This window comes from Calliopsis andreniformis, unplaced genomic scaffold (genome assembly GCF_051401765.1).
Source record: "Calliopsis andreniformis isolate RMS-2024a unplaced genomic scaffold, iyCalAndr_principal scaffold0015, whole genome shotgun sequence".
NCBI classification, from domain to species: Eukaryota; Metazoa; Arthropoda; class Insecta; order Hymenoptera; family Andrenidae; genus Calliopsis; species Calliopsis andreniformis.
Genome location: NW_027480428.1, coordinates 6416459 through 6488547, shown reverse-complemented (window position 1 = coordinate 6488547; position 72089 = coordinate 6416459).

Here is a 72089-nt window from a genome sequence, read left to right as displayed (position 1 = left end):
CTTCTTAGGCCCTAACTATTTAATCTGGTAGAGCACCGCCCTAGAGTGAAGCATAGGTTGCCTGGAACGTAGAAATGACCATTACTTTCACACTGTTTACAGTTATGCCTGTTATACGATGGAAAAACATTTGCATCTTTATTGTATTTTATGCTTCTGGCGTTGACTTCTAAGGCCCTAACTACTCGATCTGGTGGAGCAACGCCCTAGAGTGAAGCCTAGGTTGCCCGGAACGTAGAAATGACAATTACATTCACACTGGTTGCAATTATCCGTCTTATACGATGGAAAAGCTGTTGTATTTATATCGTATTTTATGCTTCTGGCGTTGACTTCTTAGGCCCTAAATATTCCATCTGGTGGAACAACGCCCTTGTGTGAAGCCTAGGTTGCGCGGAACGTAGCATTGACCACAACTTTCACACTCGTAGCAATTATTCGTTTTATACGATGGAAAAACTGTTCTATTTATTTTGTGTTTTTTGCTTCGGGCGTTGACTTCTAGGGCCCTAACTGTTTGATCTGGTGGTACAACGCCCTAGAGTGAAGCCTAGGTTGCCCGGAACGTAGAAATGAACATAACTTTCACACTGGTTGCTATTATTCGTTTTATACGATGGAAAAACTGTTATATTTATATTGTATTTTATGCTTCTGGCGCTGACTTCTGAGGCCGTTGCTATTCGATGTAGTGGAAGAACGCCATAGAGCGAAGCCTAGGTAGCCCGGAACGTAGAAATGTCCATCTGTTTCGCACTGTTTGCAATTATTCATTTTATACGGTGGCAAAGCTGTTGTATTTATATTGTATTTTATGCTTCTGGCGTTGACTTCTTAGGCCCTAACTATTCGATCTGGTGGAGCAATGCCTCAGAGATATTTCTAGGATGCCCGAAACGCCGAAATGATCATTACTGTCACGCTTGTTGCAATTATTCCTGTTATACGATGAAAAGACTGTTGTATTTTTATTGTATTTTATGCTTCAGTCGTGGACTTCTAAGGCCGTAGCTATTCGATATGTTGGAGCACCGCCCTAGAGTGAAGCCTAGGTTGCCGGGGTACGTAGAAATGACCACTACTACCACACTGGTTGCAAATTATTCCTGGTATACGATGGAAAAACTGTTGCATCTTTATTGTATTTTATGCTTCTGGCGTTGACTTCTAAGGCCGTAGCTATTAGATGCGGTGGAGCAACGCCCTAGAGTGACGCCTAGGTTGCCCGGAACGTAGAAATGACCATTACTTTCACAATGTTTGCAATTATTCATTTTATACGATGGAAAAACTGTTGTATTCATATTGTATTTTATGCATCTGGCGTTGACTTCTAAGGTACTAACTATTCGATCTGGTGGAGCAACGCGCTAGAGTGAAGCCTAGGTTGGCCGGAATGTAGAAATGTCCATAACTTTCACACTGGTTGCAATTATTCCTGTTATACGATGGAAAAACTGTTGTATTTTAATTGTATTTTATGCTTTTAGCGATGAATTATAAGTCCCTAGCTATTCGATCTGGTGGAGCAACGCCCTAGAGTGACGCCTAGGTTGCTCGGAAAGTAGAAATGACCATCACCTTCAAACTGGTTGCAATTATTCCTGTTATACGATGGAAAAACTGTTGTATTTTAATTGTATTTTGTGCTTTTAGCGATGAATTATAAGTCCCTAGCTATTCGATCTGGTGGAGCAACGCCCTAGAGTGACGCCTAGGTTGCTCGGAACGCAGAAATGACCATTACTTTCACACTGGTTGCAATTATTCCTGTTATACGGTGGAAAAACCGTTGTATTTTTATTGCATTTTATGCTTCGGGCATTGACTTTTAAGGCCCTAACTATTCAATCTGTTGGAGCAACGCCCTAGGGTGATGCCTAGGTTGCCCGGTACGTAGAAATGAGCGTAACTATCACGCTGGTTGCAATTATTCGTTTTATACGATGGAAAAGCTGCTGTATTTATATCGTATTTTATGCTTCTGGCGTTGACTTCGTAGGCCCTAACTATTCCATCTGGTGGAACAATGCCCTAGAGTGAAGCCTAGGTTGCCCGGAACGTAGAAATGACCGTTACTTTCACACTGGTAGCAATTATTCGTTTTATACGATGGAAAAACTGTTCTATTTATTTTGCAATTTATGCTTCCGGAATTGACTTCTAAGGCCCTAACTATTCAATCTGTTGGAGCAACGCCCTAGGGTGAAGTCAAGGTTGCCCGGAAAGTAGAAATGACCATACCTTTCATACTGGTTGCAATTATTCGTTTTATACGATAAAAAAACTGTTGTATTTATATTTTATTTTATGCTTCTGGCGTTCACTTCTTAGGCCCTAACCATTCGATCTGGTGGTGCAACGCCCTAGAGTGAAGCCTAGGTTGCCTGGAACGCAGAAATGACCATTACTTTCACAATGTTTGCAACTACTCATTTTATACGATGGAATAACTGTTGTACTTATGTTGTGTTTTATCGTTCTGGCGTTGAATTCTAAGTCCCTAGCTACTCGATCTGGTAGAGCAACGCCCTAGAGTGAAAGCTAGGTTATCCGGAACGTAGAAATGACAAGTACATTCACACTGGTTGCTATTATTCATTTTATACAATGGAAAAACTGTTATATTTATATTGTATTTTATGCTTCTGGCGTTGACTTCTTTGGCCCTAACTGATCGATATAGTGGAACAACGCCCTAGAGTGAAGCCTAGGTTGCCCGGAACGAAGAAATGACCATCACTTTCAAACTGGTTGCAATTACTCCTGTTGTATGATGGAAAAACTGTTGTATTTTTATTGCATTTTATGCTTCGGGCATTGACTTCTAAGGTCCTAACTATTCAATCTGTTGGAGCAACGACCTAGGGTGAAGCCTAGGTTGCCCGGAAAGTAGAAATGACCACAACTTTCACACTGGTTGCAATTATTCGTCTTATACGATTGAAAAGCTGTTGCAACTTTATTGTATTTTATTCTTCTGGCGTTGACTTCTAAGGCCGTAGCTGTTAGATGTGGTGGAGCAACGCCCTAGAGTGATGCCTAGGTTGCCCGGAACGTAGAAATGACCATTACTTTCACAATGTTTGCAATTATTCATTTTATACGATGGAAAAACTGTTGTATTCATATTATATTTTATGCTTCTGGCGTTGACTTCTAAGGTACTAACTATTCGATCTGGTGGAGCAACACCCTAGAGTGACGCCTAGGTTGCTCGGAACGTAGAAATGACCATTACTTTCACACTGGTTGCAATTATTCCTGTTATACGATGGAAGAACTGTTGTATTTTAATTGTATATTATGCTTTTAGCGATGAATTATAAGTCGCTAGCTATTCGGTCTGGTGGAGCAACGCCCTAGAGTGACGCCTAGGTTGCTCGGAACGCAGAAATGACCATTACTTTCACACTGGTTGCAATTATTCGTCTTACACGATGGAAAAGCTGTTGTATTTATATCGTATTTTATGCTGCTGGCGTTCACTCCTTAGGCCCTAACTATTCCATCTGGTGGAACAACGCCCTAGGGTGAAGCCTAGGTTGCCCGGAACGTAGAAATGACCATAACTTTTACACTGGTTGCAATTATTCGTTTTATACGATGGAAAAGCTGTGGCATCTTTATTGTATTTTATTCATCTGGGGTTTACTTCTAGGGCCGTAGCTATTAGGTGTGGTGGAGCAACGCCCTAGAGTGACGCCTAGGTTGCCCGGAACGTAGAAATGACCATTACTTTCACACTGGTTGCTATTATTCGTTTTAGACGATGGAAATACTGTTATATTTATATTGTATTTTATGCTGCTGGCGTTGCCTTCTTAGGCCCTAACCATTCGATCTTGTGAAACAACGCCCTAGGGTGAAGCCTAGGTTGCCTGGAACGTAGAAATGACCATCACTTTCACACGGGTTGCAATTATTCCTGTTATAGGATGGAAAGACTGTTGTATTTTTATTGTATTTTATACTTCAGGCGTTGACTTCTAAGGCCGTAGCTATTAGGTGCGGTGGAGCAACGCCCTATAGTGAAGACTAGGTTGCCCGGAACATGGAAATGACCATTACTTTCACACTGTTTGCAAATATACATTATATACGATGGAAAAGCTGTTGTATTTATATTGTGTTTTATGGTTCTGGCGTTGACTTCCTAGGCCCTAACTATTTAATCTGGAAGACCACCGCCCTAGAGTGAAGCATAGGTTGCCCGGAACGTAGAAATGACCAGTACATTCACACTGGTTGCAATTATTCGTCTTATACGATGGATAAGCTGTTGTATTTATATCGTATTTTATGCTGCTGGCGTTGACTTCTTAGGCCCTAACTGTTCGATCGGGTGGAACAACGCCCTAGGGTGAAGCCTAGGTTGGCCGGAATGTAGAAATGTCCATAACTTTCACACTGGTTGCAATTATTCCTGTAATACGATGGAAAAACTGTTGTATTTTAATTGTATTTTATGCTTTTAGCGATGAATTATAAGTCCCTAGCTATTCGATCTGGTGGAGCAACGCCCTAGAGTGACGCCTAGGTTGCTCGGAACGGAGAAATGACCATCACTTTCAAACTGGTTGCAATTATTCCTGTTATACGATGGAAAAACTGTTGTAGTTTAATTGTATTTTATGCTTTTAGCGATGAATTATAAGTCCCTAGCTATTCGATCTGGTGGAGCAACGCCCTAGAGTGACGCCTAGGTTGCTCGGAACGTAGAAATGACCATTACTTTCACACTGGTTGCAATTATTCCTGTTATACGGTGGAAAAACTGTTGTATTTTTATTGCATTTTATGCTTCGGGCATTGACTTCTAAGGTCGTAACTATTAAACCTGTTGGAGCAACGACCTAGGGTGAAGCCTAGGTTGCCCGGAACGTAGAAATGACCATTAATTTCACACTGTTTACAGTTATTCCTGTTATACGATGGAAAAGCTTTTGCATCTTTATTGTATTTTATGCTTCTGGCGTTGACTTCTAAGGCCCTAACTACTCGATCTGGTGGAGCAACGCCCTAGAGTGAAGACTAGGTTCCCCGGAACGTAGAAATGAACAGTACATTCACACTGGTTGCAATTATTCGTTTTATACGATGGAAAAGCTGTTGTATTTATATCGTATTTTATGCTTCTGGCGTTGACATCTTAGGCCCTAACTGTTCCATCTGGTGGAACAACGCCATAGGGTGAAGCCTAGGTTGCCCGGAACGTATAAATGACCATAACTTTTACACTGGTTGCTATCATTCGTTTTATACGATAGAAAAACTGTTATATTTATATTGTTTTTTATGCTTCTGGCGTTGACTTCTTAGGCCCTAACTGTTCGATCTGGTGGAACAACGCCCTAGGGTGAAGCCTAGGATGCCCGGAAACTAGAAATGACCATAACTTTCACACTGGTTGCAATTATTCGTTTTATACGATGGAAAAGCTGTGGCACCTTTGTTGTATTTTATTCATCTGGGGTTGACTTCTAAGGCCGTAGCTATTAGGTGTGGTGGAGAAACGCCCTAGAGTGACGCCTAGGTTGCCCGGAACGTAGAAATGACCATTACTTTCACAATGTTTGCAATTATTCATTTTATACGATGGAAAAACTTTTGTACTTATATTGTATTTTATTCTTCTGGCGTTGACTTCTTAGGCCCTAACTATTCGATCTTGTGGAACAACACCCTAGAGTGAAGACTAGGTTGCCTGGAACGTAGAAATGACCATTACTTTCACACTGTTTACAGTTATTCCTGTTATACGATGGAAAAACTTTTGCATCTTTATTGTATTTTATGCTTCTGACGTTGACTTCTAAGGCCCTAACTACTCGATCTGATGGAGCAACGCCCTATAGTGAAGCCTAGGTTGCCCGGAACGTAGAAATGACCATTACATTCACACTGGCTGCAATTATTCGTCTTATACGATGGAAAAGCTGTTGTATTTATATCGTATTTTATGCTTCTGGCGTTGACTTCTTAGGCCCTAACTATTCCATCTGGTGGTACAACGCCCTTGGGTGAAGCCTAGGTAGCGCGGAACGTAGCAATGACCATAACTTTCACACTGATAACAGTTATTCGTTTTATACAATGGAACAACTGTTCTATTTATTTTGTGTTTAATGCTTCGGGCGTTGACTTCTAAGGCCCTAACTGTTTGATCTGGTGGGGCAACGCCCTAGAGTGAAGCCTATGTCGCCCGGAACGTAAAAATGACCATAACTTTCACACTGGTTGCTATTATTCGTTTTAGACGATGGAAATACTGTTATATTTATATTGTATTTTATGCTTCTGGCGTTGCCTTCTTAGGCCCTAGCTATTCGATCTGGTGGAGCAACGCCCTAGAGTGACGCCTAGGTTGACCGGAACGTAGAAATGACCATTACTTTCACAATGTTTGCAATTATTCATTTTATACGATGGAAAAACTTTTGTACTTATATTGTATTTTATTCTTCTGGCGTTGACTTCTTAGGCCCTAACTATTCGATCTGGTGGAACAACGCCGTAGAGTGAAGACTACGTTGCCGGGAACATGGAAATGACCATTACTTTCACACTGTTTGCAAATATACATTATATACGATGGAAAAGCTGTTGTACTTATATTGTGTTTTATGCTTCTGGCGTTGACTTCTTAGGCCCTAACTATTTAATCTGGTAAGGCACCGCCCTAGAGTGAAGCATAGGTTGCCCGGAACGTAGAACGTACCATTACCTTCACACTGGTTGCAATTATTCGTCTTATACGATGGAAAAGCTGTTGTATTTATATCGTATTTTATGCTGCTGGCGTTCACTCCTTAGGCCCTAACTATTCCATCTGGTGGAACAACGCCCTAGGGTGAAGGCTAGGTTGCCCGGAACGTAGAACTGACCATAACTTTTACACTGGTTGCAATTATTCGTTTTATACGATGGAAAAGCTGTGGCACCTCTATTGTATTTTATTCATCTGGGGTTGACTTCTAAGGCCGTAGCTATTAGGTGTGGTGGAGCAACGCCCTAGAGTGACGCCTAGGTTGCCCGGAACGTAGAAATGACCATTACTTTCACACTGGTTGCTATTATTCGTTTTAGACGATGGAAATACTGTTATATTTATATTGTATTTTATGCTGCTGGCGTTGCCTTCTTAGGCCCTAACCATTCGATCTTGTGGAACAACGCCCTAGGGTGAAACCTAGGTTGCCTGGAACGTAGAAATGACCATCACTTTCACACGGGTTGCAATTATTCCTGTTATAGGATGGAAAGACTGTTGTATTTTTATTGTATTTTATACTTCAGGCGTTGACTTCTAAGGCCGTAGCTATTAGGTGCGGCGGAGCAACGCCCTATAGTGAAGACTAGGTTGCCCGGAACATGGAAATGACCATTACTTTCACACTGTTTGCAAATATACATTATATACGATGGAAAAGCTGTTGTACTTATATTGTGTTTTATGCTTCTGGCGTTGGCTTCTTAGGCCCTAACTATTCCATCTGGTGGAGCAACGCCCTTGGGTGAAGCCTAGGTAGCGCGGAACGTAGAAATGACCAGTACTTTCACACTGTTTGCAGTTATTCCTGTTATACGATGGAAAAACTTTTGCATCTTTATTGTATTTTATGCTTCTGGCGTTGACTTCTTAGGCCCTAACTGTTCGATCTGGTGGAACAACGCCCTAGAGTGAAGCCTAGGTTGCCCGGAACGTAGAGATGGCCATTACATTCATACTGGCTGCAATTATTCGTCTTATACGATGGAAAAGCTGTTGTATTTATATCGTATTTTATGCTTCTGGCGTTGACTTCTTAGGCCCTAACTATTCCATCTGGTGGAACAACGCCCTTGGGTGAAGTCTAGGTTGCCCGGAACGTAGAAGTGACCATAAATTTCACACTGGTTGCTATCTTTCGTTTTATACGATAGAAAAACTGTTATATTTATACTGTATTTTATGCTTCCGGCGTTGACTTCTTAGGCCCTAACTGTTCGATCTGGTGGAACGACGCCCTAGGGTGAAGCCTAGGTTGCCCGGAAAGTAGAAATGACCATAACTTTCACACTGGTTGCAATTATTCGTTTTATAGGATGGAAAAGCTGTGGCATCTTTATTGCATTTTATTCATCTGGGGTTGACTTCTAAGGCCGTAGCTATTAGGTGTGGTGGAGCAACGCCCTAGAGTGACGCCTAGGTTGCCCGGAACGTAGAAATGACCATTACTTTCACAATGTTTGCAATTATTCATTTTATACGATGGAAAAACATTTGTACTTATATTGTATTTTATTCTTCTGGCGTTGACTTCTTAGGCCCTAACTATTCGATCTGGTGGAGCAACGCCGTAGAGTGAAGACTAGGTTGCCCGGAACATGGAAATGACCATTACTTTCACACTGTTTGCAAATATACATTATGTACGATGGAAAATCTGTTGTATTTATGTTGTATTTTATGCTTCTGGCGTTGGCATCTTAGGCCCTAACTATTTGATCTGGTGGAGCACCGCCCTAGAGTTAAGCCTAGGTTACCCGGAACGTAGAAATGATCATAACTTCCACACTGGTAGTAATTATTCGTTTTATACGATTTAAAAAGTGTTTTATTTATTTTGTATTTTATGCTTCGGGCGTTGTCGTCTAAGGCCCTAACTATTCGTTCTGGTGGAGCAACGCCCTAGAGTCAAGTCTAGGTTGCCCGGAACGTAAAAGTGACCATAACTTTCACTCTGGTTGCTATCATTCGTTTTATACGATAGAAAAACTGTTATATTTATATTGTATTTTATGCTTCTGGCGTTGACTTCTTAGGCCGTAACTGTTCGATCTGGTGGAACAACGCCCTAGGGAGAAGGCTAGGTTGCCCGGAAAGTAGAAATGACCATAACTTTCACACTGGTGCAATTATTCGTTTTATACGATGGAGAAGCTGTGGCATTTTTATTGTATTTTATTCATCTGGGGTTGACTTCTAAGGCCGTAGCTATTAGGTGTGGTGGAGCAACGCCCTAGAGTGACGCCTAGGTTGCCCGGAACGTAGAAATGACCATTACTTTCACAATGTTTGCAATTATTCATTTTATACGATGGAGAAACTTTTGTACTTATATTGCATTTTATTCTTCTGGCGTTGACTTCTTAGGCCCTAACTATTCGATCTGGTGGAACAACGCCCTAGAGTGAAGACTAGGTTGCCCGGAACATGGAAATGACCATTACTTTCACACTGTTTGCAAATATACATTATATACGATGGAAAAGCTGTTGTATTTATATTGTGTTTTATGCTACTGGCGTTGACTTCTTAGGCCCTAGCTCTTTAATCTGGTAGAGCACCGCCCTAGAGTGAAGCATAGGTTGCCCGGAACGTAGAACATACCATTACCATCACACTGGTTGCAATTATTCCTGTTATACTATGGAAAAACTGTTGCATCTTTATTGTAATTTATGCTTCTGGCGTTGACTGCTAAGGCCCTAACTATTCCATCTGGTGGAGCAACGACCTAGAGTGAAGCCTAGGCTGCCCGGAACGTAGAAATGACCATAACATTCACACTGGTTGCAACTATTCGTTTTGTACGATGGAAAAACTGTTATATCTATATTGTATTTTATGCTTCTGGCGTTGACTTCTTAGGCCCTAACTATTCGATCTGGTGGAACAACGACCTAGAGTGAAGCCTAGGTTGCCTGGAACGTAGAAATGACCATTACTTTCACACTGTTTACAGTTATACCTGTTATACGATGGAAAAACTTTTGCATCTTTATTGTATTTTATGCTTCTCAGGTTGACTTCCAAGGCCCTACCTACTCGATCTGGTGGAGCAACGCCCTAGAGTGAAGCCTAGGTTGCCCGGAACGTAGAAATGACCATTACATTCACACTGGCTGCAATTATTCGTTTTAGACGATGGAAATACGGTTATATTTATATTGTATTTTATGCTTCTGGCGTTGCCTTCTGAGGCCCTAACTATTCTATCTTGTGGAACAACGCCCTAGAGTGAAGCCTATGTTGCCTGGAACGTAGAAATGACCATCACTTTCACACTGGTTGCAATTATTCGTTTAATACGATGGAAAAGCTGTGGCATCTTTAATGTATTTTATTCATCTGGGGTTGACTTCTAAGGCCGTAGCTATTAGGTGTGGTGGAGCAACGCCCTAGAGTGACGCCTAGGTTGCCCGGAACGTAGAAATGACCATTACTTTCACAATGTTTGCAATTATTCATTTTATACGATGGAAAAGCTTTTGTACTTATATTGTATTTTATTCTTCTGGCGTTGACTCCTTAGGCCCTAACTATTCGATCTGGTGGAGCAACGCCCTAGGGTGAAGACTAGGTTGCCGGGAAGATGGAAATGACCATTAATTTCACACTGTTTGCAAATATACATTATATACGATGGAAAGATGTTGTACTTATATTGTGTTTTATGCTTCTGGCGTTGACTTCTTAGGCCCTAACTATTTAAACTGGTAGAGCAACGCCCTAGAGTGAAGCGTGGGCTGCTCGGACCGTAGAAATGACCATAGCTTTCAAACTGGTTGCTATTATTCGTTTTATACGATGGAAAAACTGTTATATTTATATTGTATTTTATGCTTCTGGCGGTGACTTCTTAGGCCCTAACTATTCGATCTTGTAGAGCAACGCCCTAGAGTGAAGCCTAGGTTGCCTCGAACGTAGAAATGACCATCACTTTCACACGGGTTGCAATTATTCGTGTTATAGAATGTTAAGACTGTTGTATTTTTATTGTATTTTATACTTCAGGCGTTGACTTCTGAGGCCGTAGCCATTCGATGTGGTGGAAGAACGCCATACAGTGAAGCCTAGGTTGCTCGGAAAGTAGAAATGACCATAACTTTCATACTGGTTGCAATTATTCGTTTTATACGATGGAAAAACTGTTGTATTTATATTGTATTTTATGCTTCTGGCGTTGACTACTTAGGCCCTAACTATTCGATCTTGTGGAACAACGCCCTAGAGTGAAGCCTAGGTTGCCTGGAACGTAGAAATGATCATTACTTTCACGCTTGTTGCAATTATTCCTGTTATGCGCTGAAAAGACTGTTGTATTTTTATTGTATTTTATTCTTCAGGCGTGGACTTCTGAGGCCGTAGCTATTCGATGTGGTGGAAGAACGCCATACAGTGAAGCCTAGGTTGCCCGGAACGTGGAAATGACCACTACTTTCACACTGTTTGCAATTATTCATTTAATACGATGGAAATGCTGTCGTATTTATATCGTATTTTATGCTTCGGGCGTTGACTTCTTAGGCCCTATCATTTTGATCTGGTGGAGCAACGCCCGACAGTGAAGCCTAGGTTGCCCGGAACGTAGATATGACCATAACCTTCACACAGGTTGCAATTATTCGTTTTATACGGTGTAAAGGCTGTTGTATTTATTTTGTATTTTATTCTTCTGGTGTTGACTTCTTAGGCCCTAACTATTCGATCTGGTGGAGCAACGCCGTAGAGTGAAGACTAGGTTGCCCGGAACATGGAAATGACCATTACTTTCACACTGTTTGCAAATATACATTATGTACGATGGAAAATCTGTTGTATTTATGTTGTATTTTATGCTTCTGGCGTTGGCATCTTAGGCCCTAACTATTTGATCTGGTGGAGCACCGCCCTAGAGTTAAGCCTAGGTTACCCGGAACGTAGAAATGACCATAACTTCCACACTGGTAGTAATTATTCGTTTTATACGATTTAAAAAGTGTTTTATTTATTTTGTATTTTATGCTTCGGGCCTAGTCGTCTAAGGCCCTAACTATTCGTTTTGGTGGAGCAACGCCCTCGAGTCAAGTCTAGGTTGCCCGGAACGTAAAAGTGACCATAACTTTCACTCTGGTTGCTATCATTCGTTTTATACGATAGAAAAACTGTTATATTTATATTGTATTTTATGCTTCTGGCGTTGACTTCTTAGGCCGTAACTGTTCGATCTGGTGGAACAACGCCCTAGGGAGAAGGCTAGGTTGCCCGGAAAGTAGAAATGACCATAACTTTCACACTGGTGCAATTATTCGTTTTATACGATGGAGAAGCTGTGGCATTTTTATTGTATTTTATTCATCTGGGGTTGACTTCTAAGGCCGTAGCTATTAGGTGTGGTGGAGCAACGCCCTAGAGTGACGCCTAGGTTGCCCGGAACGTAGAAATGACCATTACTTTCACAATGTTTGCAATTATTCATTTTATACGATGGAGAAACTTTTGTACTTATATTGCATTTTATTCTTCTGGCGTTGACTTCTTAGGCCCTAACTATTCGATCTGGTGGAACAACGCCCTAGAGTGAAGACTAGGTTGCCCGGAACATGGAAATGACCATTACTTTCACACTGTTTGCAAATATACATTATATACGATGGAAAAGCTGTTGTATTTATATTGTGTTTTATGCTACTGGCGTTGACTTCTTAGGCCCTAGCTCTTTAATCTGGTAGAGCACCGCCCTAGAGTGAAGCATAGGTTGCCCGGAACGTAGAACATACCATTACCATCACACTGGTTGCAATTATTCCTGTTATACTATGGAAAAACTGTTGCATCTTTATTGTAATTTATGCTTCTGGCGTTGACTGCTAAGGCCCTAACTATTCCATCTGGTGGAGCAACGACCTAGAGTGAAGCCTAGGCTGCCCGGAACGTAGAAATGACCATAACATTCACACTGGTTGCTACTATTCGTTTTGTACGATGGAAAAACTGTTATATCTATATTGTATTTTATGCTTCTGGCGTTGACTTCTTAGGCCCTAACTATTCGATCTGGTGGAACAACGACCTAGAGTGAAGCCTAGGTTGCCTGGAACGTAGAAATGACCATTACTTTCACACTGTTTACAGTTATACCTGTTATACGATGGAAAAACTTTTGCATCTTTATTGTATTTTATGCTTCTCAGGTTGACTTCCAAGGCCCTACCTACTCGATCTGGTGGAGCAACGCCCTAGAGTGAAGCCTAGGTTGCCCGGAACGTAGAAATGACCATTACATTCACACTGGCTGCAATTATTCGTTTTAGACGATGGAAATACGGTTATATTTATATTGTATTTTATGCTTCTGGCGTTGCCTTCTGAGGCCCTAACTATTCTATCTTGTGGAACAACGCCCTAGAGTGAAGCCTATGTTGCCTGGAACGTAGAAATGACCATCACTTTCACACTGGTTGCAATTATTCGTTTAATACGATGGAAAAGCTGTGGCATCTTTAATGTATTTTATTCATCTGGGGTTGACTTCTAAGGCCGTAGCTATTAGGTGTGGTGGAGCAACGCCCTAGAGTGACGCCTAGGTTGCCCGGAACGTAGAAATGACCATTACTTTCACAATGTTTGCAATTATTCATTTTATACGATGGAAAAGCTTTTGTACTTATATTGTATTTTATTCTTCTGGCGTTGACTCCTTAGGCCCTAACTATTCGATCTGGTGGAACAACGCCCTAGGGTGAAGACTAGGTTGCCGGGAAGATGGAAATGACCATTACTTTCACACTGTTTGCAAATATACATTATATACGATGGAAAGATGTTGTACTTATATTGTGTTTTATGCTTCTGGCGTTGACTTCTTAGGCCCTAACTATTTAAACTGGTGGAGCAACGCCCTAGAGTGAAGCGTGGGCTGCTCGGACCGTAGAAATGACCATAACTTTCAAACTGGTTGCTATTATTCGTTTTATACGATGGAAAAACTGTTATATTTATATTGTATTTTATGCTTCTGGCGGTGACTTCTTAGGCCCTAACTATTCGATCTTGTAGAGCAACGCCCTAGAGTGAAGCCTAGGTTGCCTCGAACGTAGAAATGACCATCACTTTCACACGGGTTGCAATTATTCGTGTTATAGAATGTTAAGACTGTTGTATTTTTATTGTATTTTATACTTCAGGCGTTGACTTCTGAGGCCGTAGCCATTCGATGTGGTGGAAGAACGCCATACAGTGAAGCCTAGGTTGCTCGGAAAGTAGAAATGACCATAACTTTCATACTGGTTGCAATTATTCGTTTTATACGATGGAAAAACTGTTGTATTTATATTGTATTTTATGCTTCTGGCGTTGACTACTTAGGCCCTAACTATTCGATCTTGTGGAACAACGCCCTAGAGTGAAGCCTAGGTTGCCTGGAACGTAGAAATGATCATTACTTTCACGCTTGTTGCAATTATTCCTGTTATGCGCTGAAAAGACTGTTGTATTTTTATTGTATTTTATTCTTCAGGCGTGGACTTCTGAGGCCGTAGCTATTCGATGTGGTGGAAGAACGCCATACAGTGAAGCCTAGGTTGCCCGGAACGTGGAAATGACCACTACTTTCACACTGTTTGCAATTATTCATTTAATACGATGGAAATGCTGTTGTATTTATATCGTATTTTATGCTTCGGGCGTTGACTTCTTAGGCCCTATCATTTTGATCTGGTGGAGCAACGCCCGACAGTGAAGCCTAGGTTGCCCGGAACGTAGATATGACCATAACCTTCACACAGGTTGCAATTATTCGTTTTATACGGTGTAAAGGCTGTTGTATTTATTTTGTATTTTATTCTTCTGGTGTTGACTTCTTAGGCCCTAACTGTTCGATCTGGTGGAACAACGCCGTAGAGTGAAGCCTAGGTTGCCCGAACGTAGAAATGACCATTACTTTCACACTGTTTGCAAATATACATTATGTACGATGGAAAATCTGTTGTATTTATGTTGTATTTTATGCTTCTGGCGTTGGCATCTTAGGCCCTAACTATTTGATCTGGTGGAGCACTGCCCTAGAGTAAAGCCTAGGTTACCCGGAACGTAGAAATGACCATAACTTCCACACTGGTAGCAATTATTCGTTTTATACGATTTAAAAAGTATTTTATTTATTTTGTATTTTATGCTTCGGGCGTTGTCGTCTAAGGCCCTAACTATTCGATCTGGTGGAGCAACGCCCTAAAGTCAAGTCTAGGTTGCCCGGAACGTAAAAGTGACCATAACTTTCACACTGGTTGCTATCATTCGTTTTATACGATAGAAAAACTGTTATATTTATATTGTATTTTATGCTTCTGGCGTTGACTTCTTAGGCCGTAACTGTTCGATCTGGTGGAACAACGCCCTAGGGTGAAGCCTAGGTTGCCCGGAAAGTAGAAATGACCATAACCTTCACACTGGTTGCAATTACTCGTTTTATACGATGGAGAAGCTGTGGCATTTTTATTGTATTTTATTCATCTGGGGTTGACTTCTAAGGCCGTAGCTATTAGGTGTGGTGGAGCAACGCCCTAGAGTGACGCCTAGGTTGCCCGGAACGTAGAAATGACCATTACTTTCACAATGTTTGCAATTATTCATTTTATACGATGGAAAAGCTTTTGTACTTATATTGTATTTTATTCTTCTGGCGTTGACTCCTTAGGCCCTAACTATTCGATCTGGTGGAGCAACGCCCTAGGGTGAAGACTAGGTTGCCGGGAAGATGGAAATGACCATTAATTTCACACTGTTTGCAAATATACATTATATACGATGGAAAGATGTTGTACTTATATTGTGTTTTATGCTTCTGGCGTTGACTTCTTAGGCCCTAACTATTTAAACTGGTAGAGCAACGCCCTAGAGTGAAGCGTGGGCTGCTCGGACCGTAGAAATGACCATAACTTTCAAACTGGTTGCTATTATTCGTTTTATACGATGGAAAAACTGTTATATTTATATTGTATTTTATGCTTCTGGCGGTGACTTCTTAGGCCCTAACTATTCGATCTTGTAGAGCAACGCCCTAGAGTGAAGCCTAGGTTTCCTCGAACGTAGAAATGACCATCACTTTCACACGGGTTGCAATTATTCGTGTTATAGAATGTTAAGACTGTTGTATTTTTATTGTATTTTATACTTCAGGCGTTGACTTCTGAGGCCGTAGCCATTCGATGTGGTGGAAGAACGCCATACAGTGAAGCCTAGGTTGCTCGGAAAGTAGAAATGACCATAACTTTCATACTGGTTGCAATTATTCGTTTTATACGATGGAAAAACTGTTGTATTTATATTGTATTTTATGCTTCTGGCGTTGACTACTTAGGCCCTAACTATTCGATCTTGTGGAACAACGCCCTAGAGTGAAGCCTAGGTTGCCTGGAACGTAGAAATGATCATTACTTTCACGCTTGTTGCAATTATTCCTGTTATGCGCTGAAAAGACTGTTGTATTTTTATTGTATTTTATTCTTCAGGCGTGGACTTCTGAGGCCGTAGCTATTCGATGTGGTGGAAGAACGCCATACAGTGAAGCCTAGGTTGCCCGGAACGTGGAAATGACCACTACTTTCACACTGTTTGCAATTATTCATTTAATACGATGGAAATGCTGTCGTATTTATATCGTATTTTATGCTTCGGGCGTTGACTTCTTAGGCCCTATCATTTTGATCTGGTGGAGCAACGCCCGACAGTGAAGCCTAGGTTGCCCGGAACGTAGATATGACCATAACCTTCACACAGGTTGCAATTATTCGTTTTATACGGTGTAAAGGCTGTTGTATTTATTTTGTATTTTATTCTTCTGGTGTTGACTTCTTAGGCCCTAACTATTCGATCTGGTGGAGCAACGCCGTAGAGTGAAGACTAGGTTGCCCGGAACATGGAAATGACCATTACTTTCACACTGTTTGCAAATATACATTATGTACGATGGAAAATCTGTTGTATTTATGTTGTATTTTATGCTTCTGGCGTTGGCATCTTAGGCCCTAACTATTTGATCTGGTGGAGCACCGCCCTAGAGTTAAGCCTAGGTTACCCGGAACGTAGAAATGACCATAACTTCCACACTGGTAGTAATTATTCGTTTTATACGATTTAAAAAGTGTTTTATTTATTTTGTATTTTATGCTTCGGGCCTAGTCGTCTAAGGCCCTAACTATTCGTTTTGGTGGAGCAACGCCCTCGAGTCAAGTCTAGGTTGCCCGGAACGTAAAAGTGACCATAACTTTCACTCTGGTTGCTATCATTCGTTTTATACGATAGAAAAACTGTTATATTTATATTGTATTTTATGCTTCTGGCGTTGACTTCTTAGGCCGTAACTGTTCGATCTGGTGGAACAACGCCCTAGGGAGAAGGCTAGGTTGCCCGGAAAGTAGAAATGACCATAACTTTCACACTGGTGCAATTATTCGTTTTATACGATGGAGAAGCTGTGGCATTTTTATTGTATTTTATTCATCTGGGGTTGACTTCTAAGGCCGTAGCTATTAGGTGTGGTGGAGCAACGCCCTAGAGTGACGCCTAGGTTGCCCGGAACGTAGAAATGACCATTACTTTCACAATGTTTGCAATTATTCATTTTATACGATGGAGAAACTTTTGTACTTATATTGCATTTTATTCTTCTGGCGTTGACTTCTTAGGCCCTAACTATTCGATCTGGTGGAACAACGCCCTAGAGTGAAGACTAGGTTGCCCGGAACATGGAAATGACCATTACTTTCACACTGTTTGCAAATATACATTATATACGATGGAAAAGCTGTTGTATTTATATTGTGTTTTATGCTACTGGCGTTGACTTCTTAGGCCCTAGCTCTTTAATCTGGTAGAGCACCGCCCTAGAGTGAAGCATAGGTTGCCCGGAACGTAGAACATACCATTACCATCACACTGGTTGCAATTATTCCTGTTATACTATGGAAAAACTGTTGCATCTTTATTGTAATTTATGCTTCTGGCGTTGACTGCTAAGGCCCTAACTATTCCATCTGGTGGAGCAACGACCTAGAGTGAAGCCTAGGCTGCCCGGAACGTAGAAATGACCATAACATTCACACTGGTTGCTACTATTCGTTTTGTACGATGGAAAAACTGTTATATCTATATTGTATTTTATGCTTCTGGCGTTGACTTCTTAGGCCCTAACTATTCGATCTGGTGGAACAACGACCTAGAGTGAAGCCTAGGTTGCCTGGAACGTAGAAATGACCATTACTTTCACACTGTTTACAGTTATACCTGTTATACGATGGAAAAACTTTTGCATCTTTATTGTATTTTATGCTTCTCAGGTTGACTTCCAAGGCCCTACCTACTCGATCTGGTGGAGCAACGCCCTAGAGTGAAGCCTAGGTTGCCCGGAACGTAGAAATGACCATTACATTCACACTGGCTGCAATTATTCGTTTTAGACGATGGAAATACGGTTATATTTATATTGTATTTTATGCTTCTGGCGTTGCCTTCTGAGGCCCTAACTATTCTATCTTGTGGAACAACGCCCTAGAGTGAAGCCTATGTTGCCTGGAACGTAGAAATGACCATCACTTTCACACTGGTTGCAATTATTCGTTTAATACGATGGAAAAGCTGTGGCATCTTTAATGTATTTTATTCATCTGGGGTTGACTTCTAAGGCCGTAGCTATTAGGTGTGGTGGAGCAACGCCCTAGAGTGACGCCTAGGTTGCCCGGAACGTAGAAATGACCATTACTTTCACAATGTTTGCAATTATTCATTTTATACGATGGAAAAGCTTTTGTACTTATATTGTATTTTATTCTTCTGGCGTTGACTCCTTAGGCCCTAACTATTCGATCTGGTGGAACAACGCCCTAGGGTGAAGACTAGGTTGCCGGGAAGATGGAAATGACCATTACTTTCACACTGTTTGCAAATATACATTATATACGATGGAAAGATGTTGTACTTATATTGTGTTTTATGCTTCTGGCGTTGACTTCTTAGGCCCTAACTATTTAAACTGGTAGAGCAACGCCCTAGAGTGAAGCGTGGGCTGCTCGGACCGTAGAAATGACCATAACTTTCAAACTGGTTGCTATTATTCGTTTTATACGATGGAAAAACTGTTATATTTATATTGTATTTTATGCTTCTGGCGGTGACTTCTTAGGCCCTAACTATTCGATCTTGTAGAGCAACGCCCTAGAGTGAAGCCTAGGTTGCCTCGAACGTAGAAATGACCATCACTTTCACACGGGTTGCAATTATTCGTGTTATAGAATGTTAAGACTGTTGTATTTTTATTGTATTTTATACTTCAGGCGTTGACTTCTGAGGCCGTAGCCATTCGATGTGGTGGAAGAACGCCATACAGTGAAGCCTAGGTTGCTCGGAAAGTAGAAATGACCATAACTTTCATACTGGTTGCAATTATTCGTTTTATACGATGGAAAAACTGTTGTATTTATATTGTATTTTATGCTTCTGGCGTTGACTACTTAGGCCCTAACTATTCGATCTTGTGGAACAACGCCCTAGAGTGAAGCCTAGGTTGCCTGGAACGTAGAAATGATCATTACTTTCACGCTTGTTGCAATTATTCCTGTTATGCGCTGAAAAGACTGTTGTATTTTTATTGTATTTTATTCTTCAGGCGTGGACTTCTGAGGCCGTAGCTATTCGATGTGGTGGAAGAACGCCATACAGTGAAGCCTAGGTTGCCCGGAACGTGGAAATGACCACTACTTTCACACTGTTTGCAATTATTCATTTAATACGATGGAAATGCTGTTGTATTTATATCGTATTTTATGCTTCGGGCGTTGACTTCTTAGGCCCTATCATTTTGATCTGGTGGAGCAACGCCCGACAGTGAAGCCTAGGTTGCCCGGAACGTAGATATGACCATAACCTTCACACAGGTTGCAATTATTCGTTTTATACGGTGTAAAGGCTGTTGTATTTATTTTGTATTTTATTCTTCTGGTGTTGACTTCTTAGGCCCTAACTGTTCGATCTGGTGGATCAACGCCGTAGAGTGAAGCCTAGGTTGCCCGAACGTAGAAATGACCATTACTTTCACACTGTTTGCAAATATACATTATGTACGATGGAAAATCTGTTGTATTTATGTTGTATTTTATGCTTCTGGCGTTGGCATCTTAGGCCCTAACTATTTGATCTGGTGGAGCACTGCCCTAGAGTAAAGCCTAGGTTACCCGGAACGTAGAAATGACCATAACTTCCACACTGGTAGCAATTATTCGTTTTATACGATTTAAAAAGTATTTTATTTATTTTGTATTTTATGCTTCGGGCGTTGTCGTCTAAGGCCCTAACTATTCGATCTGGTGGAGCAACGCCCTAAAGTCAAGTCTAGGTTGCCCGGAACGTAAAAGTGACCATAACTTTCACACTGGTTGCTATCATTCGTTTTATACGATAGAAAAACTGTTATATTTATATTGTATTTTATGCTTCTGGCGTTGACTTCTTAGGCCGTAACTGTTCGATCTGGTGGAACAACGCCCTAGGGTGAAGCCTAGGTTGCCCGGAAAGTAGAAATGACCATAACCTTCACACTGGTTGCAATTACTCGTTTTATACGATGGAGAAGCTGTGGCATTTTTATTGTATTTTATTCATCTGGGGTTGACTTCTAAGGCCGTAGCTATTAGGTGTGGTGGAGCAACGCCCTAGAGTGACGCCTAGGTTGCCCGGAACGTAGAAATGACCATTACTTTCACAATGTTTGCAATTATTCATTTTATACGATGGAGAAACTGTTGTACGTATATTGTATTTTATTCTTCTGGCGTTGACTTCTTAGGCCCTAACTATTCGATCTGGTGGAACAACGCCCTAGAGTGAAGACTAGGTTGCCCGGAACATGGAAATGACCATTACTTTCACACTGTTTGCAAATATACATTATATACGATGGAAGAGCTGTTGTATTTATATTGTATTTTATGCTTCTGGCGTTGACTTCTTAGGCCCTAACTATTTAATCTGGTGGAGCAGCGCCCTAGAGTGAAGCATAGGTTGCCCGGAACGTAGAACATACCATTACCCTCACACTGGTTGCAATTATTCCTGTTATACGATGGAAAAACTGTTGCATCTTTATTGTATTTTATGCTTCTGGCGTTGACTGCTAAGGCCCTAACTATTCCATCTGGTGGAGCAACGCCCTAGAGTGAAGCCTAGGCTGCCCGGAACGTTGAAATGACCATAACTTTCACACTGGTTGCTATTATTCGTTTTGTACGATGGAAAAACTGTTGTATCTATATTGTGTTTTATGCTTCTGGCGTTGACTTCTTAGGCCCTAACTATTCGATCTGGTGGTACAACGACCTAGAGTGAAGCCTAGGTTGCCTGGAACGTAGAAATGACCATTACTTTCACACTGTTTACAGTTATTCCTGTTATACGATGGAAAAACTTTTGCATCTTTATTGTATTTTATGCTTCTGACGTTGACTTCTAAGACCCTAACTACTCGATCTGGTGGAGCAACGCCCTAGGGTGAAGCCTAGGTTGCCCGGAACGTAGAAATGACCATTACATTCACACTGGCTGCAATTATTCGTCTTATACGATGGAAAAGCTGTTGTATTTATATCGTATTTTATGCTTCTGGCGTTGACTTCTTAGGCCCTAACTATTCCATCTGGTGGAACAACGCCCTTGGGTGATGTCTAGGTTGCCCGGAACGTAGAAGTGACCATAAATTTCACACTGGTTGCTATCATTCGTTTTATACGATAGAAAAGCTGTTATATTTATACTGTATTTTATGCTTCTGGCGTTGACTTCTTAGGCCCTAACTGTTCGATCTGGTGGAACAACGCCCTAGGGTGAAGCCTAGGTTGCCCGGAAAGTAGAAATGACCATAACCTTCACACTGGTTGCAATTATTCGTTTTATACGATGGAAAAGCTGTGGCATCTTTATTGCATTTTATTCATCTGGGGTTGACTTCTAAGGCCGTAGCTATTAGGTGTGGTAGAGCAACGCCCTAGAGTGACGCCTAGGTTGCCCGGAACGTAGAAATGACCATTACTTTCACAATGTTTGCAATTATTCATTTTATACGATGGAAAAACATTTGTACTTATATTGTATTTTATTCTTCTGGCGTTGACTTCTTAGGCCCTAACTATTCGATCTGGTGGAACAACGCCGTGGAGTGAAGACTAGGTTGCCCGGAACATGGAAATGACCATTACTTTCACACTGTTTGCAAATATACATTATGTACGATGGAAAATCTGTTGTATTTATGTTTTATTTTATGCTTCTGGCGTTGGCATCTTAGGCCCTAACTATTTGATCTGGTGGAGCACCGCCCTAGAGTAAAGCCTAGGTTACCCGGAACGTAGAAATGACCATAACTTCCACACGGGTAGCAATCATTCGTTTTATACGATGGAAAAAGTGTTTTATTTATTTTGTATTTTATGCTTCGGGCGTTGTCCTCTAAGGCCCTAACTATTCGATCTGGTGGAGCAACGCCCTAGAGTCAAGTCTAGGTTGGCCGGAACGTAAAAGTGACCATAACTTTCACACTGGTTGCTATCATACGTTTTATACGATAGAAAAACTGTTATATTTAGATTGTATTTTATGCTTCTGGCGTTGACTTCTTAGGCCGTAACTGTTCGATCTGGTGGAACAACGCCCTAGGGTGAAGCCTAGGTTGCCCGGAAAGTAGAAATGACCATAACTTTCACACTGGTTGCTACTATGCGTTTTGTACGATGGAAAAACTGTTATATCTATATTGTATTTTATGCTTCTGGCGTTGACTTCTTAGGCCCTAACTATTCGATCTGGTGGAACAACGACCTAGAGTGAAGCCTAGGTTGCCTGGAACGTAGAAATGACCATTACTTTCACACTGTTTACAGTTATACCTGTTATACGATGGAAAAACTTTTGCATCTTTATTGTATTTTATGCTTCTGACGTTAACTTCTAAGGCCCTACCTACTCGATCTGGTGGAGCAACGCCCTAGAGTGAAGCCTAGGTTGCCCGGAACGTAGAAATGACCATTACATTCACACTGGCTGCAATTATTCGTCTTATACGATGGAAAAGCTGTTGTATTTATATCGTATTTTATGCTTCTGGCGTTGACTTCTTAGGCCCTAACTATTCCATCTGGTGGAACAACGCCCTTGGGTGATGTCTAGGTTGCCCGGAACGTAGAAGTGACCATAAATTTCACACTGGTTGCTATCATTCGTTTTATACGATAGAAAAGCTGTTATATTTATACTGTATTTTATTCTTCTGGCGTTGACTTCTTAGGCCCTAACTGTTCGATCTGGTGGAACAACGCCCTAGGGTGAAGCCTAGGTTGCCCGGAAAGTAGAAATGACCATAACCTTCACACTGGTTGCAATTATTCGTTTTATACGATGGAAAAGCTGTGGCATCTTTATTGCATTTTATTCATCTGGGGTTGACTTCTAAGGCCGTAGCTATTAGGTGTGGTGGAGCAACGCCCTAGAGTGACGCCTAGGTTGCCCGGAACGTAGAAATGACCATTACTTTCACAATGTTTGCAGTTATTCATTTTATACGATGGAAAAACATTTGTACTTATATTGTATTTTATTCTTCTGGCGTTGACTTCTTAGGCCCTAACTATTCGATCTGGTGGAACAACGCCGTGGAGTGAAGACTAGGTTGCCCGGGACATGGAAATGACCATTACTTTCACACTGTTTGCAAATATACATTATGTACGATGGAAAATCTGTTGTATTTATGTTGTATTTTATGCTTCTGGCGTTGGCATCTTAGGCCCTAACTATTTGATCTGGTGGAGCACCGCCCTAGAGTAAAACCTAGGTTACCCGGAACGTAGAAATGACCATAACTTCCACACGGGTAGCAATTATTCGTTTTATACGATGGAAAAAGTGTTTTATTTATTTTGTATTTTATGCTTCGGGCGTTGTCCTCTAAGGCCCTAACTATTCGATCTGGTGGAGCAACGCCCTAGAGTCAAGTCTAGGTTGCCCGGAACGTAAAAGTGACCATAACTTTCACACTGGTTGCTATCATACGTTTTATACGATAGAAAAACTGTTATATTTAGATTGTATTTTATGCTTCTGGCGTTGACTTCTTAGGCCGTAACTGTTCGATCTGGTGGAACAACGCCCTAGGGTGAAGCCTAGGTTGCCCGGAAAGTAGAAATGACCATAACTTTCACACTGGTTGCTACTATTCGTTTTGTACGATGGAAAAACTGTTATATCTATATTGTATTTTATGCTTCTGGCGTTGACTTCTTAGGCCCTAACTATTCGATCTGGTGGAACAACGACCTAGAGTGAAGCCTAGGTTGCCTGGAACGTAGAAATGACCATTACTTTCACACTGTTTACAGTTATACCTGTTATACGATGGAAAAACTTTTGCATCTTTATTGTATTTTATGCTTCTGACGTTGACTTCTAAGGCCCTACCTACTCGATCTGGTGGAGCAACGCCCTAGAGTGAAGCCTAGGTTGCCCGGAACGTAGAAATGACCATTACATTCACACTGGCTGCAATTATTCGTCTTATACGATGGAAAAGCTGTTGTATTTATATCGTATTTTATGCTTCTGGCGTTGACTTCTTAGGCCCTAACTATTCCATCTGGTGGAACAACGCCCTTGGGTGATGTCTAGGTTGCCCGGAACGTAGAAGTGACCATAAATTTCACACTGGTTGCTATCATTCGTTTTATACGATAGAAAAGCTGTTATATTTATACTGTATTTTATTCTTCTGGCGTTGACTTCTTAGGCCCTAACTGTTCGATCTGGTGGAACAACGCCCTAGGGTGAAGCCTAGGTTGCCCGGAAAGTAGAAATGACCATAACCTTCACACTGGTTGCAATTATTCGTTTTATACGATGGAAAAGCTGTGGCATCTTTATTGCATTTTATTCATCTGGGGTGGACTTCTAAGGCCGTAGCTATTAGGTGTGGTGGAGCAACGCCCTAGAGTGACGCCTAGGTTGCCCGGAACGTAGAAATGACCATTACTTTCACAATGTTTGCAGTTATTCATTTTATACGATGGAAAAGCATTTGTACTTATATTGTATTTTATTCTTCTGGCGTTGACTTCTTAGGCCCTAACTATTCGATCTGGTGGAACAACGCCGTGGAGTGAAGACTAGGTTGCCCGGAACATGGAAATGACCATTACTTTCACACTGTTTGCAAATATACATTATGTACGATGGAAAATCTGTTGTATTTATGTTGTATTTTATGCTTCTGGCGTTGGCATCTTAGGCCCTAACTATTTGATCTGGTGGAGCACCGCCCTAGAGTAAAGCCTAGGTTACCCGGAACGTAGAAATGACCATAACTTCCACACGGGTAGCAATCATTCGTTTTATACGATGGAAAAAGTGTTTTATTTATTTTGTATTTTATGCTTCGGGCGTTGTCCTCTAAGGCCCTAACTATTCGATCTGGTGGAGCAACGCCCTAGAGTCAAGTCTAGGTTGGCCGGAACGTAAAAGTGACCATAACTTTCACACTGGTTGCTATCATACGTTTTAAACGATAGAAAAACTGTTATATTTAGATTGTATTTTATGCTTCTGGCGTTGACTTCTTAGGCCGTAACTGTTCGATCTGGTGGAACAACGCCCTAGGGTGAAGCCTAGGTTGCCCGGAAAGTAGAAATGACCATAACTTTCACACTGGTTGCTACTATGCGTTTTGTACGATGGAAAAACTGTTATATCTATATTGTATTTTATGCTTCTGGCGTTGACTTCTTAGGCCCTAACTATTCGATCTGGTGGAACAACGACCTAGAGTGAAGCCTAGGTTGCCTGGAACGTAGAAATGACCATTACTTTCACACTGTTTACAGTTATACCTGTTATACGATGGAAAAACTTTTGCATCTTTATTGTATTTTATGCTTCTGACGTTAACTTCTAAGGCCCTACCTACTCGATCTGGTGGAGCAACGCCCTAGAGTGAAGCCTAGGTTGCCCGGAACGTAGAAATGACCATTACATTCACACTGGCTGCAATTATTCGTCTTATACGATGGAAAAGCTGTTGTATTTATATCGTATTTTATGCTTCTGGCGTTGACTTCTTAGGCCCTAACTATTCCATCTGGTGGAACAACGCCCTTGGGTGATGTCTAGGTTGCCCGGAACGTAGAAGTGACCATAAATTTCACACTGGTTGCTATCATTCGTTTTATACGATAGAAAAGCTGTTATATTTATACTGTATTTTATTCTTCTGGCGTTGACTTCTTAGGCCCTAACTGTTCGATCTGGTGGAACAACGCCCTAGGGTGAAGCCTAGGTTGCCCGGAAAGTAGAAATGACCATAACCTTCACACTGGTTGCAATTATTCGTTTTATACGATGGAAAAGCTGTGGCATCTTTATTGCATTTTATTCATCTGGGGTTGACTTCTAAGGCCGTAGCTATTAGGTGTGGTGGAGCAACGCCCTAGAGTGACGCCTAGGTTGCCCGGAACGTAGAAATGACCATTACTTTCACAATGTTTGCAGTTATTCATTTTATACGATGGAAAAACATTTGTACTTATATTGTATTTTATTCTTCTGGCGTTGACTTCTTAGGCCCTAACTATTCGATCTGGTGGAACAACGCCGTGGAGTGAAGACTAGGTTGCCCGGGACATGGAAATGACCATTACTTTCACACTGTTTGCAAATATACATTATGTACGATGGAAAATCTGTTGTATTTATGTTGTATTTTATGCTTCTGGCGTTGGCATCTTAGGCCCTAACTATTTGATCTGGTGGAGCACCGCCCTAGAGTAAAGCCTAGGTTACCCGGAACGTAGAAATGACCATAACTTCCACACGGGTAGCAATTATTCGTTTTATACGATGGAAAAAGTGTTTTATTTATTTTGTATTTTATGCTTCGGGCGTTGTCCTCTAAGGCCCTAACTATTCGATCTGGTGGAGCAACGCCCTAGAGTCAAGTCTAGGTTGCCCGGAACGTAAAAGTGACCATAACTTTCACACTGGTTGCTATCATACGTTTTATACGATAGAAAAACTGTTATATTTAGATTGTATTTTATGCTTCTGGCGTTGACTTCTTAGGCCGTAACTGTTCGATCTGGTGGAACAACGCCCTAGGGTGAAGCCTAGGTTGCCCGGAAAGTAGAAATGACCATAACTTTCACACTGGTTGCTACTATTCGTTTTGTACGATGGAAAAACTGTTATATCTATATTGTATTTTATGCTTCTGGCGTTGACTTCTTAGGCCCTAACTATTCGATCTGGTGGAACAACGACCTAGAGTGAAGCCTAGGTTGCCTGGAACGTAGAAATGACCATTACTTTCACACTGTTTACAGTTATACCTGTTATACGATGGAAAAACTTTTGCATCTTTATTGTATTTTATGCTTCTGACGTTGACTTCTAAGGCCCTACCTACTCGATCTGGTGGAGCAACGCCCTAGAGTGAAGCCTAGGTTGCCCGGAACGTAGAAATGACCATTACATTCACACTGGCTGCAATTATTCGTCTTATACGATGGAAAAGCTGTTGTATTTATATCGTATTTTATGCTTCTGGCGTTGACTTCTTAGGCCCTAACTATTCCATCTGGTGGAACAACGCCCTTGGGTGATGTCTAGGTTGCCCGGAACGTAGAAGTGACCATAAATTTCACACTGGTTGCTATCATTCGTTTTATACGATAGAAAAGCTGTTATATTTATACTGTATTTTATTCTTCTGGCGTTGACTTCTTAGGCCCTAACTGTTCGATCTGGTGGAACAACGCCCTAGGGTGAAGCCTAGGTTGCCCGGAAAGTAGAAATGACCATAACCTTCACACTGGTTGCAATTATTCGTTTTATACGATGGAAAAGCTGTGGCATCTTTATTGCATTTTATTCATCTGGGGTTGACTTCTAAGGCCGTAGCTATTAGGTGTGGTGGAGCAACGCCCTAGAGTGACGCCTAGGTTGCCCGGAACGTAGAAATGACCATTACTTTCACAATGTTTGCAGTTATTCATTTTATACGATGGAAAAACATTTGTACTTATATTGTATTTTATTCTTCTGGCGTTGACTTCTTAGGCCCTAACTATTCGATCTGGTGGAACAACGCCGTGGAGTGAAGACTAGGTTGCCCGGAACATGGAAATGACCATTACTTTCACACTGTTTGCAAATATACATTATGTACGATGGAAAATCTGTTGTATTTATGTTGTATTTTATGCTTCTGGCGTTGGCATCTTAGGCCCTAACTATTTGATCTGGTGGAGCACCGCCCTAGAGTAAAGCCTAGGTTACCCGGAACGTAGAAATGACCATAACTTCCACACTGGTAGCAATTATTCGTTTTATACGATGGAAAAAGTGTTTTATTTATTTTGTATTTTATGCTTCGGGCGTTGTCCTCTAAGGCTCTAACTATTCGATCTGGTGGAGCAACGCCCTAGAGTCAAGTCTAGGTTGCCCGGAACGTAAAAGTGACCATAACTTTCACACTGGTTGCTATCATACGTTTTATACGATAGAAAAACTGTTATATTTAGATTGTATTTTATGCTTCTGGCGTTGACTTCTTAGGCCGTAACTGTTCGATCTGGTGGAACAACGCCCTAGGGTGAAGCCGAGGTTGCCCGGAAAGTAGAAATGACCATAACTTTCACACTGGTTGCTACTATTCGTTTTGTACGATGGAAAAACTGTTATATCTATATTGTATTTTATGCTTCTGGCGTTGACTTCTTAGGCCCTAACTATTCGATCTGGTGGAACAACGACCTAGAGTGAAGCCTAGGTTGCCTGGAACGTAGAAATGACCATTACTTTCACACTGTTTACAGTTATACCTGTTATACGATGGAAAAACTTTTGCATCTTTATTGTATTTTATGCTTCTGACGTTGACTTCTAAGGCCCTACCTACTCGATCTGGTGGAGCAACGCCCTAGAGTGAAGCCTAGGTTGCCCGGAACGTAGAAATGACCATTACATTCACACTGGCTGCAATTATTCGTCTTATACGATGGAAAAGCTGTTGTATTTATATCGTATTTTATGCTTCTGGCGTTGACTTCTTAGGCCCTAACTATTCCATCTGGTGGAACAACGCCCTTGGGTGAAGCCTAGGTGGCGCGGAACGTAGCAATGACCATAAATTTCACACTGGGAGCAATTATTCGTTTTATACAATGGAAAAACTGTTCTATTTATTTTGTGTTTAATGCTTCGGGCGTTGACTTCTAAGGCCCTAACTGTTTGATCTGGTGGAGCAGCTCCCTAGAGTGCAGCCTATGTTGCCCGGAACGTAGAAATGACCATAACTTTCACACTGGTTGCTATTATTCGTTTTAGACGATGGAAATACGGTTATATTTATATTGTATTTTATGCTTCTGGCGTTGCCTTCTGTGGCCCTAACTATTCTATCTTGTGGAACAACGCCCTAGAGTGAAGCCTATGTTGCCTGGAACGTAGAAATGACCATCACTTTCACACTGGTTGCAATTATTCGTTTAATACGATGGAAAAGCTGTGGCATCTTTATTGTATTTTATTCATCTGGGGTTGACTTCAAAGGCCGTAGCTATTAGGTGTGGTGGAGCAACGCCCTAGATTGACGCCTAGGTTGCCCGGAACGTAGAAATGACCATTACTTTCACAATGTTTGCAATTATTCATTTTATACGATGGAAAAGCTTTTGTACTTATATTGTATTTTATTCTTCTGGCGTTGACTTCTTAGGCCCTAACTATTCGATCAGGTGGAACAACGCCCTAGAGTGAAGACTAGGTTGCCGGGAAGATGGAAATGACCATTACTTTCACACTGTTTGCAAATATACATTATATACGATGGAAAGCTGTTGTACTTATATTGTATTTTATGCTTCTGGCGTTGACCTCTTAGGCCCTAACTATTCCGTCTGGTGGAACAGCGACCTAGAGTGAAGCCTAGGTTGCCTGGAACGTAGAAATGACCATTACGTTCACACTGTTTACAGTTATTCCTGTTATGCGATTGAAAAGCTTTCGCATCTTTATTGTATTTTATGCTTCTGGCGTTGACTTCTAAGGCCCTAACTACTCGATCTGGTGGAGCAACGCCCTAGAGTGAAGCCTAGGTTGCCCGGAACGTAGAAATGACCATTACATTCACACTGCTTGCAATTATCCGTCTTATACGATGGAAAAGCTGTTGTATTTATATCGTGTTTTATTCTTCTGGCGTTGACTTCTTAGGCCCTAACTATTCCATCTGGTGGAACAGCGCCCTGGGGTTAAGCCTATGTTGCCCGGAACGTAGAAATGACCATAACTTTCACACTGGAAGCAATTATTCATTTTATACGATGGAAAAACTGTTGTATTTATATTGTATTTTATGCTTCTGGCGTTCACTTCTTAGGCCCTAACTATTCGATGTGGTGGAACAACGCCCTAGGGTGAAGCCTAGGTTGCCCGGAACGTAGATATGACCATAGCTTTTACACTGGTAGCAATTATTCGTTTTATACAATGGAAAAACCGTTCTATTTATTTTGTATTTTATGCTTCGGGCGTTGACTTCTAAGGCCCTACCTATTCAATCTGTTGGAGCAACGCCCTAGGGTGAAGCCTAGGTTGCTCGGAAAGTAGAAATGACCATAAGCTTCATACTGGTTGCAATTATTCGTTTTATACGATGGAAAAACTGTTGTATTTATATTGTATTTTATGCTTCTGGCGTTGACTTCTGAGGCCCTAATTATTCGATTTGGTGGAGCAATGCCTCAGAGTTAAGTCTAGGCTGCCCGATACGCCGAAATGATCATTACTTTCACGCTTGTTGCAATTATTCCAGTTATACGATGAAAAGATTGTTGTATTTTTATTGTATTTTATGCTTCAGGCGTGGACTTCTGAGGCCGTAGCTATTCGATGTGGTGGAAGAACGCCATACAGTGAAGCCTAGGTTGCGCGGAACGTAGAATAGACAGTAACTTTCACACTGGTTGCTATTATTCGTTTTATACGATGGAAAAACTGTTATATTTATATTGTATTTTATGCTTCTGGCGGTGACTTCTTAGGCCCTAACTATTCGATCTTGTAGAGCAACGCCCTAGAGTGAAGCCTAGGTTGCCTGGAACGTAGAAATGACCAACACTTTCACACGGGTTGCAATTATTCCTGTTATAGGATGGAAATACTGTTGTATTTTTATTGTATTTTATACTTCAGGCGTTGACTTCTGAGGCCGTAGCTATTCGATGCGGTGGAAGAACGCCATACAGTGAAGCCTAGGTTGCCCGGAACGTGGAAATGACCACTACTTTCACACTGTTTGCAATTATTCATTTAATACGATGGAAATGCTGTTGTATTTATATCGTATTTTATGCTTCGGGCGTTGACTTCTTAGGCCCTATCATTTTGATCTGGTGGAGCAACGCCCGACAATGAAGCCTAGGTTGCCCGGAACATAGATGTGACCATAACCTTCACACAGGTTGCAATTATTCGTTTTATACGGTGTAAAGGCTGTTGTATTTATTTTGTATTTTATTCTTCTGGTGTTGACGTCTTAGGCCCTAACTGTTCGATCTGGTGGAACAACGCCGTAGAGTGAAGCCTAGGTTGCCCGAACGTAGAAATGACCATTACTTTCACACTGCTTGCAATTATTCCTTTTATACGATGGAAAAGCTGTTGTATTTATATCGTATTTTATGCTTCGGGCGTTGACTTCTAAGGCCCTAACTATTCTATCTGTTGGAGCAAAGCCCTAGGGTGAAGCCTAGGTTGCTCGGAAAGTAGAAATGACCATAAGATTCATACTGGTTGCAATTATTCGTTTTATACGATAGAAAGACTGTTGTATTTATATTGTACTTTATGCTTCTGGCGTTGACTTCTCAGGCCCTAATTATTCGAAATGGTGGAGCAATGCCTCAGAGTCAAGTCTAGGATGCCCGTAACGCCGAAATGATCATTACTTTCACGCTTGTTGCAATTATTCCTGTTATGCGATGAAAAGACTGTTGTATTTTTATTGTATTTTATGCTTCAGGCGTGGACTTCTGAGGCCGTAGCTATTCGATGTGGTGGGAGAACGCCGTACAGTGAAGCCTAGGTTGCCCGGAACGTAGAAATGACCACTACTTTCACACTGTTTGCAATTGTTCATTTAATACGATGGAAATGCTGTTGTATTTATATCGTATTTTATGCTTCGGGCGTTGACTTCTTAGGCCCTAACATTTCGATCTGGTGGAGCAACGCCCGACAGTGAAGCCTAGGTTGCCCGGAACGTAGATATGACCATAACCTTCACACAGGTTGCAATTATTCGTTTTATACGGTGTAAGGGCTGTTGTATTTATTTTGTATTTTATCCTTCTGGTGTTGACTTCTTAGGACCTAACTATTCGATCTGGTGGAACAACGCCGTAGAGTGAAGCCTAATTTGCCGGAACGTAGAAATGACCATTACTTCCACACTGTTTGCAATTATCCCTTTTATACGATGGAAAAGCTGTTGTATTTATATCGTATTTTATGCTTTTGGCGTTGACTTCTAAGGACCTAACTATTCGATCTGGTGGAGCAACGTCCTAGAGTGAAGCCTAGGTTTCTCGGAATGTAGAAATGACCATAACTTTCACACTGATTGCAATTATTCTTTTTATACGATGGAAAAACTGTTGCATCTTCATCGTATTTTATGCTTCTGGCTTTGACTTCTTAGGCCGCAACTATTCGATCTGGTGGACGAACGCCCTGGAGTGAAACCTGGGTGGCCCGGAACGTAGAAATGATCACTACTATCACACTGGTTGCAAATTATTCCTGCTATACAATGGAAGAGCTGTTGTATTTTTATTGCATTTTATGCTCCTGGCGTTCACTTCTTAGGCCCTAACTATTCAATCTGTTGGAGCAACGCCCTAGGGTGAAGCCTAGGTTGCCCGGAACGTAGAAATGACCATAACTTTAACACTGGTTGCTACTATTCGTTTTGTACGATGGAAAAACTGTTATATCTATATTGTATTTTATGCTTCTGGCGTTGACTTCTTAGGCCCTAACTATTCGATCTGGTGGAACAACGACCTAGAGTGAAGCCTAGGTTGCCTGGAACGTAGAAATGACCATTACTTTCACACTGTTTACAGTTATACCTGTTATACGATGGAAAAACTTTTGCATCTTTATTGTATTTTATGCTTCTGACGTTGACTTCTAAGGCCCTACCTACTCGATCTGGTGGAGCAACGCCCTAGAGTGAAGCCTAGGTTGCCCGGAACGTAGAAATGACCATTACATTCACACTGGCTGCAATTATTCGTCTTATACGATGGAAAAGCTGTTGTATTTATATCGTATTTTATGCTTCTGGCGTTGACTTCTTAGGCCCTAACTATTCCATCTGGTGGAACAACGCCCTTGGGTGAAGCCTAGGTGGCGCGGAACGTAGCAATGACCATAAATTTCACACTGGGAGCAATTATTCGTTTTATACAATGGAAAAACTGTTCTATTTATTTTGTGTTTAATGCTTCGGGCGTTGACTTCTAAGGCCCTAACTGTTTGATCTGGTGGAGCAACGCCCTAGAGTGAAGCCTATGTTGCCCGGAACGTAGAAATGACCATAACTTTCACACTGGTTGCTATTATTCGTTTTAGACGATGGAAATACGGTTATATTTATATTGTATTTTATGCTTCTGGCGTTGCCTTCTGTGGCCCTAACTATTCTATCTTGTGGAACAACGCCCTAGGGTGAAGCCTATGTTGCCTGGAACGTAGAAATGACCATCACTTTCACACTGGTTGCAATTATTCGTTTAATACGATGGAAAAGCTGTGGCATCTTTATTGTATTTTATTCATCTGGGGTTGACTTCAAAGGCCGTAGCTATTAGGTGTGGTGGAGCAACGCCCTAGAGTGACGCCTAGGTTGCCCGGAACGTAGAAATGACCATTACTTTCACAATGTTTGCAATTATTCATTTTATACGATGGAAAAGCTTTTGTACTTATATTGTATTTTATTCCTCTGGCGTTGACTTCTTAGACCCTAACTATTCGATCTGGTGGAACAACGCCCTAGAGTGAAGACTAGGTTGCCGGGAAGATGGAAATGACCATTACTTTCACACTGTTTGCAAATATACATTATATACGATGGAAAGCTGTTGTACTTATATTGTATTTTATGCTTCTGGCGTTGACCTCTTAGGCCCTAACTATTCCGTCTGGTGGAACAGCGACCTAGAGTGAAGCCTAGGTTGCCTGGAACGTAGAAATGACCATTACGTTCACACTGTTTACAGTTATTCCTGTTATGCGATTGAAAAGCTTTCGCATCTTTATCGTATTTTATGCTTCTGGCGTTGACTTCTAAGGCCCTAACTACTCGATCTGGTGGAGCAACGCCCTAGAGTGAAGCCTAGGTTGCCCGGAACGTAGAAATGACCATTACATTCACACTGCTTGCAATTATCCGTCTTATACGATGGAAAAGCTGTTGTATTTATATCGTGTTTTATTCTTCTGGCGTTGACTTCTTAGGCCCTAACTATTCCATCTGGTGGAACAGCGCCCTGGGGTTAAGCCTATGTTGCCCGGAACGTAGAAATGACCATAACTTTCACACTGGAAGCAATTATTCATTTTATACGATGGAAAAACTGTTGTATTTATATTGTATTTTATGCTTCTGGCGTTCACTTCTTAGGCCCTAACTATTCGATGTGGTGGAACAACGCCCTAGGGTGAAGCCTAGGTTGCCCGGAACGTAGATATGACCATAACCTTCACACAGGTTGCAATTATTCGTTTTATACGGTGTAAAGGCTGTTGTATTTATTTTGTATTTTATTCTTCTGGTGTTGACTTCTTAGGCCCTAACTGTTCGATCTGGTGGAACAACGCCGTAGAGTGAAGCCTAGGTTGCTCGGAACGTAGAAACGACCATTACCTTCACACTGTTTGCAATTATTCATTTTATACGATGGCAAAGCTGTTGTATTTATATTGTATTTTATGCTTTGCGTTAACTTCTAAGGCCGTAGCTATCAGATGTGGAGCAGCAACGCCCTAGAGTGACGCGTAGGTTGCCCGGAACGTAGAAATGACCATTACTTTCACAATGTTCGCAATCATTCATTTTATACGATGGAAAAACTGTTATACTTATATTGTATTTTATGCTTCGGGCGTTGACTTCTGAGGCCCTAGCTATTCTATCTGGTGGAGCAACGCCCTAGAGTGAAACCTAGGTTACCCGGAACGTAGAAATGAGCAGTACTTTCACACTGTTTGCAGTTATTCCTGTTGTACGGTGGAAAACTGTTGCATCTTTGTTGTACTTTATGCTTCTGGCGTTGACTTCTAAGGCCCTAACTATTCGATCTGGTGGAGCAACGCCCTAGAGTGAAGCCTAGGTTGCCCGGAACGTAGATATGTCCATAACCATCACACAGGTTGCAATTATTCGTTTTATACGATGGAAAGACTGTTGTACTTATTTTGTAGTTTATGCTTCTGGCGTTGACTTCTAAGGCCATAACTCTTCGACCTGGTGGAGCAGCGCCTCAGGGTTAAGTCTAGGATGCCCGAAATGTCGATATGATCATTACTTTCGCACTGGTTGCAATTAGTCATGATATACGATGGAAAAACTGCTGCATTTTTATTGTATTTTGTGTTTCTGGCGTTGACTTCTAAGGACCGAACTATTCGATCTGGTGCAACAACGCCCTAGAGTGAAGCCTAGGTTGCCTGGAACGTAGAAATGACCATCACTTTCACACGGGTTGCAATAATTCCTGTTATAGGATGGAAAGACTGTTGTATTTTTATTGTATTTTATACTTCAGGCGTTGACTTCTGTGGCCGTAGCTATTCGATGTGGTGGTAGAACGCCAGAGTGTGAAGCCTAGGTTGCCCGGAAAGTAGAAATGACCATAAGTTTCATACTGGTTGCAATTATTCGTTTTATTCGATGGAAAAACTGTTGTATTTATATTGTATTTTATGCTTCTGACGTTCACTTCTTAGGCCCTAACTATTCGATCTGGTGGAACAACGCCCTAGGGTGAAGCCTAGGTTGCCCGGAACGTAGAAAAGACCATAACTTTTACACTGGTAGCATTTATTCGTTCTATACAATGGAAAAACCTTTCTATTTATTTTGTATTTTATGCTTCGGGCGTTGACTTCTAAGGCCCTAACTGTTTGATCCGGTGGAGCAACGCCCTGGAGTGAAGCCAAGGTTGCCCAGAACGGAGAAATGACCATAACTTTCACACTGGTAGCAATTATTCCTGTTATACGATGGAAAAACTGCTGCATCTTTATTGTATTTTATGCTTCTGGCGTTGACTTCTAAGTCCCTAACTATTCGATCTGGTGGAGCAACGCACTAGAGTGAAGCCTAGGTTGCCCGGAACGTAGAAATTACCATAACTTCCACACTGATAGCAATTATTCGTTTTATACGATGGAACAACTGTTCTATTTATTTTGTATTTCGTGCTTCGGGCGTTGACTTCTAAGGCCCTAACTATTCAATCTGTTGGAACAACGCCCTAGGGCGAAGCCTAGGCTGCCCGGAACGTAGAAATGACCATAACTTTCACACCGGTAGCAATTACTCGTTTTATGCGATAGAAAAACTGTTGTATTTATTTTGTAGTTTATGCTTCGGGCGTTGACTTCTAAGGCCCTAACTATTCGATCTGGTGGTGCAACGCCCTAGAGTGAGGCCTAGGTTGCCCGGAACGTAGAAATGACCACAACTTTCACACTGGTTGCTATTATTCGTTTTATACAATGGAAAAACTGTTCTATTTATTTTGTATTTTATGCTTCGGGCGTTGACTTCTAAGGCCCTAACTATACGATCTGGTTTAGCAACACCCTAGGGTGAAGCCAAGCTTGCTCGGAACGTAGGACATACCATTACCTTCACACTGGTTGCAATTATTCCTGTTATACGATGGAAAAACTGTTGCATCTTTATTGTATTTTATGCTTCTGGCGTTGACTTCTAAGGCCCTATCTATTCGATCTGGTGGAGCAACGTCCCAGAGTGAAGCCTAGGTTGCCCGGAACGTAGAACTGACCATTACTTTCACACTGGTTGCAATTATTCCTGTTATACGATGGAAAAACTGTTGCATCTTTATTGTATTTTATGCTTCTGGCGTTGACTTCTAAGGCCCTATCTATTCAATCTGGTGGAGCAACGTCCCAGAGTGAAGCCTAGGTTGCCCGGAACGTAGAAATGACCATAACTTCCACACTGGTTGCAATTATTCATTTTATACGACGGAAAAGCTGTGGTATTTATATCGTATTTTATGTTTCTGGCGTTGTCTTCTTAGGCCCTAACTGTTCGATCTGGTGGAACAACGCCCTAGGGTGAAGCCTAGGTTGCCGGAACGTAGAAATGACCATAACTTTCACACTGGTAGCAATTATTCGTTATATACAATGGAAAAACTGTTATATTTATATGGTATCTTATGCTTCTGGCGTTGACTTCTTAGGCCCTAACTTTTGGATCTGGTGGAACAACGCCCTAGAGTGAAGCCTAGGTTGCCCGGAACGTAGAAATTACCATAGCTTCCACACTGATAGCAATTATTCGTTTTATACGATGGAACAACTGTTCTATTTATTTTGTATTTCGTGCTTCGGGCGTTGACTTCTAAGGCCCTAACTATTCAATCTGTTGGAACAACGCCCTAGGGCGAAGCCTAGGCTGCCCGGAACGTAGAAATGACCATAACTTTCACACCGGTAGCAATTATTCGTTTTATGCGATAGAAAAACTGTTGTATTAATATTGCATCTTATGCTTCTGGCTTCGACTTCTAAGGTCCTAGCTATTCGATCTGGTGGATCAACGCCCTAGGGTGAAGCCTAGGTTGCACGGAAAGTAGAAATGACGTTAACATTCACACTGGTTGCTATTATTCGTTCTATACGATGGAAAAACTGTTATATTTATATTGTATCTTATGCTTCTGGCGTTGACTACTTAGGCCCTAACAATTCGATCTGGTGGAACAACGACCTAGAGTGAGGCCTAGGTTGCCCGGAACGTAGAACTGACCATATGTTTTACACTGGTAGCAATTATTCGTTTTATACAATGGAAAAACTGTTGTATTTATTTTGTATTTTATGCTTCGGGCGTTGACTTCTAAGGCCCTAGCTGTTTGAGCTGGTGGAGCACCGCCCTAGAGTGAAGCCTAGGTTGCCCGGAATGTAGAATTGACCATAACTTTCACAGTGGTTGCTATTATTCGTTCTATACGATGGAAAAACTGTTATATTTATATTGGTTTCTTATGCTTCTGGCGTTGACTTCTTATGCCCTAACAATTCGATCTGGTGGAACAACGACCTAGAGTGAGGCCTAGGTAGCCCGGAACGTAGAAATGACCATCACTTCCATACTGGTAGCAATTAATCCTTGTATACGTTGGAAAAACTGTTGTATTTTTATTGAATTTTATGCTTCCGGCGTTGACTTCTAAGGCCCTAACTATTGAATCTGTTGGAGCAACGCCCTAGGCTGAAGCCTAGGTTGCCCGGAACGTAGAAACGACGTTAACTTTCTTACTGGTTGCAATTACTCGTTTCATACGATTGAAAAGCTGTTGTATTTATATTGTATTTTATGCTTCTGGTGTTGACTTCTTATGCCCTAACTTTTTCATCTGGTGGAACAACGCCCTATGGTGAAGCCTAGGTTGCCCGGAACGTAGAAATGACCATAACTTTCACACCGGTACCAATTGTTCGTTTTATACGATGGAAAAACTGTTCTATTTATTTTGTACTTTATGCTTCGGGCGTTGACTTCTAAGGCCCTAACTATTCAATCTGTTGAAGCAACGCCCTAGGGTGAAGCCTAGGTTGACCGGAACGTAGAAATGACCATAACTTTCAAACTGGTTGCAAATATTCCTGTTATATGATGGAAAAACTGTTGTATTTTTATTGCATTTTATGCTTCGGGGAATGACTTCTAAGGCCCTAACTATTCAATCTGTAGGAGCAACGCCCTAGGGTGTAGCCTAGGATGCCCGTAAAGTAGAAATGACCATAGCTTTCATACTGGTTGCAATTATTCGTTTTATATGATGGAAAAACTGTTGTATTTATATTGTATTTTATGCATCTGGCGTTCACTTCTCTGGCCCTAAATATTCGATCTGGTGGAACAACGCCTTGGGGTGAAGCCTAGGTTGCCGGGAACGTAGAAATGACCATAACTTTCACACTGGTCGCTATTATTCGTTTTATATGATGGAAAAACTGTTGTATTTATATTGTATTTTATGCTTCTGGCGTTCACTTCTCAGGCCCTAAATATTCGATCTGGTGGAACAACGCCTTGGGGTGAAGCCTATGTTGCCCGGAACGTAGATGTGACCATAACTTTCACACTGGTTGCAATTTCTCTTTTTATACAATGGAAAAACTGTTGTATCTGTATTGTATTTTATGCTTCTGGCGTTGACTTCTAAGGCCGTAGCTATTCGATGTGGTGGAGCAAAGCCCTAGATTGAAGCCTAGGTTGACCGGAACGTAGAAATGACCATATCATTCAAACTGGTTGCAATTATTCCTGTTATACGATGGAACAGCTGTTGTATTCATATGGTATTTTATGTCTCTGGCGTTGACTTCATAGGCCCTAACTATTCGATCTGGTGGTGCAACGCCATAGAGTGAAACGTAGGTTGCCCAGAACGTAGAAATGACCATTACTTTCACACTGGTTGCAATTATTCATTTTATGAAATGGAAAAACTGTTCTATTTATTTTGTATTTTTTGCTTCGGGCGTTGACTTCGGAGGCCCTAACTATTCGATCTGGTGGAACAACGCCCTAGAGTGAAGCCTAGGTTGCCCGGAACGTAGAAATGAACATAACTTACACACTGGTAGCAATTATTCGTTTTATGCAATGGAAAAACTGTTCTATTTATTTTGTATTTTTTGCTTCGGGCGTTGACTTCTAAGGCCCTAACTATTCGATCTGGTGGAGCAACGCCCTGGAGTGAAGACTAGGTTGCCCGGAACGTAGAAATGACCAGAACTTTCACACTGGTTGCTATTATTCGTTTTATACGATGGAAAAACTGTTATATTTATATTGTATTTTATGCTTCTGGCGTTGAGTTCTTAGGCCCAAACTTCTCGGTCTGGTGGAACAACGCCCTAGAGTGAAGCCTAGGTTGCCCGGAACGTAGAAATGAACATAACATTCACACTGGTAGCAATTATTCGTTTTTTACAATGGAAAAACTGTTCTATTTATTTTGTATTTTATGCTTCGGGCGTTGACTTCTATGGCCTTACCTATTGGATCTGGTGGAGCAACACCATACAGTCAAGCCTAGGTTGCCCGGAACGTAGAAATGAAAATAACATTCACACCGGTTGCAATTACTCATGCTATACGATGGAAAAACTGTTGCATCTTTATTGTATTTTATGCCTCTGGCGCTGACTTCTAAGGCCCTATCTATTCAATCTGGTGGAGCAACGTCCCAGAGTGAAGCCTAGGTTGCCCGGAACGTAGAAATGACCATAACTTCCACACTGGTTGCAATTATTCATTTTATACGACGGAAAAGCTGTGGTATTTATATCGTATTTTATGTTTCTGGCGTTGTCTTCTTAGGCCCTAACTATTCGATCTGGTGGAACAACGCCCTAGGGTGAAGCCTAGGTTGCCGGAACGTAGAAATGACCATAACTTTCACACTGGTAGCAATTATTCGTTATATACAATGGAAAAACTGTTATATTTATATGGTATCTTATGCTTCTGGCGTTGACTTCTTAGGCCCTAACTTTTGGATCTGGTGGAACAACGCCCTAGAGTGAAGCCTAGGTTGCCCGGAACGTAGAAATGACCATCACTTTCACACTGGTTGCAATTATTGCTGTTATATAATGGAAAAGCTCTTGTATATTTAATGTATTTTATGCTTCGGGCGTTGACTTCTAAGGCCGTAGCTATTCGATGTGGTGGAGCAACGCCCTAGAGTGACGCCTAGGTTGCATGCAACGTAGAAATGACCATTACTTTCACAATGTTTCCAATTATTCATTTTATACGATGGAAAAACTGTTGTACTTATATGGTATTTTATTCTTATGGTGTTGAGTTCTAAGTCCCCAGCTATGCGATCTGGTGGAGCAACGCCCTAGAGTGAAACCTAGGTTGCCCGGAACGTAGAAATTACAATAACTTTCACACTGATAGCAATTATTCGTTTTATACGATGGAACAACTGTTCTATTTATTTTGTATTTCATGCTTCGGGCGTTGACTTCTAAGGCCCTAACTATTCAATCTGTTGGATCAACCCCCTATGGTGAAGCCTAGGTTGCCCGGAAATTAGAAATGGCCATAACTTTCATACTTGTTGCAATTATTCGTTTTATACGATGGAAAAACTGTTGTATTTATATTGTATTTTATGCTTCTGGCGCTGACTTCTAGGGCACTAACTATTCGATCTGGTGGAGCAGCGCCCTAAGGTGAAGCCTAGGTTGCCCGGAACGTAGAAATGACCATTACTTTTCCACTGGTTTCAATTATTCGTTTTATACGATGGATAAACTGTTGCATCTTTATTGCATTTTATGCCTCTGGCGCTGACTTCTAAGGCCCTAACTATTCGATCTGGTGGAGCAACGCCCTAGAGTGAAGCCTAGGTTGCCCGGCACGTAGAAATGACCATAACTTTCACACTGGTTGCAATTATTCATTTTATACGACGGAAAAGCTGTGGTATTTATATCGTATTTTATGTTTCTGGCGTTGACTTCTTAGGCCCTAACAATTCGATCTGGTGGAACAACGCCCTAGGGTGAAGCCTAGGTTGCCGGAACGTAGAAATGACCATAACTTTCACACTGGTAGCAATTATTCGTTATATACAATGGAAAAACTGTTATATTTATATGGTATCTTATGCTTCTGGCGTTGACTTCTTAGGCCCTAACTTTTCGATCTGGTGGAACAACGCCCTAGAGTGAAGCCTAGGTTGCCCGGAACGTGGAAATGACCATAACTTTCTCACTGGTTGCTATTATTCGTTCTATACGATGGAAAAACTGTTATATTCATATTGTATCTTAAGCTTCTGGCGTTGACTTCTTAGGCCCTAACAATTCGATCTGGTGCAACAACGCCCTAGAGTGAAGCCTAGGTTGCCTGGAACGTACAAATGACCATCACTTTCACACTGGTTGCAATTATTCGTTTTATACGAAGGAAAAGCTGTTGCATCTTTATTGTACGTTATGCTTCTGTCGTTGACATCTAAGGCCGTAGCTATTGGATGTGGTGGAGCAACGCCCTAGAGTGACGCCTAGGTTGCCTGGAACGTAGAACTGACCATTACTTTCACAATGTTTCCATTATACATTATATACGATGGAAAAACTGTTGTACCTATATTGTATTTTATTCTTATGGCGTTGAATTCTAATACCCTAGCTATGCGATCTGGTGGAGCAACGCCCTAGAGTGAAACCTAGGTTGACCGGAATGTAGAAATGACCATCACTTCCATACTGGTAGGAATCATTCGTTTTATACGATGGAACAACTGTTCTATTTATTTTGTATTTCGTGCTTCGGGCGTTGACTTCTAAGGCCCTAACTATTCAATCTGTTGGAACAACGCCCTAGGGTGAAGACTAGGTTGCCCGGAACGTAGAAATGACCATTACTTTTCCACTGGTTTCAATTATTCGTTTTATACGATGGATAAACTGTTGCATCTTTATTGCATTTTATGCCTCTGGCGCTGACTTCTAAGGCCCTAAATATTCGATCTGGTGGAGCAACGCCCTAGAGTGAAGCCTAGGTTGCCCGGCACGTAGAAATGACCATAACTTTCACACTGGTAGCATTTATTCGTTTTATACAATGGAAAAACTGTTCTATTTATTTTGTAGTTTATGCTTCGGGCGTTGACTTCTAAGGCCCTAACTATTCGATCTGGTGGTGCAACGCCCTAGAGTGAGGCCTAGGTTGCCCGGAACGTAGAAATGACCATAACTTTCACACTGGTTGCTATTATTCGTTTTATACAATGGAAAAACTGTTCTATTTATTTTGTATTTTATGCTTCGGGCGTTGACTTCTAAGGCCCTAACTATACGATCTGGTTTAGCAACACACTAGGGTGAAGCCAAGCTTGCTCGGAACGTAGGACATACCATTACCTTCACACTGGTTGCAATTATTCCTGTTATACGATGGAAAAACTGTTGCATCTTTATTGTATTTTATGCTTCTGGCGTTGACTTCTAAGGCCCTATCTATTCGATCTGGTGGAGCAACGTCCCAGAGTGAAGCCTAGGTTGCCCGGAACGTAGAACTGACCATTACTTTCACACTGGTTGCAATTATTCCTGTTATACGATGGAAAAACTGTTGCATCTTTACTGTATTTTATGCTTCTGGCGTTGACTTCTAAGGCCCTATCTATTCGATCTGGTGGAGCAACGTCCCAGAGTGAAGCCTAGGTTGCCCGGAACGTAGAAATGACCATAACTTTCACACTGGTTGCAATTATTCATTTTATACGACGGAAAAGCTGTGGTATTTATATCGTATTTTATGTTTCTGGCGTTGACTTCTTAGGCCCTAACAATTCGATCTGGTGGAACAACGCCCTAGGGTGAAGCCTAGGTTGCCGGAACGTAGAAATGACCATAACTTTCACACTGGTAGCAATTATTCGTTATATACAATGGAAAAACTGTTATATTTATATGGTATCTTATGCTTCTGGCGTTGACTTCTTAGGCCCTAACTTTTCGATCTGGTGGAACAACGCCCTAGAGTGAAGCCTAGGTTGCCCGGAACGTGGAAATGACCATCACTTTCACACTGGTTGCAATTATTCCTGTTATATAATGGAAAAGCTCTTGTATATTTAATGTATTTTATGCTTCGGGCGTTGACTTCTAAGGCTGTAGCTATTCGATGTGGTGGAGCAACGCCCTAGAGTGACGCCTAGGTTGCCTGCAACGTAGAAATGACCATTACTTTCACAATGTTTCCAATTATTCATTTTATACGATGGAAAAACTGTTGTACTTATATAGTATTTTATTCTTATGGTGTTGAATTCTAAGTCCCCAGCTATGCGATCTGGTGGAGCAACGCCCTAGAGTGAAACCTAGGTTGCCCGGAACGTGGAAATTACAATAACTTTCACACTGATAGCAATTATTCGTTTTATACGATGGAACAACTGTTCTATTTATTTTGTATTTCGTGCTTCGGGCGTTGGCTTCTAAGGCCCTGACTATTCAATCTGTTGGTTCAACGCCCTAGGGTGAAGCCTAGGTTGCCCGGAACGTAGAAATTTCCATAACATTCACACCGGTAGCAATTATTCGTTTTATGCGATAGAAAAACTGTTGTATTAATATTGCATTTTATGCTTCTGGCTTCGTCTTCTAAGGTCCTAGCTATTCGATCTGGTGGGCCAACGTCCAAGAGTGAAGCCTATGTTGTCCGGAACGTAGAAATGACCATAACTTTCACACTGGTTGCTATTATTCGTTCTATACGATGGAAAAACTGTTATATTCATATTGTATCCTAAGCTTCTGGCGTTGACTTCTTAGGCCCTAACAATTCGATCTGGTGCAACAACGCCCTAGAGTGAAGCCTAGGTTGCCTGGAACGTACAAATGTCCATCATTTTCACACTGGTTGCAATTATTCGTTTTATACGAAGGAAAAGCTGTTGCATCTTTATTGTACGTTATGCTTCTGTCGTTGACGTCTAAGGCCGTAGCTATTGGATGTGGTGGAGCAACGCCCTAGAGTGACGCCTAGGTTGCCTGGAACGTAGAAATGACCATCACTTTCAAACTGGTTGCAATTATTCCGGTTATATGATGGAAAAACTGTTGTATTTTTATTGCATTTTATGCTTCGGGCATTCACTTCTAAGGCCCTAACTATTCAATCTGTTGGAGCAACGCCCTAGGGTGTAGCCTAGGTTGCCCGGAAAGTAGAAATGACCACATCTTTCATACTGGTTGCAATTACTCGTTTGATATGATGGAAAGACTGTTGTATTTATATTGTATTTTATGCTTCTGGCGTTCACTTCTTAGGCCCTAACTATTCTATCTGGTGGAACAACGCCCTAGGGTGAAGCCTAGGTTGCCCGGAACGTAGAAATGACCATAACTTTTACACTGGTTGCAATTATTCGTTTTATATGATGGAAGAACTGTTGTATTTATATTGTATTTTATGCTGCTGGCGTTCACTTCTTAGGCCCTGACTATTCAATCTGTTGGGTCAACGCCCTAGAGTGAAGCCTAGGTTGCTCGGAATGTAGAAATGACCATAACATTCACACTGGTTGCAATTAATCCTTTTATACGATGGAAAAACTGTTGTATTTTTATTGCATTTTATGCTTCCGGCGTTGACTTCTAGGGCCCTAACTATTCAATCTGTTGGAGCAACGCCCTAGGGTGAAGCCTAGGTTGCCCGGAAAGTAGAAGTGACAATAACTTTCACTCTGGTTGCAATTATTCGTTTTATACGATGGAAAAGCTGTTGCATCTTTATTGTATTTTATGCTTCTGTCGTTGACGTCTAAGGCCGTAGCTATTAGATGTGGTGGAGCAACGCACTAGAGTGACGCCTAGGTTGCCTGAAACGTAGAAATGACCATTACTGTCGCAATGTTTGCAATTATTCATTTTATACGTTGGAAAAACTGTTGTACTTATATTGTATTTTATGCTTCTGGCGTTGACCTCTTATGCCATAACTATTCCATCTGGTGGAACAACGCCCTAGGGTGAAGCCTAGGTTGCCCGGAACGTAGAAATGGAAATAACTTTCACACCGGTAGCAATTATTCGTTTTATACGATGGAAAAACAGTTCTATTTATTTTGTATTTTATGCTTCGGCCGTTGACTTCTAAAGCCCTAACTATTCGATCTGTTGGACCAACACCCTAGGGTGAAGCCTAGGTTGCCGGAAAGTAGAAATGACCATAACTTTCATACTGGTTGCAATTATTCGTTTTATACGATGGAAAAACTGTTGTATTTATATTGTATTTTATGCTTCTGGCGTTCACTTCTTAGGCCCTAACTATTCGATCTGGTGGAGCAACTCCCTAGAGTGAAGCCGAGGTTGCCCGGAACGTAGAAATGACCATCACTTTCAAACTGGTTGCAATTATTCCGGTTATATGATGGAAAAACTGTTGTATTTTTATTGCATTTTATGCTTCGGGCATTGACTTGTAAGGCCCTAACTATTCAATCTGTTGGAGCAACGCCCTAGGGTGTAGCCTAGGTTGCCCGGAAAGTAGAAATGACCACAACTTTCATACTGGTTGCAGTTACTCGTTTTATATGATGGAAAGACTGTTGTATTTATATTGTATTTTATGCTTCTGGCGTTCACTTCTTAGGCCCTAACTATTCGATCTGGTGGAACAACGCCCTAGGGTGAAGCCTAGGTTGCCCGGAACGTAGAAATGACCATAAATTTTACACTGGTTGCAATTATTCGTTTTATATGATGGAAGAACTGTTGTATTTATATTGTATTTTATGCTGCTGGCGTTCACTTCTTAGGCCCTGACTATTCAATCTGAAGGGTCAACGCCCTAGAGTGAAGCCTAGGTTGCTCGGATTGTAGAAATGACCATAACATTCACACTGGTTGCAATTAATCCTTTTATACGATGGAAAAACTGTTGTATTTTTATTGCATTTTATGCTTCCGGCGTTGACTTCTAAGGCCCTAACTATTCAATCTGTTGGAGCAACGCCTTAGGGTGAAGCCTAGGTTGCCCGGAAAGTAGAAATGACGTTAACTTTCATACTGGTTGCAATTATTCGTTTTATACGATGGAAAAACTGTTATATTTATATTGTATCTTATGCTTCTGGCGTTGACTTCTTAGGCCCTAACAATTCGATCTGGTGGAACAACGCCCTAGAGTGAAGCCTAGGTTGCCTGTAACGTACAAATGACCATCACTTTCACACGGGTTGCAATTATTTCTGTTATAGGATGGAAAGACTGTACTATTTTAATTGTATTTTATGCATCAGGCATTGACTTCTGAGGCCGTAGCCATTCGATGTGGTGGAAGAACGCCATAGAGTGAAGCCTAGGTTGCCCGGAACGTAGAAATGACCATAACTTTCATACTGGTTGCAATTACTCGTTTTATGTGATGGAAGAACTGTTGTATTTATATTGTATTTTATGCTGCTGGCGTTCACTTCTTAGGCCCTGACTATCCAATCTGTTGGGTCAACGCCCTAGAGTGCAGCCTAGGTTGCTCGGAATGTAGAAATGACCATAACATTCACACTGGTTGAAATTATTCGTTTTATACGATGGAAAAGCTGTTGCATCTTTATTGTATTTTATGCTTCTGGCATTGACTTCTAAGGCCCTAACAATTCGATCTTGTGGAGCAACGCGCTAGAGTGAAGCCTAGGTTGCCCGGAACGTAGAAATGACCATCACTTTCAAACTGGTTGCAATTAATCCTTTTATACGATGGAAAAACTGTTATATTTATATTGTATTTTATGCTTCTGGCGTTGCCTTCTTAGGCCCTAACTGTTCGATCTGGTAGAACAACGCCCTAGAGTGAAACCTATGTTACCCGGAACGTAGAAATGACCAGTACTTTCACACTGTTTGCAGTGACTCCTGTTATACGACAGAAAAACTGTTGCATCTTTATTGAATTCTATGCTTCTGGCGTTGACTTATAAGGCCCTAACTATTCTATTTGGTGTATCAACGCCCCAGAGTGCAGCCTAGGTTGCTTGGAATGTAAAAATGACCATAACATTCACACTGGTTGAAATGATTCGTTTTATACGATGGTAAAACTGTTATATTTAAATTGCATTTTATGCTTCCGGCGTTGATTTCTTAGGCCCTAACTATTCAATCTGTTGGAGCAACGCTCTAGGGTGAAGCCTAGGTTGCCCGGAAAGTAGAAATGACAATAACTTTCACACTGGTTGCAATTATTCGTTTTATACGATGGAAAAGCTGATGCATCTTTATTGTATTTTATGCTTCTGTCGTTGACGTCTAAGGCCGTAGCTATTAGATGTGGTGGAGCAACGCACTAGAGTGACGCCTAGGTTGCCCGGAACGTAGAAATGACCATTACTATCGCAATGTTTGCATTTATTCATTTTATACGTTGGAAAAACTGCTGAACTTATATTGTATTTTATGCTTCTGGCGTTGACCTCTTATGCCATAACTACTCCATCTGGCGGAACAACGCCCTAGGGTGAAGCCTAGGTTGCCCGGAACGTAGAAATGGAAATAACTTTCACACCGGTAGCAATTATTCGTTTTATACGATGGAAAAACAGTTCTATTTATTTTGTATTTCATGCTTCGGCCGTTGACTTCTAAGGCGCTAACTATTCGATCTGATGGAGCAACGCCCTAGGGTGAAGTCTAGGTTGCCGGAAAGTAGAAATGACCATAACTTTCATACTGGTTGCAATTATTCGTTTTATGCGATGGAAAAACTGTTGTATTTATATTGTATTTTATGCTTCGGGCGTTGACTTCTAAGGCCCTAACTATTCAATCTGTTGGAGCAACGACATAGGCTGAAGCCTACGTTGCCCGGAAAGTAGAAATGACGTTAACTTTCATACTGGTTGCAATTATTCGCTTTATACGATGGAAAAACTGTTGTATTTATATTGTTTTTTATACTTCTGGCGTTGACTTCTAAGGCACCAACTATTCGATCTGGTGGAGCAACGGCCTGGAGTGAAGCCGAGGTTGCCCGGAACGTCGAAATGACAATCACTTTCAAACTGGTTGCAATTATTCCGGTTATATAATGGAAAAACTGTTGTATTTTTATTGCATTTTATGCTTCGTGCATTGACTTCTAAGGCCCTAACTATTCAATCTGTTGGATCAACGCCCTAGGGTGTATCGTAGGTTGCCCGGGAAGTAGAAATGACCACAACTTTCATACTGGTTGCAATTACTCGTTTTATATCATGGAAACCTGTTGTATTTATATTGTATTTTATGCTTCTGGCTTTCACTTCTTAGGCCCTAACTATTCGATCTGGTGGAACAACGCCCTAGGGTGAAGCCTAGGTTGCCCGGAACGTAGAAATGACCATAACTTTTACACTGGTAGCAATTATTCGTTTTATACGATGGAAAAACTGTTATATTTATATTGTATCTTATGCTTCTGGCGTTGACTTCTTAGGCCCTAACAATTCGATCTGGTGGAACAACGCCCTAGAGTGAAGCCTAGGTTGCCTGGAACGTACAAATGACCATCACTTTCACACGGGTTGCAATTATTTCTGTTATAGGATGGAAAGACTGTACTATTTTAATTGTATTTTATGCATCAGGCATTGACTTCTGAGGCCGTAGCCATTCGATGTGGTGGAAGAACGCCATAGAGTGAAGCCTAGGTTGCCCGGAACGTAGAAATGACCATAACTTTCATACTGGTTGCAATTACTCGTTTTATATGATGGAATAACTGTTGTATTTACATTGTATTTTATGCTGCTGGCGTTCACTTCTTAGGCCCTGACTATTCAATCTGTTGGGTCAACGCCCTAGAGTGCAGCCTAGGTTGCTCGGAATGTAGAAATGACCATAACATTCACACTGGTTGAAATTATTCGCTTTATACGATGGAAAAGCTGTTGCATCTTTATTGTATTTTATGCTTCTGGCATTGACTTCTAAGGCCCTAACAATTCGATCTTGTGGAGCAACGCGCTAGAGTGAAGCCTAGGTTGCCCGGAACGTAGAAATGACCATCACTTTCAAACTGGTTGCAATTAATCCTTTTATACGATGGAAAAACTGTTGTATTTTTATTGCATTTTTTGCTTCCGGCTTTTACTTCTAAGGCCCTAACTATTCAATCTGTTGGAGCAACGCCCTAGGGTGAAGCCTAGGTTGCCCGGAAAGTAGAAATGACGTTAACTTTCATACTGGTTGCAATTATTCGTTTTATACGATGGAAAAGCTGTTGTATTTATATTGTATTTTATGCTGCTGGCGTTCACTTCTTAGGCCCTAACTATTCGATCTGGTGGAACAACGCACTGGGGTGAAGCCTAGGTTGCCCGGAAGGTAGAAATGACCAGTACTTTCACACTGTTTGCAGTGACTCCTGTTATAAGACAGAAAAACTGTTGCATCTTTATTGAATTCTATGCTGCTGGCGTTGACTTATAAGGCCCTAACTATTCTATTTGGTGTATCAACGCCCCAGAGTGCAGCCTAGGTTGCTCGGAATGTAAAAATGACCATTACATTCACACTGGTTGAAATGATTCGTTTTATACGATGGTAAAACTGTTATATTTAAATTGCATTTTATGCTTCCGGCGTTGATTTCTTAGGCCCTAACTATTCAATCTGTAGGAGCAACGCTCTAGGGTGAAGCCTAGGTTGCCCGGAAAGTAGAAATGACAATAGCTTTCACACTGGTTGCAATTATTCGTTTTATACGATGGAAAAGCTGTTGCATCTTTATTGTATTTTATGCTTCTGTCGTTGACGTCTAAGGCCGTAGCTATTAGATGTGGTGGAGCAACGCACTAGAGTGAAGCCTAGGTTGCCCGGAAAGTAGAAATGACCACAACTTTCATACTGGTTGCAATTACTCGTTTTATATCATGGAAACCTGTTGTATTTATATTGTATTTTATGCTTCTGGCGTTCACTACTTAGGCCCTAACTATTGGATCTGGTGGAGCAACGCCCTAGGGTGAAGCCTAGGTTGCCCGGAACGTAGAAATGACCATAACTTTTACACTGGTAGCAATTATTCGTTTTATACAATGGAAAAACTGTTCTATTTATTTTGTATTTTATGCTTCGGGCGTTGACTTCTAAGGCCCTAACTGTTTGATCTGGTGGAGCAACGCCCTAGAGTGAAGCCTAGGTTGCCCGGGACGTAGAAATGAGCATAACTTTCACACTGGTTGCTATTATTCCGGTTATATGATGGAAAAACTGTTGTATTTTTATTGCATTTTATGCTACGGGCATTGACTTCTAAGGCCCTAACTATTCAATCTGTTGGGTCAACGCCCTAGAGTGAAGCCTAGGTTGCTCGGAATGTAGAAATGACCATAACATTCACACTGGTTGCAATTAATCCTTTTATACGATGGAAAAACTGTTGTATTTTTATTGCATTTTATGCTTCCGGCGTTGACTTCTAAGGCCCTAACTATTCAACCTGTTGGAGCAACGCCCTAGGGTGAAGCCTAGGTTGCCCGGAAAGTAGAAATGACAATAACTTTCACTCTGGTTGCAATTATTCGTTTTATACGATGGAAAAGCTGTTGCATCTTTATTGTATTTTATGCTTCTGTCGTTGACGTCTAAGGCCGTAGCTATTAGATGTGGTGGAGCAACGCACTAGAGTGACGCCTAGGTTGCCTGCAACGTAGAAATGACCATTACTGTCGCAATGTTTGCAATTATTCATTTTATACGTTGGAAAAACTGTTGTACTTATATTGTATTTTATGCTTCTGGCGTTGACCTCTTATGCCATAACTATTCCATCTGGTGGAACAACGCCCTAGGGTGAAGCCTAGGTTGCCCGGAACGTAGAAATGGAAATAACTTTCACACCGGTAGCAATTATTCGTTTTATACGATGGAAAAACAGTTCTATTTATTTTGTATTTTATGCTTCGGCCGCTGACTTCTAAAGCCCTAACTATTCGATCTGTTGGAGCAACGCCCTAGGGTGAAGCCGAGGTTGCCGGAAAGTAGAAATGACCATAACTTTCATACTGGTTGCAATTATTCGTTTTATACGATGGAAAAACTGTTGTATTTATAATGTATTTTATGCTTCTGACGTTCACTTCTTAGGCCCTAACTATTCGATCTGGTGGAGCAACTCCCTAGAGTGAAGCCGAGGTTGCCCGGAACGTAGAAATGACCATCACTTTCAAACTGGTTGCAATTATTCCGGTTATATGATGGAAAAACTGTTGTATTTTTATTGCATTTTATGCTTCGGGCATTGACTTCTAAGGCCCTAACTATTCAATCTGTTGGAGCAACGCCCAAGGGTGTAGCCTAGGTTGCCCGGAAAGTAGAAATGACCACAACTTTCATACTGGTTGCAATTACTCCTTTTATATGATGGAAAGACTGTTGTATTTATATCGTATTTTATGCTGCTGGCGTTCACTTCTTAGGCCCTGACTATCCAATCTGTTGGGTCAACGCCCTAGAGTGCAGCCTAGGTTGCTCGGAATGTAGAAATGACCATAACATTCACACTGGTTGAAATTATTCGTTTTATACGATGGAAAAGCTGTTGCATCTTTATTGTATTTTATGCTTCTGGCATTGACTTCTAAGGCCCTAACAATTCGATCTTGTGGAGCAACGCGCTAGAGTGAAGCCTAGGTTGCCCGGAACGTAGAAATGACCATCACTTTCAAACTGGTTGCAATTAATCCTTTTATACGATGGAAAAACTGTTATATTTATATTGTATTTTATGCTTCTGGCGTTGCCTTCTTAGGCCCTAACTGTTCGATCTGGTAGAACAACGCCCTAGAGTGAAACCTATGTTACCCGGAACGTAGAAATGACCAGTACTTTCACACTGTTTGCAGTGACTCCTGTTATACGACAGAAAAACTGTTGCATCTTTATTGAATTCTATGCTTCTGGCGTTGACTTATAAGGCCCTAACTATTCTATTTGGTGTATCAACGCCCCAGAGTGCAGCCTAGGTTGCTTGGAATGTAAAAATGACCATAACATTCACACTGGTTGAAATGATTCGTTTTATACGATGGTAAAACTGTTATATTTAAATTGCATTTTATGCTTCCGGCGTTGATTTCTTAGGCCCTAACTATTCAATCTGTTGGAGCAACGCTCTAGGGTGAAGCCTAGGTTGCCCGGAAAGTAGAAATGACAATAACTTTCACACTGGTTGCAATTATTCGTTTTATACGATGGAAAAGCTGATGCATCTTTATTGTATTTTATGCTTCTGTCGTTGACGTCTAAGGCCGTAGCTATTAGATGTGGTGGAGCAACGCACTAGAGTGACGCCTAGGTTGCCCGGAACGTAGAAATGACCATTACTATCGCAATGTTTGCATTTATTCATTTTATACGTTGGAAAAACTGCTGAACTTATATTGTATTTTATGCTTCTGGCGTTGACCTCTTATGCCATAACTACTCCATCTGGCGGAACAACGCCCTAGGGTGAAGCCTAGGTTGCCCGGAACGTAGAAATGGAAATAACTTTCACACCGGTAGCAATTATTCGTTTTATACGATGGAAAAACAGTTCTATTTATTTTGTATTTCATGCTTCGGCCGTTGACTTCTAAGGCGCTAACTATTCGATCTGATGGAGCAACGCCCTAGGGTGAAGTCTAGGTTGCCGGAAAGTAGAAATGACCATAACTTTCATACTGGTTGCAATTATTCGTTTTATGCGATGGAAAAACTGTTGTATTTATATTGTATTTTATGCTTCGGGCGTTGACTTCTAAGGCCCTAACTATTCAATCTGTTGGAGCAACGACATAGGCTGAAGCCTACGTTGCCCGGAAAGTAGAAATGACGTTAACTTTCATACTGGTTGCAATTATTCGCTTTATACGATGGAAAAACTGTTGTATTTATATTGTTTTTTATACTTCTGGCGTTGACTTCTAAGGCACCAACTATTCGATCTGGTGGAGCAACGGCCTGGAGTGAAGCCGAGGTTGCCCGGAACGTCGAAATGACAATCACTTTCAAACTGGTTGCAATTATTCCGGTTATATAATGGAAAAACTGTTGTATTTTTATTGCATTTTATGCTTCGTGCATTGACTTCTAAGGCCCTAACTATTCAATCTGTTGGATCAACGCCCTAGGGTGTATCGTAGGTTGCCCGGGAAGTAGAAATGACCACAACTTTCATACTGGTTGCAATTACTCGTTTTATATCATGGAAACCTGTTGTATTTATATTGTATTTTATGCTTCTGGCTTTCACTTCTTAGGCCCTAACTATTCGATCTGGTGGAACAACGCCCTAGGGTGAAGCCTAGGTTGCCCGGAACGTAGAAATGACCATAACTTTTACACTGGTAGCAATTATTCGTTTTATACGATGGAAAAACTGTTATATTTATATTGTATCTTATGCTTCTGGCGTTGACTTCTTAGGCCCTAACAATTCGATCTGGTGGAACAACGCCCTAGAGTGAAGCCTAGGTTGCCTGGAACGTACAAATGACCATCACTTTCACACGGGTTGCAATTATTTCTGTTATAGGATGGAAAGACTGTACTATTTTAATTGTATTTTATGCATCAGGCATTGACTTCTGAGGCCGTAGCCATTCGATGTGGTGGAAGAACGCCATAGAGTGAAGCCTAGGTTGCCCGGAACGTAGAAATGACCATAACTTTCATACTGGTTGCAATTACTCGTTTTATATGATGGAATAACTGTTGTATTTACATTGTATTTTATGCTGCTGGCGTTCACTTCTTAGGCCCTGACTATTCAATCTGTTGGGTCAACGCCCTAGAGTGCAGCCTAGGTTGCTCGGAATGTAGAAATGACCATAACATTCACACTGGTTGAAATTATTCGCTTTATACGATGGAAAAGCTGTTGCATCTTTATTGTATTTTATGCTTCTGGCATTGACTTCTAAGGCCCTAACAATTCGATCTTGTGGAGCAACGCGCTAGAGTGAAGCCTAGGTTGCCCGGAACGTAGAAATGACCATCACTTTCAAACTGGTTGCAATTAATCCTTTTATACGATGGAAAAACTGTTGTATTTTTATTGCATTTTTTGCTTCCGGCTTTTACTTCTAAGGCCCTAACTATTCAATCTGTTGGAGCAACGCCCTAGGGTGAAGCCTAGGTTGCCCGGAAAGTAGAAATGACGTTAACTTTCATACTGGTTGCAATTATTCGTTTTATACGATGGAAAAGCTGTTGTATTTATATTGTATTTTATGCTGCTGGCGTTCACTTCTTAGGCCCTAACTATTCGATCTGGTGGAACAACGCACTGGGGTGAAGCCTAGGTTGCCCGGAAGGTAGAAATGACCAGTACTTTCACACTGTTTGCAGTGACTCCTGTTATAAGACAGAAAAACTGTTGCATCTTTATTGAATTCTATGCTGCTGGCGTTGACTTATAAGGCCCTAACTATTCTATTTGGTGTATCAACGCCCCAGAGTGCAGCCTAGGTTGCTCGGAATGTAAAAATGACCATTACATTCACACTGGTTGAAATGATTCGTTTTATACGATGGTAAAACTGTTATATTTAAATTGCATTTTATGCTTCCGGCGTTGATTTCTTAGGCCCTAACTATTCAATCTGTTGGAGCAACGCTCTAGGGTGAAGCCTAGGTTGCCCGGAAAGTAGAAATGACAATAGCTTTCACACTGGTTGCAATTATTCGTTTTATACGATGGAAAAGCTGTTGCATCTTTATTGTATTTTATGCTTCTGTCGTTGACGTCTAAGGCCGTAGCTATTAGATGTGGTGGAGCAACGCACTAGAGTGAAGCCTAGGTTGCCCGGAAAGTAGAAATGACCACAACTTTCATACTGGTTGCAATTACTCGTTTTATATCATGGAAACCTGTTGTATTTATATTGTATTTTATGCTTCTGGCGTTCACTACTTAGGCCCTAACTATTGGATCTGGTGGAGCAACGCCCTAGGGTGAAGCCTAGGTTGCCCGGAACGTAGAAATGACCATAACTTTTACACTGGTAGCAATTATTCGTTTTATACAATGGAAAAACTGTTCTATTTATTTTGTATTTTATGCTTCGGGCGTTGACTTCTAAGGCCCTAACTGTTTGATCTGGTGGAGCAACGCCCTAGAGTGAAGCCTAGGTTGCCCGGGACGTAGAAATGAGCATAACTTTCACACTGGTTGCTATTATTCCGGTTATATGATGGAAAAACTGTTGTATTTTTATTGCATTTTATGCTACGGGCATTGACTTCTAAGGCCCTAACTATTCAATCTGTTGGGTCAACGCCCTAGAGTGAAGCCTAGGTTGCTCGGAATGTAGAAATGACCATAACATTCACACAGGTTGCAATTAATCCTTTTATACGATGGAAAAACTGTTGTATTTTTATTGCATTTTATGCTTCCGGCGTTGACTTCTAAGGCCCTAACTATTCAACCTGTTGGAGCAACGCCCTAGGGTGAAGCCTAGGTTGCCCGGAAAGTAGAAATGACAATAACTTTCACTCTGGTTGCAATTATTCGTTTTATACGATGGAAAAGCTGTTGCATCTTTATTGTATTTTATGCTTCTGTCGTTGACGTCTAAGGCCGTAGCTATTAGATGTGGTGGAGCAACGCACTAGAGTGACGCCTAGGTTGCCTGCAACGTAGAAATGACCATTACTGTCGCAATGTTTGCAATTATTCATTTTATACGTTGGAAAAACTGTTGTACTTATATTGTATTTTATGCTTCTGGCGTTGACCTCTTATGCCATAACTATTCCATCTGGTGGAACAACGCCCTAGGGTGAAGCCTAGGTTGCCCGGAACGTAGAAATGGAAATAACTTTCACACCGGTAGCAATTATTCGTTTTATACGATGGAAAAACAGTTCTATTTATTTTGTATTTTATGCTTCGGCCGCTGACTTCTAAAGCCCTAACTATTCGATCTGTTGGAGCAACGCCCTAGGGTGAAGCCGAGGTTGCCGGAAAGTAGAAATGACCATAACTTTCATACTGGTTGCAATTATTCGTTTTATACGATGGAAAAACTGTTGTATTTATAATGTATTTTATGCTTCTGACGTTCACTTCTTAGGCCCTAACTATTCGATCTGGTGGAGCAACTCCCTAGAGTGAAGCCGAGGTTGCCCGGAACGTAGAAATGACCATCACTTTCAAACTGGTTGCAATTATTCCGGTTATATGATGGAAAAACTGTTGTATTTTTATTGCATTTTATGCTTCGGGCATTGACTTCTAAGGCCCTAACTATTCAATCTGTTGGAGCAACGCCCAAGGGTGTAGCCTAGGTTGCCCGGAAAGTAGAAATGACCACAACTTTCATACTGGTTGCAATTACTCGTTTTATATGATGGAAAGACTGTTGTATTTATATCGTATTTTATGCTTCTGGCGTTCACTTCTTAGGCCCTAACTATTCGATCTGGTGGAACAACGCCCTAGGGTGAAGCCTAGGTTGCCCGGAACGTAGAAATGACTATAACTTTTACACTGGTTGCAATTATTCGTTTTATATGATGGAAGAACTGTTGTATTTATATTGTATTTTATGCTTCTGGCGTTGACCTCTTATGCCATAACTATTCCATCTGGTGGAACAACGCCCTAGGGTGAAGCCCAGGTTGCCCGGAACCTAGAAATGGAAATAACTTTCACACCGGTAGCAATTATTCGTTTTATACGATGGAAAAACAGTTCTATTTATTTTGTATTTTATGCTTCGGCCGTTGACTTCTAAAGCCCTAACTATTCGATCTGTTGGAGCAACGCCTTAGGGTGAAGCCTAGGTTGCCCGGAAAGTAGAAATGACGTTAACTTTCATACTGGTTGCAATTATTCGTTTTATACGATGGAAAAACTGTTATATTTATATTGTATCTTATGCTTCTGGCGTTGACTTCTTAGGCCCTAACAATTCGATCTGGTGGAACAACGCCCTAGAGTGAAGCCTAGGTTGCCTGGAACGTACAAATGACCATCACTTTCACACGGGTTGCAATTATTTCTGTTATAGGATGGAAAGACTGTATTATTTTAATAGTATTTTATGCATCAGGCATTAACTTCTGAGGCCCTAGCCATTCGATGTGGTGGAAGAACGCCACAGAGTGAAGCCTAGGTTGCTCGGAACGTAGAAATGACCATAACTTTCATACTGGTTGCAATTACTCGTTTTATATGATGGAAGAACTGTTGTATTTATATTGTATTTTATGCTGCTGGCGTTCACTTCTTAGGCCCTGACTATTCAATCTGTTGGGTCAACGCCCTAGAGTGCAGCCTAGGTTGCTCGGAATGTAGAAATGACCATAACATTCACACTGGTTGTAATTATTCGTTTTATACGATGGAAAAGCTGTTGCATCTTTATTGTATTTTATGCTTCTGGCATTGACTTCTAAGGCCCTAACAATTCGATATTGTGGAGCAACGCGCTAGAGTGAAGCCTAGGTTGCCCGGAACGTAGAAATGACCATCACTTTCAAACTGGTTGCAATTAATCCTTTTATACGATGGAAAAACTGTTGTATTTTTATTGCATTTTATGCTTCCGGCGTTGACTTCTAAGGCCCTAACTATTCAATCTGTTGGAGCAACGCCCTAGTGTGAAGCCTAGGTTGCCCGGAAAGTAGAAATGACGTTAACTTTCATACTGGTTGCAATTATTCGTTTTATACGATGGAAAAACTGTTGTATTTTTATTGCATTTTGTGCTTCGGGCATTGACTTCTAAGGCCCTAACTATTCAATCTGTTGGAGCAACGCCCTAGGGTGTAGCCTAGGTTGCCCGGAACGAAGAAATGACCATAACTTTCATACTGGTTGCAATTATTCGTTTTATATGATGGAAAAACTGTTATATTTATATTGTACTTTATGCTTCTGGCGTTGCCTTCTTAGGCCCTAACTGTTCGATCTGGTAGAACAACGCCCTAGAGTGAAGCCTATGTTACCCGGAACGTAGAAATGACCAGTACTTTCACACTGTTTGCAGTGACTCCTGGTATACGACAGAAAAACTGTTGCATCTTTAATGAATTTTATGCTTCTGGCGTTGACTTCTAAGGCCCTAACTATTCTATTTGGTGTATCAACGCCACAGAGTGCACCCTAGGTTGCCCTGAAAGTAGAAATGACAATAACTTTCACTCTGGTTGCAATTATTCGTTTTATACGATGGAAAAGCTGTTGCATCTTTATTGTATTTTATGCTTCTGTCGTTGACGTCTAAGGCTGTAGCTATTAGATGTGGTGGAGCAACGCACTAGAGTGACGCCTAGGTTGCCTGCAAGGTAGAAATGACCATCACTTTCAAAATGGTTGCAATTATTCCGGTTATATGATGGAAAAACTGTTGTATTTTTATTGCATTTTATGCTTCGGGCATTGACTTCTAAGGCCCTAACTATTCAATCTGTTGGAGCAACGCCCTAGGGTGTAGCCTAGGTTGCCCGGAAAGTAGAAATGACCACAACTTTCATACTGGTTGCAATTACTCGTTTGATATGATGGAAAGACTGTTGTATTTATATTGTATTTTATGCTTCTGGCGTTCACTTCTTAGGCCCTAACTATTCGATCTGGTGGAACAACGCCCTAGAGTGAAGCCTAGGTTGCCTGGAACGTACAAATGACCATCACTTTCACACGGGTTGCAATTATTCCTGTTATAGGATGGAAAGACTGTTGTATCTTTATTGTATTTTATGCTTCAGGCGTTGACTTCTGAGGCCGTAGCTATTCGATGTGGTGGAAGAACGCCATAGAGTGAAGCCTAGGTTGCCCGGAACGTAGAAATGACCATAACTTTCATACTGGTTGCAATTATTCGTTTTATATGATGGAAAAACTGTTATATTTATATTGTACTTTATGCTTCTGGCGTTGCCTTCTTAGGCCCTAACTGTTCGATCTGGTAGAACAACGCCCTAGAGTGAAGCCTATGTTACCCGGAACGTAGAAATGACCAGTACTTTCACACTGTTTGCAGTGACTCCTGGTATACGACAGAAAAACTGTTGCATCTTTAATGAATTTTATGCTTCTGGCGTTGACTTCTAAGGCCCTAACTATTCTATTTGGTGTATCAACGCCCCAGAGTGCAGCCTAGGTTGCCCTGAACGTAGAAATGACAATAACTTTCACTCTGGTTGCAATTATTCGTTTTATACGATGGAAAAGCTGTTGCATCTTTATTGTATTTTATGCTTCTGTCGTTGACGTCTAAGGCTGTAGCTATTAGATGTGGTGGAGCAACGCACTAGAGTGACGCCTAGCTTGCCTGCAACGTAGAAATGACCATCACTTTCAAAATGGTTGCAATTATTCCGGTTATATGATGGAAAAACTGTTGTATTTTTATTGCATTTTATGCTTCGGGCATTGACTTCTAAGGCCCTAACTATTCAATCTGTTGGAGCAACGCCCTAGGGTGTAGCCTAGGTTGCCCGGAAAGTAGAAATGACCACAACTTTCATACTGGTTGCAATTACTCGTTTGATATGATGGAAAGACTGTTGTATTTATATTGTATTTTATGCTTCTGGCGTTCACTTCTTAGGCCCTAACTATTCGATCTAGTGGAACAACGCCCTAGGGTGAAGCCTAGGTTGCCCGGAACGTAGAAATGACCATAACATTCACACTGGTTGCAATTAATCCTTTTATACGATGGAAAAGCTGTTGTATTTTTATTGCATTTTATGCTTCCGGCGATGACTTCTAAGGCCCTAACTATTCAATCTGTTGGAGCAACGCCCTAGGGTGAAGCCTAGGTTGCCCGGAAAGTAGAAATGACAATAACTTTCACTCTGGTTGCAATTATTCGTTTTATACGATGGAAAAGCTGTTGCATCTTTATTGTATTTTATGCTTCTGTCGTTGACGTCTAAGGCCGTAGCTATTAGATGTGGTGGAGCAACGCACTAGAGTGACGCCTATGTTGCCTGCAACGTAGAAATGACCATTACTGTCGCAATGTTTGCAACTATTCATTTTATACGTTGGAAAAACTGTTGTACTTATATAGTATTTTATGCTTCTGGCGTTGACCTCTTATGCCATAACTATTCCATCTGGTGGAACAACGCCCTAGGGTGAAGCCTAGGTTGCCCGGAACGTAGAAATGGAAATATCTTTCACACCGGTAGCAATTATTCGTTTTATACGATGGAAAAACAGTTCTATTTATTTTGTATTTTATGCTTTGGCCGTTGACTTCTAAAGCCCTAACTATTCGATCTGTTGGAGCAACGCCCTAGGGTGAAGCCTAGGTTGCCGGAAAGTAGAAATGACCATAACTTTCATACAGGTTGCAATTGTTCGTTTTATACGATGGAAAAACTGTTGTATTTATATTGTATTTTATGCTTCTGGCGTTCACTTCTTAGGCCCTAACTATTCGATCTGGTGGAGCAACTCCCTAGAGTGAAGCCGAGGTTGCCCGGAACGTAGAAATGACCATCACTTTCAAACTGGTTGCAATTATTCCGGTTATATGATGGAAAAACTGTTGTATTTTTATTGCATTTTATGCTTCGGGCATTGACTTCTAAGGCCCTAACTATTCAATCTGTTGGAGCAACGCCCTAGGGTGTAGCCTAGGTTGCCCGGAAAGTTGAAATGACCACAACTTTCATACTGGTTGCAATTACTCGTTTTATATGATGGAAAGTCTGTTGTATTTATATTGTATTTTATGCTTCTGGCGTTCACTTCTTAGGCCCTAACTATTCGATCTGGTGGAACAACGCCCTAGGGTGAAGCCTAGGTTGCCCGGAACGTAGAAATGACCATAACTTTTACACTGGTTGCAATTATTCGTTTTATATGATGGAAGAACTGTTGTATTTATATTGTATTTTATGCTGCTGGCGTTCACTTCTTAGGCCCTGACTATTCAATCTGTTGGGTCAACGCCCTAGAGTGAAGCCTAGGTTGCTCGGAATGTAGAAATGACCATAACATTCACACTGGTTGCAATTAATCCTTATATACGATGGAAAAACTGTTGTATTTTTATTGCATTTTATGCTTCCGGCGTTGACTTCTAAGTCCCTAGCTATTCAATCTGTTGGAGCAACGCCCTAGGGTGAAGCCTAGGTTGCCCGGAACGTAGAAATGACAATAACTTTCACTCTGGTTGCAATTATTCGTTTTATACGATGGAAAAGCTGTTGCATCTTTATTGTATTTTATGCTTCTGTCGTTGACGTCTAAGACCGTAGCTATTAGATGTGGTGGAGCAACGCACTAGAGTGACGCCTAGGTTGCCTGAAACGTAGAAATGACCATTACTGTCGCAATGTTTGCAATTATTCATTTTATACGTTGGAAAAACTGTTGTACTTATATTGTATTTTATGCTTCTGGCGTTGACCTCTTATGCCATAACTATTCCATCTGGTGGAACAACGCCCTAGGGTGAAGCCTAGGTTGCCCGGAACGTAGAAATGGAAATAACTTTCACACCGGTAGCAATTATTCGTTTTATACGATGGAAAAACAGTTCTATTTATTTTGTATTTTATGCTTCGGCCGTTGACTTCTAAAGCCCTAACTATTCGATCTGTTGGACCAACACCCTAGGGTGAAGCCTAGGTTGCCGGAAAGTAGAAATGACCATAACTTTCATACTGGTTGCAATTATTCGTTTTATACGATGGAAAAACTGTTGTATTTATATTGTATTTTATGCTTCTGGCGTTCACTTCTTAGGCCCTAACTATTCGATCTGGTGGAGCAACTCCCTAGAGTGAAGCCGAGGTTGCCCGGAACGTAGAAATGACCATCACTTTCAAACTGGTTGCAATTATTCCGGTTATATGATGGAAAAACTGTTGTATTTTTATTGCATTTTATGCTTCGGGCATTGACTTGTAAGGCCCTAACTATTCAATCTGTTGGAGCAACGCCCTAGGGTGTAGCCTAGGTTGCCCGGAAAGTAGAAATGACCACAACTTTCATACTGGTTGCAGTTACTCGTTTTATATGATGGAAAGACTGTTGTATTTATATTGTATTTTATGCTTCTGGCGTTCACTTCTTAGGCCCTAACTATTCGATCTGGTGGAACAACGCCCTAGGGTGAAGCCTAGGTTGCCCGGAACGTAGAAATGACCATAAATTTTACACTGGTTGCAATTATTCGTTTTATATGATGGAAGAACTGTTGTATTTATATTGTATTTTATGCTGCTGGCGTTCACTTCTTAGGCCCTGACTATTCAATCTGAAGGGTCAACGCCCTAGAGTGAAGCCTAGGTTGCTCGGATTGTAGAAATGACCATAACATTCACACTGGTTGCAATTAATCCTTTTATACGATGGAAAAACTGTTGTATTTTTATTGCATTTTATGCTTCCGGCGTTGACTTCTAAGGCCCTAACTATTCAATCTGTTGGAGCAACGCCTTAGGGTGAAGCCTAGGTTGCCCGGAAAGTAGAAATGACGTTAACTTTCATACTGGTTGCAATTATTCGTTTTATACGATGGAAAAACTGTTATATTTATATTGTATCTTATGCTTCTGGCGTTGACTTCTTAGGCCCTAACAATTCGATCTGGTGGAACAACGCCCTAGAGTGAAGCCTAGGTTGCCTGTAACGTACAAATGACCATCACTTTCACACGGGTTGCAATTATTTCTGTTATAGGATGGAAAGACTGTACTATTTTAATTGTATTTTATGCATCAGGCATTGACTTCTGAGGCCGTAGCCATTCGATGTGGTGGAAGAACGCCATAGAGTGAAGCCTAGGTTGCCCGGAACGTAGAAATGACCATAACTTTCATACTGGTTGCAATTACTCGTTTTATGTGATGGAAGAACTGTTGTATTTATATTGTATTTTATGCTGCTGGCGTTCACTTCTTAGGCCCTGACTATCCAATCTGTTGGGTCAACGCCCTAGAGTGCAGCCTAGGTTGCTCGGAATGTAGAAATGACCATAACATTCACACTGGTTGAAATTATTCGTTTTATACGATGGAAAAGCTGTTGCATCTTTATTGTATTTTATGCTTCTGGCATTGACTTCTAAGGCCCTAACAATTCGATCTTGTGGAGCAACGCGCTAGAGTGAAGCCTAGGTTGCCCGGAACGTAGAAATGACCATCACTTTCAAACTGGTTGCAATTAATCCTTTTATACGATGGAAAAACTGTTATATTTATATTGTATTTTATGCTTCTGGCGTTGCCTTCTTAGGCCCTAACTGTTCGATCTGGTAGAACAACGCCCTAGAGTGAAACCTATGTTACCCGGAACGTAGAAATGACCAGTACTTTCACACTGTTTGCAGTGACTCCTGTTATACGACAGAAAAACTGTTGCATCTTTATTGAATTCTATGCTTCTGGCGTTGACTTATAAGGCCCTAACTATTCTATTTGGTGTATCAACGCCCCAGAGTGCAGCCTAGGTTGCTTGGAATGTAAAAATGACCATAACATTCACACTGGTTGAAATGATTCGTTTTATACGATGGTAAAACTGTTATATTTAAATTGCATTTTATGCTTCCGGCGTTGATTTCTTAGGCCCTAACTATTCAATCTGTTGGAGCAACGCTCTAGGGTGAAGCCTAGGTTGCCCGGAAAGTAGAAATGACAATAACTTTCACACTGGTTGCAATTATTCGTTTTATACGATGGAAAAGCTGATGCATCTTTATTGTATTTTATGCTTCTGTCGTTGACGTCTAAGGCCGTAGCTATTAGATGTGGTGGAGCAACGCACTAGAGTGACGCCTAGGTTGCCCGGAACGTAGAAATGACCATTACTATCGCAATGTTTGCATTTATTCATTTTATACGTTGGAAAAACTGCTGAACTTATATTGTATTTTATGCTTCTGGCGTTGACCTCTTATGACATAACTACTCCATCTGGCGGAACAACGCCCTAGGGTGAAGCCTAGGTTGCCCGGAACGTAGAAATGGAAATAACTTTCACACCGGTAGCAATTATTCGTTTTATACGATGGAAAAACAGTTCTATTTATTTTGTATTTCATGCTTCGGCCGTTGACTTCTAAGGCGCTAACTATTCGATCTGATGGAGCAACGCCCTAGGGTGAAGTCTAGGTTGCCGGAAAGTAGAAATGACCATAACTTTCATACTGGTTGCAATTATTCGTTTTATGCGATGGAAAAACTGTTGTATTTATATTGTATTTTATGCTTCGGGCGTTGACTTCTAAGGCCCTAACTATTCAATCTGTTGGAGCAACGACATAGGCTGAAGCCTACGTTGCCCGGAAAGTAGAAATGACGTTAACTTTCATACTGGTTGCAATTATTCGCTTTATACGATGGAAAAACTGTTGTATTTATATTGTTTTTTATACTTCTGGCGTTGACTTCTAAGGCACCAACTATTCGATCTGGTGGAGCAACGGCCTGGAGTGAAGCCGAGGTTGCCCGGAACGTCGAAATGACAATCACTTTCAAACTGGTTGCAATTATTCCGGTTATATAATGGAAAAACTGTTGTATTTTTATTGCATTTTATGCTTCGTGCATTGACTTCTAAGGCCCTAACTAGTCAATCTGTTGGATCAACGCCCTAGGGTGTATCGTAGGTTGCCCGGGAAGTAGAAATGACCACAACTTTCATACTGGTTGCAATTACTCGTTTTATATCATGGAAACCTGTTGTATTTATATTGTATTTTATGCTTCTGGCTTTCACTTCTTAGGCCCTAACTATTCGATCTGGTGGAACAACGCCCTAGGGTGAAGCCTAGGTTGCCCGGAACGTAGAAATGACCATAACTTTTACACTGGTAGCAATTATTCGTTTTATACGATTGAAAAACTGTTATATTTATATTGTATCTTATGCTTCTGGCGTTGACTTCTTAGGCCCTAACAATTCGATCTGGTGGAACAACGCCCTAGAGTGAAGCCTAGGTTGCCTGGAACGTACAAATGACCATCACTTTCACACGGGTTGCAATTATTTCTGTTATAGGATGGAAAGACTGTACTATTTTAATTGTATTTTATGCATCAGGCATTGACTTCTGAGGCCGTAGCCATTCGATGTGGTGGAAGAACGCCATAGAGTGAAGCCTAGGTTGCCCGGAACGTAGAAATGACCATAACTTTCATACTGGTTGCAATTACTCGTTTTATATGATGGAATAACTGTTGTATTTACATTGTATTTTATGCTGCTGGCGTTCACTTCTTAGGCCCTGACTATTCAATCTGTTGGGTCAACGCCCTAGAGTGCAGCCTAGGTTGCTCGGAATGTAGAAATGACCATAACATTCACACTGGTTGAAATTATTCGTTTTATACGATGGAAAAGCTGTTGCATCTTTATTGTATTTTATGCTTCTGGCATTGACTTCTAAGGCCCTAACAATTCGATCTTGTGGAGCAACGCGCTAGAGTGAAGCCTAGGTTGCCCGGAACGTAGAAATGACCATCACTTTCAAACTGGTTGCAATTAATCCTTTTATACGATGGAAAAACTGTTGTATTTTTATTGCATTTTTTGCTTCCGGCTTTTACTTCTAAGGCCCTAACTATTCAATCTGTTGGAGCAACGCCCTAGGGTGAAGCCTAGGTTGCCCGGAAAGTAGAAATGACGTTAACTTTCATACTGGTTGCAATTATTCGTTTTATACGATGGAAAAACTGTTGTATTTATATTGTATTTTATGCTGCTAGCGTTCACTTCTTAGGCCCTAACTATTCGATCTGGTGGAACAACGCACTGGGGTGAAGCCTAGGTTGCCCGGAACGTAGAAATGACCAGTACTTTCACACTGTTTGCAGTGACTCCTGTTATAAGACAGAAAAACTGTTGCATCTTTATTGAATTCTATGCTGCTGGCGTTGACTTATAAGGCCCTAACTATTCTATTTGGTGTATCAACGCCCCAGAGTGCAGCCTAGGTTGCTCGGAATGTAAAAATGACCATTACATTCACACTGGTTGAAATGATTCGTTTTATACGATGGTAAAACTGTTATATTTAAATTGCATTTTATGCTTCCGGCGTTGATTTCTTAGGCCCTAACTATTCAATCTGTTGGAGCAACGCCCTAGGGTGAAGCCTAGGTTGCCCGGAAAGTAGAAATGACGTTAACTTTCATACTGGTTGCAATTACTCGTTTTATATCATGGAAACCTGTTGTATTTATATTGTATTTTATGCTTCTGGCGTTCACTACTTAGGCCCTAACTATTGGATCTGGTGGAGCAACGCCCTAGGGTGAAGCCTAGGTTGCCCGGAACGTAGAAATGACCATAACTTTTACACTGGTAGCAATTATTCGTTTTATACAATGGAAAAACTGTTCTATTTATTTTGTATTTTATGCTTCGGGCGTTGACTTCTAAGGCCCTAACTGTTTGATCTGGTGGAGCAACGCCCTAGAGTGAAGCCTAGGTTGCCCGGGACGTAGAAATGACCATAACTTTCACACTGGTTGCTATTATTCCGGTTATATGATGGAAAAACTGTTGTATTTTTATTGCATTTTATGCTACGGGCATTGACTTCTAAGGCCCTAACTATTCAATCTGTTGGGTCAACGCCCTAGAGTGAAGCCTAGGTTGCTCGGAATGTAGAAATGACCATAACATTCACACTGGTTGCAATTAATCCTTTTATACGATGGAAAAACTGTTGTATTTTTATTGCATTTTATGCTTCCGGCGTTGACTTCTAAGGCCCTAACTATTCAACCTGTTGGAGCAACGCCCTAGGGTGAAGCCTAGGTTGCCCGGAAAGTAGAAATGACAATAACTTTCACTCTGGTTGCAATTATTCGTTTTATACGATGGAAAAGCTGTTGCATCTTTATTGTATTTTATGCTTCTGTCGTTGACGTCTAAGGCCGTAGCTATTAGATGTGGTGGAGCAACGCACTAGAGTGACGCCTAGGTTGCCTGCAACGTAGAAATGACCATTACTGTCGCAATGTTTGCAATTATTCATTTTATACGTTGGAAAAACTGTTGTACTTATATTGTATTTTATGCTTCTGGCGTTGACCTCTTATGCCATAACTATTCCATCTGGTGGAACAACGCCCTAGGGTGAAGCCTAGGTTGCCCGGAACGTAGAAATGGAAATAACTTTCACACCGGTAGCAATTATTCGTTTTATACGATGGAAAAACAGTTCTATTTATTTTGTATTTTATGCTTCGGCCGCTGACTTCTAAAGCCCTAACTATTCGATCTGTTGGAGCAACGCCCTAGGGTGAAGCCGAGGTTGCCGGAAAGTAGAAATGACCATAACTTTCATACTGGTTGCAATTATTCGTTTTATACGATGGAAAAACTGTTGTATTTATAATGTATTTTATGCTTCTGACGTTCACTTCTTAGGCCCTAACTATTCGATCTGGTGGAGCAACTCCCTAGAGTGAAGCCGAGGTTGCCCGGAACGTAGAAATGACCATCACTTTCAAACTGGTTGCAATTATTCCGGTTATATGATGGAAAAACTGTTGTATTTTTATTGCATTTTATGCTTCGGGCATTGACTTCTAAGGCCCTAACTATTCAATCTGTTGGAGCAACGCCCAAGGGTGTAGCCTAGGTTGCCCGGAAAGTAGAAATGACCACAACTTTCATACTGGTTGCAATTACTCGTTTTATATGATGGAAAGACTGTTGTATTTATATCGTATTTTATGCTTCTGGCGTTCACTTCTTAGGCCCTAACTATTCGATCTGGTGGAACAACGCCCTAGGGTGAAGCCTAGGTTGCCCGGAACGTAGAAATGACTATAACTTTTACACTGGTTGCAATTATTCGTTTTATATGATGGAAGAACTGTTGTATTTATATTGTATTTTATGCTTCTGGCGTTGACCTCTTATGCCATAACTATTCCATCTGGTGGAACAACGCCCTAGGGTGAAGCCCAGGTTGCCCGGAACCTAGAAATGGAAATAACTTTCACACCGGTAGCAATTATTCGTTTTATACGATGGAAAAACAGTTCTATTTATTTTGTATTTTATGCTTCGGCCGTTGACTTCTAAAGCCCTAACTATTCGATCTGTTGGAGCAACGCCTTAGGGTGAAGCCTAGGTTGCCCGGAAAGTAGAAATGACGTTAACTTTCATACTGGTTGCAATTATTCGTTTTATACGATGGAAAAACTGTTATATTTATATTGTATCTTATGCTTCTGGCGTTGACTTCTTAGGCCCTAACAATTCGATCTGGTGGAACAACGCCCTAGAGTGAAGCCTAGGTTGCCTGGAACGTACAAATGACCATCACTTTCACACGGGTTGCAATTATTTCTGTTATAGGATGGAAAGACTGTATTATTTTAATAGTATTTTATGCATCAGGCATTAACTTCTGAGGCCCTAGCCATTCGATGTGGTGGAAGAACGCCACAGAGTGAAGCCTAGGTTGCTCGGAACGTAGAAATGACCATAACTTTCATACTGGTTGCAATTACTCGTTTTATATGATGGAAGAACTGTTGTATTTATATTGTATTTTATGCTGCTGGCGTTCACTTCTTAGGCCCTGACTATTCAATCTGTTGGGTCAACGCCCTAGAGTGCAGCCTAGGTTGCTCGGAATGTAGAAATGACCATAACATTCACACTGGTTGTAATTATTCGTTTTATACGATGGAAAAGCTGTTGCATCTTTATTGTATTTTATGCTTCTGGCATTGACTTCTAAGGCCCTAACAATTCGATATTGTGGAGCAACGCGCTAGAGTGAAGCCTAGGTTGCCCGGAACGTAGAAATGACCATCACTTTCAAACTGGTTGCAATTAATCCTTTTATACGATGGAAAAACTGTTGTATTTTTATTGCATTTTATGCTCCCGGCGTTGACTTCTAAGGCCCTAACTATTCAATCTGTTGGAGCAACGCCCTAGTGTGAAGCCTAGGTTGCCCGGAAAGTAGAAATGACGTTAACTTTCATACTGGTTGCAATTATTCGTTTTATACGATGGAAAAACTGTTGTATTTTTATTGCATTTTGTGCTTCGGGCATTGACTTCTAAGGCCCTAACTATTCAATCTGTTGCAGCAACGCCCTAGGGTGTAGCCTAGGTTGCCCGGAACGAAGAAATGACCATAACTTTCATACTGGTTGCAATTATTCGTTTTATATGATGGAAAAACTGTTATATTTATATTGTACTTTATGCTTCTGGCGTTGCCTTCTTAGGCCCTAACTGCTCGATCTGGTAGAACAACGCCCTAGAGTGAAGCCTATGTTACCCGGAACGTAGAAATGACCAGTACTTTCACACTGTTTGCAGTGACTCCTGGTATACGACAGAAAAACTGTTGCATCTTTAATGAATTTTATGCTTCTGGCGTTGACTTCTAAGGCCCTAACTATTCTATTTGGTGTATCAACGCCCCAGAGTGCACCCTAGGTTGCCCTGAAAGTAGAAATGACAATAACTTTCACTCTGGTTGCAATTATTCGTTTTATACGATGGAAAAGCTGTTGCATCTTTATTGTATTTTATGCTTCTGTCGTTGACGTCTAAGGCTGTAGCTATTAGATGTGGTGGAGCAACGCACTAGAGTGACGCCTAGGTTGCCTGCAAGGTAGAAATGACCATCACTTTCAAAATGGTTGCAATTATTCCGGTTATATGATGGAAAAACTGTTGTATTTTTATTGCATTTTATGCTTCGGGCATTGACTTCTAAGGCCCTAACTATTCAATCTGTTGGAGCAACGCCCTAGGGTGTAGCCTAGGTTGCCCGGAAAGTAGAAATGACCACAACTTTCATACTGGTTGCAATTACTCGTTTGATATGATGGAAAGACTGTTGTATTTATATTGTATTTTATGCTTCTGGCGTTCACTTCTTAGGCCCTAACTATTCGATCTGGTGGAACAACGCCCTAGAGTGAAGCCTAGGTTGCCTGGAACGTACAAATGACCATCACTTTCACACGGGTTGCAATTATTCCTGTTATAGGATGGAAATACTGTTGTATTTTTATTGTATTTTATGCTTCAGGCGTTGACTTCTGAGGCCGTAGCTATTCGATGTGGTGGAAGAACGCCATAGAGTGAAGCCTAGGTTGCCCGGAACGTAGAAATAACCATAACTTTCATACTGGTTGCAATTATTCGTTTTATATGATGGAAAAACTGTTATATTTATATTGTACTTTATGCTTCTGGCGTTGCCTTCTTAGGCCCTAACTGTTCGATCTGGTAGAACAACGCCCTAGAGTGAAGCCTATGTTACCCGGAACGTAGAAATGACCAGTACTTTCACACTGTTTGCAGTGACTCCTGGTATACGACAGAAAAACTGTTGCATCTTTAATGAATTTTATGCTTCTGGCGTTGACTTCTAAGGCCCTAACTATTCTATTTGGTGTATCAACGCCCCAGAGTGCAGCCTAGGTTGCCCTGAACGTAGAAATGACAATAACTTTCACTCTGGTTGCAATTATTCGTTTTATACGATGGAAAAGCTGTTGCATCTTTATTGTATTTTATGCTTCTGTCGTTGACGTCTAAGGCTGTAGCTATTAGATGTGGTGGAGCAACGCACTAGAGTGACGCCTAGCTTGCCTGCAACGTAGAAATGACCATCACTTTCAAAATGGTTGCAATTATTCCGGTTATATGATGGAAAAACTGTTGTATTTTTATTGCATTTTATGCTTCGGGCATTGACTTCTAAGGCCCTAACTATTCAATCTGTTGGAGCAACGCCCTAGGGTGTAGCCTAGGTTGCCCGGAAAGTAGAAATGACCACAACTTTCATACTGGTTGCAATTACACGTTTGATATGATGGGAAGACTGTTGTATTTATATTGTATTTTATGCTTCTGGCGTTCACTTCTTAGGCCCTAACTATTCGATCTAGTGGAACAACGCCCTAGGGTGAAGCCTAGGTTGCCCGGAACGTAGAAATGACCATAACATTCACACTGGTTGCAATTAATCCTTTTATACGATGGAAAAGCTGTTGTATTTTTATTGCATTTTATGCTTCCGGCGATGACTTCTAAGGCCCTAACTATTCAATCTGTTGGAGCAACGCCCTAGGGTGAAGCCTAGGTTGCCCGGAAAGTAGAAATGACAATAACTTTCACTCTGGTTGCAATTATTCGTTTTATACGATGGAAAAGCTGTTGCATCTTTATTGTATTTTATGCTTCTGTCGTTGACGTCTAAGGCCGTAGCTATTAGATGTGGTGGAGCAACGCACTAGAGTGACGCCTATGTTGCCTGCAACGTAGAAATGACCATTACTGTCGCAATGTTTGCAACTATTCATTTTATACGTTGGAAAAACTGTTGTACTTATATTGTATTTTATGCTTCTGGCGTTGACCTCTTATGCCATAACTATTCCATCTGGTGGAACAACGCCCTAGGGTGAAGCCTAGGTTGCCCGGAACGTAGAAATG